Source organism: Hordeum vulgare, chromosome 2H (assembly GCF_904849725.1).
Source record: "Hordeum vulgare subsp. vulgare chromosome 2H, MorexV3_pseudomolecules_assembly, whole genome shotgun sequence".
In the NCBI taxonomy this organism is placed as follows: domain Eukaryota; kingdom Viridiplantae; phylum Streptophyta; class Magnoliopsida; order Poales; family Poaceae; genus Hordeum; species Hordeum vulgare.
In genome coordinates, this window is record NC_058519.1 from 90,167,497 (window position 1) to 90,239,585 (window position 72,089).

A 72,089-nucleotide genomic window follows, 5' to 3' on the forward strand; every position below is an offset into this window, starting at 1 on the left:
CGGGTCATGTCTACATAGTTCTCGAACCCGCAGGGTCTGCACACTTAAGGTTCGACGTTGTTTTATGCGTATTTGAGTTATATGGTTGGTTACCGAATGTTGTTCGGAGTCCCGGATGAGATCACGGACGTCATGAGGGTTTCCGGAATAGTCCGGAAACGAAGATTGATATATAGGATGACCTCATTTGATTACCGGAAGATTTTCGGAGTTACCGGGAATGTACCGAGAATGACGAATGGGTTCCGGGAGTTCACTGGGGGGGCAACCCACCCCGGGGAAGCCCATAGGCCTTGGGGGTGGCGCACCAGCCCTTAGTGGGCTGGTGGGACAACCCAAGAAGGCCCTATGCGCCATAGGAAGAAAATCAAAGAGAAAAGACAAAAAAAGGAGGAGGTGGGAAAGGGAAGAAGGACTCCACCTTCCAAACCAAGTTGGATTCGGTTTGGAAGGGGAGACCTTCCCCCCTTTGGCTCGGCCGACCCCCTTGGGGCCTCTTGAGCCCCAAGGCAAGGCTCCCCCTCTTCCCCCTATATATACGGAGGTTTTAGGGCTGATTTGACACGACTTTGCCACGGCAGCCCGACCACATATCTCCACGGTTTTACCTCTAGATCGCGTTTCTACGGAGCTCGGGCGGAGCCCTGCTGAGATTAGATCACCACCAACCTCCGGAGCGCCGTCAAGCTGCCGGAGAACTCATCTACCTCTCCGTCTCTCTTGCTGGATCAAGAAGGCCGAGATCATCGTCGGGTTGTACGTGAGCTGAACGCGGAGGTGCCGTCCGTTCGGCACTAGATCGTGGGACTGATCGCGGGACGGTTCGCGGGGCGGATCGAGGGACGTCAGGACGTTCCACTACATCAACCGCGTTCACTAACGCTTCTGCTGTGCGGTCTACAAGGGTACATAGATCGAACATCCCCTCTCGTAGATGGACATCACCATGATAGGTCTTCGTGCGCGTAGGAAAATTTTTGTTTCCCATGCGACGTTCCCCAACAGTGGCATCATGAGCTAGGTTCATGCGTAGATGTCTTCTCGAGTAGAACACAAAAGTTTTTGTGGGCGGTGATGTGCGTTTTTCTGCCCTCCTTAATCTTTTCTGGATTCCGCGGTATTGTTGGATCGAAGCGGCTCAGACCGACATTACTCGTACGCTTACGAGAGACTGGTTTCATCGCTACGAGTAACTCCGTTGCTCAAAGATGACTGGCGGGTGTCAGTTTTTCCAACTTTAGTTGAATCGGAATTGACCGAGGAGGTCCTTGGATGAGGTTAAATAGCAACTCATATATCTCCATTGTGGTGTTTGCGTAAGTAAGATGCGATCCTACTAGATACCCATGGTCACCACGTAAAACATGCAACAACAAAATTAGAGGACGTCTAACTTGTTTTTGCAGGGTATGCTTGTGATGTGATATGGCCAACGATGTGATGTGATATATTGGATGTATGAGATGATCATGTTGTAATAGATAATATCGACTTGCACGTCGATGGGACGGCAACCGGCACGAGCCATAGGGTTGTCTTTAAACTAACGTTTGTGCTTGCAGATGCATTTACTATATTGCTAGGACGTAGCTTTAGTAGTAATGGCATGAGTAGCACGACAACCCCGATGGCGACACGTTGATGGAGATCATGATGATGAAGATCATGGTGTGACACCGGTGACAAGAAGATCGTGTCGGTGCTTTGGTGATGGAGATCAAGAAGCGCATGATGATGGCCATATCATGTCACTTATGAATTGCATGAGATGTTAATCCTTTTTGCACCTTATCTTGCTTAGAACGACAGTAGCATTATGAGGTGATCTCTCACTAAAATTTCAAGACGAAATTGTGTTCTCCCCGACTGTGCACCATTGCGACAGTTCTTCGTTTCGAGACACCACGTGATGATCGGGTGTGATAGACTCAACGTTCACATACAACGGGTGCAAAACAGTTGCACACGCAGAACACTCGGGTTAAGCTTGACGAGCCTAGCATGTCCAGACATGGCCTCGGAACACATGAGACCGAAAGGTCGAGCATGAATCGTATAGTTGATATGATTAGCATAGAGATGCTTACCACTAAAACTATTCTCGACTCACGTGATGATCGGACTTGAGATAGTGGATTTGGATCATGTACCACTCAAATGACTAGAGAGATGTACTTTTTGAGTGGGAGTTCTTAAGTAATATGATTAAATGAACTAATTGTCATGAAGATAGTCTAATGGTCTTTGCGAATTACGATTTAGCTTGCGCTATAGCTCTACTGTTTTTATATGTTCCTAGAGAAAATTTAGTTGAAAGTTGATAGTAGAAAACTTTGCAGAGGATTGTCCTCGTTGTTGCGCAGAAGGCTTATGTCCTTAATGCACCACTCGGTGTGCTGCACCTCGAGCGTCGTCTGTGGATGCTGTGAACATCCGACATACACGTTTCTGATGACCACACGATAGTTCAGTGCAAAATACTTAATGGCTTAGAAGCAAGGCGCCGAAGACGTTTTGAGACGTCACGGAACATAAGTGATGTTCTAAAGAGACGAAATTGTGATTTCATGCTTGTGCCCTTGTTGAGAGGTACGAGACCTCCGACGAGATTCTTTGTCCACAAAGTAAAGGAGAAAAGCTCAATCATTGAGCGTGTGCTCAGATTGTCTGAGTACGACAATCACTTGAATCAAGTGGGAGTTAATCTTCCAAATGAGATAGTGATGGTTCTCCAAAGTCACTGCCACCAAGTTGTGAGAGCTTCGTGATGAACTATAACATATCGAGGATAGATACAATGATCCTTGAGCGATTCGCGATGTTTGACACTGCGAAAGTAGAAATCAAGAAGGAGCATCAATAGTTGATGGTTTGTAAAACCACTAAGTTTCAAGAAAGGCAAGGGCTAGAAGGGATACTTCGTGAAACGGCAAAACAGTTGCTGCACTAATGAAGAGACCCAAGATTAAACCCAAACCCGAGACTAAGTGCTTCTGTAATGAGGGGAACAGTCACTGAGGCGGAGCAACTCTAGATACTTGGTAGATAAGAAGGCTGGCAAAAGTTGAAAGAAGTATATTTGATATACATGATGTTGATGTGTACTTTACTAGTACTCCTAGTAGCATGAGGGTATTGGATATCGGTTCGGTTGCTAAGTGATTAGTAACACGAAATGAAAGCTACGGAATAAACGGAGACTAGCTAAAGTCGAGGTGACGATACGTGTTGGAAGTGTTTCCAAGGTTGATATGATCAAACGTCGCACGCTCCCTCTACCATCGGGATTGGCGTTAAACCTAAATAATTGTTATTTGGTGCTTGTGTTAAGCATGAACATGATTGGATCGTGTTTATTGCAATACGATTATTCATTTAAAGAGAATAATGGTTACTCTATTTTCTTGAATAATCACCTTCAATGGTTTATTGAATCTCGATCGTAGTGTTACACATGTTCATGATATTGGTGCCAAAAGATACGAGGTAATGATGATAGTACCACTTACTTGTGGCACTGCCGCTTGAGTCATGTTGGTATAAATTGCATGAAGAGGCTCCATGCTGATGGATCTTTATACTCACTTGATTTTGAATCACTAGTGACATGCAAATCATACCACATGAGCAAGGCCTTATTTTCATTGAGATGAAATAAGATAGTAACTTGTTGGAAGTGATACATTTTGATGTATGCAGTCCAATGGGTGCTGAGGCACGCAGTGGATATCATTATGTTCTTACTTCAATGACGATTTGAGTAGATACTAGAGTATTTGCTTAATGAATCACAAGTCTGAAATATTGAAAAGTTCAATTCTGTTTCGGAGTAAAGTTCGCCGTAATAAGAGGATAAACTGTCTACGATATGATCATAGAAATGAATATCTGAGTTACGAGTTTTGGTACGCAGTTAAGACAATGTGGAAATTGTTTCGCGGTTCAGGCCACCTAGAACATCATAGTGTGGTGATGTGTCTGAACGTCATAGCCACACACTATTTGGTATGGTGCATGCTATGATGTCTCTTATCGAATTACCACTATCGTTTATGGGTTAAGCATTATAGACAACCGCATTCACTTTAAATAGGGAACCACGTATTTCCGTTGAGATGACACAGTACAGACTGAGGTTTAGAGAAATCTAAACTGTCGTTTCTTGAAAGTTTGGGGTTTCGACACTTATGTGAAAAAGTTTCTGTCTGATAAGCTCGAACCCAAAGCGGATAAATGCATCTTCATAGGATATCCAAAACAGTTGGGTACATCTCCTATCTCAGATCCGAAAGCAAAGTGTTTGTTTCTAGAAACGAATCCTTTCTCGAGGAAAGGTTTCTCTCGAAAGAATTGAGTGGGAGGGTGGTAGAACTTGATGAGGTTATTGAACCATCACTTCGACCAGTGTGTAGCAGGGCGCAGGAAGTTGTTCCTATGGCGCCTACACCAATTGAAGTGAAAGCTGATGATGGTGATCATCGAGCATCGGATCAAGTTACTACAAGCCTCGTAGGTTGACAAGGTCGCGTACTACTACAGAGTGGTACGGTAACCCTGTCTTGGAGGTCATGTTGTTGAACAACAGTGAACCTACGAGTTATGGAGAAAGCAATGGTGGGCCCAAATTCCGACAAATGACTGGAAGCCATGAAATCCGAGAGAGGATCCATGTATGAAAACAAAGTGTAGACTTTGGAAGAACTACTTGATGGTCATAGGACTATTGAGTAAGGATGGATCTTTAAAAGGAAGACAGACGATGATAGTGATAAGTCACTATTAAGAAAAGCTCGACTTGTCGCAAAGATGTTTCCGACAAGATCAAACAGTTAACTATGATGAGACTTTCTCACTCGTAGCGATGCTGAAAGTCTGTTAGAATTATGTTAGTAGTTGCTGCATTATTTATGAAATATTGCATGTAGGATGTCAAAACATTGTTTCCTCGACGGTTTCCTTGAGCAAACATTGTATGAGATACAACCATGAGGTTTTGTCGATCCTAAAGATACTAGCAAGTATGCAAGCTCCAACGATCCTTAAATGGACTGGTGCAAGCATCTCGGAGTTGGAATATACACTTTGATGAGATGATCAAGGATTTTGGGTTTGTACAAGGTTTATGAGAAACTTGTATTTCCAAAGAAGTGAGTGGGAGTACTATAGAATTTATGATAAGTATATGTGGTTGACATATTGTGGATCAGAAGTAATGTAGAATTTCTGTAAAGCATACAAGGTTGTTTGAAAGGAGTTTTCAAAGGAATACCTGGATTGAGCTACTTGAACGTTGAGCATCAAAGATCTATGGAGATAGATCGAAAGCGCTTAATGGAAGTTTCAACAAGATGCATGCCTTGACAAGTTTTGAAGGAGTTCAAAATAGATCAGCAAAGAAGGAGTTCTTGGTTGCGTTGTAAGGTGTGAATTTGAGTAAGACTCAGAACCCGACCACGGCAGAATAAAGAGAATAGACGAAGGTCGTCTTCTATGCCTTAGCCGTAGACTCTAAAGTATGCCATGCTGAGTACCGCACGTGATGGGTGCCTTGCAGCAAGTCTGTTGAGAGGTACAGAGAGTGATCCATGATTGAATCACTAGCAGCGGTCAAAAATTGTCCTTAGTAACTGATAGACTAAGGATTTTTTCTCGATTGTGGAGGTGGTTAAAGAGTTCATCGTAAAGGGTTACGTCGATGCAAGCTTTGACACTAATCCGAATAACTATGAGTAGTGAAACGGATTCGTATAGTAGAGTAGATATTTGAGTATTTCCGAATAGCACATAGTAGCAGCATCTATAAGGTGACATAAAGATTTGTAAAGAACACACGGATCTGAAAATTTCAGAACCGTTGACTAAAACCTCTCTCATGAGCAAGACGTGATCAGACCCCATAACTATATGGGTGTTGGATTCGTTGGAATCACATGGTGATGTGAACTAGATTATTGACTCTAGTGCAAGTGGGAGACTGTTGGAAATATGCCCTAGAGGCAATAATAAATTAGTTATTATTATATTTCTTAGTTCATGATAATCGTTTATTATCCATGCTATAATTGTATTGAATGAAGACTTATATACATGTGTGGATACATAGACAAAACACTGTCCCTAGCAAGCCTCTAGTTGGCTAGCCAGTTGATCAAAGATAGTCAGGGTCTTCTGATTATGAACAAGGTGTTGTTGCTTGATAACTGGATCACGTCATTAGGAGAATCACGTGATGGACTAGACCCAAACTAATAGACGTAGCATGTTGATCGTGTCATTTTGTTGCTACTGTTTTCTACGTGTCAAGTATTTGTTCCTATGACCATGAGATCATATAACTCACTGACACCGGAGGAATGCTTTATGTGTATAAAACGTCGCAACGTAACTGGGTGACTATAAAGATGCTCTACAGGTATCTTCGAAGGTGTTAGTTGAGTTAGTATGGATCGAGACTGGGATTTGTCACTCCGTGTGATGGAGAGGTATCTCGGGGCCCACTCGGTAATACAACATCACACACAAGCCTTGCAAGCAATGTGACTTAGTGTAAGTTGCGGGATCTTGTATTACGGAACGAGTAAAGAGACTTGTCGGTAAACAAGATTGAAATAGGTATGCGGATACTGACGATCGAATCTCGGGCAAGTAACATACCGAAGGACAAAGGTAATGACATACGGGATTATATGAATCCTTGGCGCTGAGGTTCAAACGATAAGATCTTCGTAGAATATGTAGGATCCATTATGGGCATCCAGGTCCTGCTATTGGATATTGACCGAGGAGTCTCTCGGGTCATGTCTACATAGTTCTCGAACCCGCAGGGTCTGCACACTTAAGGTTCGACGTTGTTTTATGCGTATTTGAGTTATATGGTTGGTTAACGAATGTTGTTCGGAGTCCCGGATGAGATCACGGACGTCACGAGGGTTTCTGGAATAGTCCGGAAACGAAGATTGATATATAGGATGACCTCATTTGATTACCGGAAGATTTTCGGAGTTACCGGGAATGTACCGGGAATGACGAATGGGTTCCGGGAGTTCACCGGGGGGGCAACCCACCCCTGGGAAGCCCATAGGCCTTGGGGGTGGCGCACCAGCCCTTAGTGGGCTGGTGGGACAACCCAAGAAGGCCCTATGCGCCATAGGAAGAAAATCAAAGAGAAAAGAAAAAAACAGGAGGAGGTGGGAAAGGGAAGAAGGACTCCACCTTCCAAACCAAGTTGGATTCAGTTTGGAAGGGGAGACCTTCCCCCCTTTGGCTCGGCCGACCCCCTTGGGGCCTCTTGAGCCCCAAGGCAAGGATCCCCCTCTTCCCCCTATATATACGGAGGTTTTAGGGCTGATTTGACACGACTTTGCCACGGCAGCCCGACCACATATCTCCACGGTTTTACCTCTAGATCGCATTTCTACGGAGCTCGGGCGGATCCCTGCTGAGATTATATCACCACCAACCTACGGAGCGCCGTCACGCTGCCGGAGAACTCATCTACCTCTCCCTCTCTCTTGCTGGATCAAGAAGGCCGAGATCATCATCGAGCTGTACGTGTGCTGAACGCGGAGGTGCCGTCCGTTCGGCACTAGATCGTGGGACTGATCGCGGGACGGTTCGCGGGGCGGATCGAGGGACGTGAGGACGTTCCACTACATCAAACGCGTTCACTAATGCTTCTGCTGTGCAATCTACAAGGGTACGTAGATCGAACATCCCCTCTCGTAGATGGACATCACCATGATAGGTCTTCGTGCGCGTAGGAAATTTTTTGTTTCCCATGCGACGTTCCCCAACACAATCATGATCATTGCAACAAGTAGTGGACATAGCAAAACTAGCATCCCCAAACTTAGGGTTTTGGATATTTTTAGCATGATTGTCATTAATAGAATTCATAGTGAAACCATTACAATCATGCTTTTCATTCAAGGAGCCCTCGTGAATCAATTCATAAATTTCTTCGTCACAATTTTCAGATTCACGCATCTCAAGCAAAACTTCATAAATATAGTCAAGTGCACTCAACTCACTAGCAATTGGTTCAACATAATTGGATCTATTAAAGAGATTAGCAAGTGTATGAGGATCCATATCACTAGATTTTCAGCAAGCGAAGATGCAAGCATATTGAAGGCACAGAGCACACAAGCAAGCAGAAAGCAAGCGAAATAAAAGGGCAAACGGAAAAGGAAAATATTTTTGTAAATTTTGTTTTTCAGAAGTGGGGGAGAGGAAAACGAGAGGCAAAAGGCAAAAAAGTAAATGCAAGAGATGAGTTTGCGATAGTTACTTGGATAAGCTTCACTTAGAATAGTCCCCGGCGCTAGAAATTGACACGTTGAAGGGACACTACAACAGGACAGAGCTTTAGTAACACTGTGTTATGTTACTACAGGCCAAAAAACGTGTTACTACGCCATGTAGTAACACATTTTGGAATATGTTCCATTAGACCGTGTTACTAACAGGTGTGCACTGTAACACATAATAGTTGTTACCACATTTTAAATATTGTCTTACTGTTATGTTGTAGTAACATGCATATTATGTGTTACTCAACAGTATGGTAACATCTTATTGTAGCCACAGTAACACCTATAGTAACATACCTACCTAGACCTAGAATATTGATGGTAACATATTTTGTAACTATAGTAACACAATTCGTAACACATTTTTTAGCTTCGAAACTAAACTAGTAACATAATATTCAAATATTGTAACACTATAAGTTATAGTTGTCAATGCCCTAGTAACACAGTTTGTAACTCTAGTAACTCCATCAGTAACACTAGTATATTAGCATCGCAACATAATTAATATAATTATTTTTTATTAAACACAAAATTGGGTACATATTTTATTGAATAAAAAATTATTCAATAAAATTACCACACTTGCTCAAATAATTAAAATGACAGAGAAACTAAAGCACAACACATACACAAATTGAAAATTTCAAGATAATTATTACAAATATACAAAAGTTTAGGATTGTACGGATCATAGCGTAATTACATTGCATTAAAATTAATGTAAGTATCTTCACATCATTCAATACTATTCCTAACATTTCAAATGGTTAAGAAACACTCATTTGGAAAATATTACATTTTTACATCCATCGACATAAACTATACTTGTTGCTTCTATCTTCAATGGACTAAATGCTTCTTGAATTCATCATGAGCATGAGGATAGGATCCAACCGGAGGACTTCTGCCATTACTTCATCTTTATGTTCTGAAAAGAACAAAGGAAATAAACAACCAGCTTCACTGTTGCAACCGAAATATTGTATAAGTAAATCAAGAAATGGAAAACATAACTTTTACCATTGGAAATAGTAGCTCATATACTCCCGCATGAACAGTAAAATCGGTAAATATAGTAAAAAAATCGAAAAAATATGAAATTTGTGGGCGTGAAACATTGATGTTTTTTCTATACGTGTGCAAAATTTCATGGTGAAATCACATCTGTGGAGGTGTGGGAAAAAAAATCAATGCTTCAAAAATATTGTTTTTGGAACCATTTTGGAGAATCAATTTGTTTTTTTGTCTACGCCTCGAGGAATGTGATTCCGTTATGAATTTTTGCATGCATGTAGGAAAAACATCAATGTTTCTTGTCACAAAATTTTAGATTTTTTTTAGTTGTTTTACTATTTTTTAGGATTTTACTGTTCATCCGAGAGCATATGAGCTCGAGCTCACAATAGCACTTTCGGAGAATTGCAGATAAAAGACATACCCATGCTGCTGGGGCCGTGAGTCATACAGTATGGTCGTATTATAACCTTGATGCCCTCCTCCTTATGATTTGTCCTACAACAAGTACTAAGGTAATAACATGCAGTCTAAAATTAATTCAAGTATCTAGAAGTATGTGCATATAACTGAAAATTGACGATCAAAGGAGTATCACAAGTAGAGTTCAGCAATAACAGCTACAGGTTTGACCTGCAATATACCTTGTATAGGAAATGCTCATAACGATCATGAATACTCAATCATCAATCTTGTGCACCGTGCTGTGAAAAACTCATCTGCAAATATATAATGATAAAAGACAAGCTACATACTAAAAAGAAGCTGCATAAGCTTTTCTACTCTTCTTCGTAAGGGATTTCTTCACAGACACCCTAGAACCATGGACTGCTGGTGAACATAGATATCTTTCGGCCCCTCTTGATAGGTGATGCAAGTACAAAAAAACTGATAGAAAACTGATTACACATACTTGTAGTCACTTACTAAAAAATATGCTTACTTACATTAAAATTTCCAACCCTGTAAATATATCAAAAGTGGTTGAATCAACTAAGAGTTTTGGATCACTGAGACCACAAAAGTCAAATGTGGCATGGACGCCATATATAGCCATATAGACATAGTACAAATTAAGGTAGCTAGTCCCAAGACACCTTTGGTGTAAGACGATTTAGATAATCACGGAGACTATTCTTGCCTTGATACTCCCCGGCAACGGCGCCAAAAATTCTTCTTGCTACCTCTTGAGCTTGCGTTGGTTTTTCCATTGAAGAGGAAAGGGTGATGCAGCACAGTAGTAGTAAGTATTTACCTCAACTTGAGAACCAAGGTATCAATCCAGTAGGAGTATCAAGACAAGTCACCAAAGTACCTGCGCAAAAACAAACAAACTTGCACCCAACGCTATAAAGGGGTTGTCAATCCCTTCACGATTAATTGCAAGGTGAGATCGGAAGGTGGAAAGTGCAACAAAGTAAACGTGTAGAGCTGAAAATATGATGTGAAGTAGACCCGGGGGCCATAGTGTTCACTAGAGGCTTCTCTCATGATAGCAAGTATTACGGTGGGTGAATGAATTACTGTCGAGCAATTGATAGAACCGCGCAAAGTCATGATGATATCTAAGTCAATGATCATACATATAGGCATCACGTCCGAGACAAGTAGACTGATACTGTCTGCATCTACTACTATTACTCCACACATCGACCACTATCCAGCACGCATCTAACGTATTGAGTTCATAACAAACAGAGTAACGCCTTAAGCAAGATGACAAGATAACACGCATCTAACCTAGGGCAGGGACCCCACAAGCCCTCATGGCGCGGCTAGGGGGCCCGCGCCACCCTGTCTTGTGGGCTCCCTGGGCCACCTCTGCCCTAGGTTTTGCACATATATATTCCCTAAAATCCTAGAAAAAATCAGGAGATCATCGAAAGTACTTTTCCGCCGCCGCATGCCTCTGTCTCCGCAAGATCCCAACTGGGGCACGTTCTGGTGCCCTGCCGGAGGGGGGATTCGGATACGGAGGGCTTCTTCATCAACACCATGACCTCTCCGATGATGCGTGAGTAGTTCACCGTAGACCTACGGGTCCATAGCTAGTAGCTACATGGCTTCTTCTCTCTCTTGGATCTTCAATACAAAGTTCTCCATGATCTTCATGGAGATCCATCCGATGTAATCTTCTTTTGCGGTGTGTTTGTCGAGATCTTATGAATTGTGGATTTATGATTAGATTATCTATGAATCTTATTTGAGTTTCTTCTGATCTCTTATATGCATGATTTCATATCCTTGTAATTCTCTTCGAGTTGTGGGTTTTGTTTGGCCAACTAGATCTATGATTCTTGCAATGGGAGAAGTGCTTGGTTTTGGGTTCATACCGTGCGGTGACCTCACCCAGTGACAGAAGGGGTAGCGAGGCACGCATCGTGTTGTTCCCATCAAGGATAAAAAGATGGGGTTTTCATCATTGGTTTGAGATTATCCCTCTACATCATGTCATCTTGCTTAAGGCGTTACTCTGTTCGTCATGAACTCAATACACTAGATGCATGCTGGATAGCGGTCGATGTGTGGAGTAATAGTAGTAGATGCAGAAAGTATCAGTCTACTTGTCTCGGACGTGATGCCTATATGTATGATCATTGCCTTAGATATCGTCATGACTTTGCGCGGTTCTATCAATTGCTCGAGAGTAATTTGTTCACCCACCGTAATACTTGCTATTTTGAGAGAAGCCTCTAGTGAACACTATGGCCCCCGGGTCTACTCCACACCATATTTTCAGACTTACACTTTTTTACACTTTCCGCCTTCAGATCTCACTTTGCAATCAATCTTGAAGGGATTGATAACCCCTTTAAAGTGTTGGGTGCAAGCTCTTTTGTGTTTGTGCAGGTACTCTGAACTTGACGAGATTCTCCTACTGGATTGATACCTTGGTTCTCAAACTGAGGGAAATACTTACTGCTCATGTGCTGCATCACCCTTTCCTCTTCAAGGAAAAAACCAACGCAAGCCGAGTCTTCGTCAACGTGTCAATTTTTGGCGCTCTTGTCTGTTGCCGTGGCAGAAGAATTTCTGGCGCCTTTGCTGGGGAGGATCAAGTCAAGAACTCATCGAAGTTGGTGTCGCAAACTCATCTCTTGCATTTACTTTGTTTGCTAGTTGCCTCTCGGTTTCCTCTCCCCCACTTCACAATTTGCCTTTTTCGTTTGCCTTTTCCGTTTGCCTTTTCGTTCGCCCTTTTTCTCGCTTGCTCTTTGTTCGCTTGTGTACTTGCTTGCTTGCTGCAGTCACCATGAATGAGAACACCAAACTTTGTGACTTCTTGAATACTAATAATAATGATTTTATTAGTACTCCGATTGCTCCCGCCACTAGTGCGGAGTCATACGAAATCAATGCCGCTTTGCTGAATCTTGTTATGAAAGAGCAATTCTCCGGCCTTCCTAGTGAAGATGCCGCATCCCATCTCAATACCTTCATTGAGCTTTGGGATATGCAAAATAAGAAAGATGTGGATAATGTTGTGATTAAATTGAAGCTTTTTCCTTTCTCGTTGCGAGATCGCGCAAAAACTTGGTTTTCTTCTTTGCCCAAAAATAGTATCGATTCTTGGGATAAGTGCAAAGATGCTTATATATCCAAGTATTTTCCGTCGGCTAAGATTATCTCTCTCCGTAATGATATCATGAATTTCGAGCAACTTGATCATGAACATGTTGCACAATCTTGGGAGAGAATGAAATTGATGATTAGAAATTGTCTCGCTCATGGCTTGAGTCTTTGGATGATTATACAAATCTTTTACGCTGGCTTGAATTTCGCTTCTAGAAATATCTTGGACTCCGCCTCAGGTGGAACGTTCATGGAAATCACGTTAGGAGAAGCCACAAAGCTCTTAGACAATATCATCACGAACTACTCTCAGTGGCACACTGAAAGGTCACCTACTAGTAAGAAGGTACACGCTGTAGAAGAAATTAACTTGTTGAGTGCTAAGATGGATGAGTTAATGAATTAGGTTGCTAGTAGAACAGCTCCTTTAGATCCTAATGATATGCCCTTGTCTTCCTTGATTGAGAGTAGCAACGCTAGCTTGGACGTTAATTTTGTTGGTAGGAATAATTTCGGCAACAACAATGCTTTTAGAGGAAACTATGTTCCTAGGCCTTTTCCTGGTAACTCCTCCAATAACTTTGGCAACTCCTACAACAATACTCATGGAAATTACAATAGATTACCCTCTGATCTAGAGAGTAATATCAAAGAGTTTATCAACTCACAAAAGATTTTCAATGCGTCCATAGAGGAAAAACTACTCAAAATTGACGATTTGGCTAAGAGCGTTCACAGAATGTCTAGTGATATTGATGCTTTGAAAGTTAGATGTGCTCCTCCCAAGATCAATATGGATGAAACTTTGAAAGCTATGTGTGTTTCCATGATTGAGAGCAAAGAAAGAACCGCCCAAATTCGTGCTAGAAATGAATGGCTTAAAAAGGCGTGTTCTCGTGATAAGAATCACGAAGATCTTAAAGTGCTTGGTGTGACTCCCATTGAATCTTTGTTTTCTTGTGTCAAACCTAATTATGATGGGGCTGGATATGAATCCACTTTGGTTGAAAAGTGCCCCAATGATTCGGAGTCCATCTATCTTGATGCTAAAAGCATTGGAAGTGGAGTAGAAGATATTAAAACTTTGAGTAGTAATGAAATTACTACCATGGATTTCAAGGAATTCAATTATGATAGTTGCTCCTTGATTGAATGCATTTCCTTTATGCAATCCATGTTAAACTCTCCACACGTTTATAGCCAAAACAAGGCCTTTACCGATCATATCGTCGAAGCTATGATAAAAACTCTTGAAGAGAAACTTGAATTGGAAGTCTCTATCCCCGGAAAGCTTCATGATGAGTGGGAACCTACTACCAAAATCAAAATCAAAAACTATGAATGCAATGCTTTGTGTGATTTGGGTGCTAGTGTTTCCGCGATTCCAAAGTCTTTATGTGATGTTCTGGGTTTTAATGAGATTGAAGAGTATTCTCTTAATTTGCATATTGCGGATTCTACTATCAAGAAACCCATGGGAAGGATCAATGATGTTCTTATTATTGCAAATAGGACCTATGTACCCGTGGATTTCATTGTGCTTGACATTGATTGCAATCCTACATGCCCTATTATTCTTGGTAGACCTTTCCTAAGGACTATCAGTGCTATCATCGATATGAAAGGAAGGGAACATTAGATTTCAATTTCCTTTTAATAAGGGAATGGAACACTTTCCTAGAAAGAAAATAAGATTGCCTTATGAATCCATTATGAGGGCCACTTATGGTTTGAGCACCAAAGACGATGATACGTGATTCTATCGCTTTTATGCCTAGCTAAGGGCGTTAAACAATAGCGCTTGTTGGGAGGCAACCCAATGAATTCTGTTGTGATTGTGTTTTTTGTGTTTCTTTTTGTGTTTGAGGCAAGCAAAACCTTTATGACTAGTCTTGGTAATGGTTGTTTGATCCTGCTGGAAAAAGACAGAAACTTTTCGCTCACGATATGATTTTTCGTTTTTATTCAGAGAGAGATTTTGAGTTGATTCTTTTTGCCTCTGATTTATATGCCTTTTTTCTGGGAAGTCGTAATTTTTCAGAATTTTTGAGGTACCAGAAGTATACGAAGTATACAGATTGCTACAGACTGGTCTGTTTTTGACATATTCTGTTTTTGTTGAGTTGGTTGCTTGTTTTGATGAAACTGTGGTTAGTATCGGGGGTACTAGCCACGGAAAAGTGAGAATACAGTAGCCCAACACCAATATAGATAGAATTCAAGTTCTCTATAGTACCAAAAGAGGTGGTAGTTTGTTTTCTTGTGCTAATGATATCACGAGTTTCTGTTTAAGTTTTGTGTTGTGAAGTTTTCAAGTTTTGGGTGATGTTCTCATGGACAAAGAGATAAGGAGTGGAAAGAGCTCAAGCTTGGGGATGCCCAAGGCATCCCAAGCCGAATTCAAGGACACCAAAAAGCCTAAGCTTGGGGATGCCCCGGGAAGGCATCCCCTCTTTCGTCTTCAATCCATCGGTAACATTACTTGGAGCTATATTTTTATTCACCACATGATATGTGTTTTTCTTGGAGCATCTTGTATCGTAGGAGTCTTTTCTTTTTGTTGTGTCACAATCATCCTTGCTTCACACCTTTTTGAGAGAGAGAGAGACATGCACTCATCATGATTTTGCTAGAATGCTCATAGTGCTTCACTTATATCTTTTGAGCTAGATAATTTTGCTCTATGTGCTTCACTTATATCTTTTAGAGCACGGCGGTGCGTGAGTTGGTAGTTGGCTTATGCTATGAAAGTAGTCCCAAAGGTGATAGGTACCCAAAGAGGATATAAAAACCTCCATCTTCATGTGCATTGAGTAGCAAGAGAAGTCTTGATTCCTCTTAATTAGTTTTGAGACGTGGATTCGGTAACAATAAGAGTTATGTTAGTAGGGTGTTGTGAATCTAGAAATTCTTGTGTTGAAGTTAGTGATTCCCGTAGCATGCACATATGGTGAACCGCTATGTTAGGAAGTCGGAGCATAATTGATCTATTGATTGTCATCCTTTGTGTTGAGGTCGGGATCGCGCGATGGTTAACACCTACCAACCCTTCCCCTAGGAGTATGCGTTTAGCACTTTGTTTCGATTACTAATAAAAAATTCGCAACAAGTATGTAAGCTCTTCATGACTAATGTGAGTCCATGGTATATATGCACTTTGACCTTCCACCTTTGCTAGCCTCTCTAGTGTCGCGCAACTTTCACCGGTACACAAACCCACCATATGCCTTCCTCAAAACAGCCACCATACCTACCTACTATGGCATTTTCATAGTCATTCCGAGATATATTGCCATGCAACTCCCACCGTTCCGTCTCATGACTTGTGCCATCACTCTCATATTTCCATTGCATGATCGTAAGATAGCTAGCGAGATGTTTCAACGTCATACGCCAAGCTAGATCGTTGCACATCCTGGTACACTGCCGGAGGCATTTCATATAGAGTCATCATCGTGTGATGATCATCATTAGAGCATTGTCCCATGTGAGGAAATAAAAAAAAGAGGCCAAAGAGCCCAAATAAAAAATAAATAAAAAAGAGGCCAAGAGCCCAAACAAAAAAAAGAGAGAAAAAGAGAGAAGGGACAATGCTACTATCTTCTTCCACACTTGTGCTTCATAATAGCACCATGTTCTTCATGATTGAGAGCTTCTTGCTTTGTCACTACCATATGCTAGTCGGAATCTTCATTATATAACTTGGCTTGTATATTCCAATGATGGGTGATACGTCTCCGTCGTATCTACTTTTCCGAACTCTTTTGACTTTGTTTTGGACTCTAATTTACATGATTTGAATGGAACTAACCCGGACTAACGCTATTTTCAGCAGAATTGCCATGGTGTTGTTTTTGTGCAGAAATAAAAGTTCTCGGAATGTCCTGAAAGTTTACGGAGAATTTTTCTAGAATAAAAGAAAAATACCTGCGCAAAGATCCACCTGAGGGGGCGTGCCAGTGGGCCACAAGCCTCTGGGCCGCGGCCACCCCCCTAGGTCGCGCCGTGAGGGCTTGTGGGGCCCACGTGGCACCACCGCCCCCAAACTCAGCTCTATATCTTCTGTCTCGCCCGGAAAAAAATCAGAAAGAAGGTTTCATCATGTTTTACGATATGCAGGCGCCGCCACCTCCTGTTCTTCATCTGGAGGGCAGATCTGGAGTCCGTTTTGGGCTCCGGAGAGGGGAAATCGTCGCCATCGTCATCATCAACCTTCCTCCATAGACAATTCCATGATGCTCTTCTCCGTTCGTGAGTAATCTCATCGTAGGCTTACTGGACGGTGATGAGTTGGATGAGATCTATCATGTAATCGAGTTAGTTTTGACGGGGACTGATCCCTAGCATCCACTATGTTCTAGATTGATGTTGCTACAACTTTGCTATGCTTAATGCTTGTCACTAGGGCCCGAGTGTCATGATTTAAGATCTGAACCTATTATGTTGTCGCCAATATATGTGTGTTTTAGATCCTATCTTGCAAGTTGTAGTCCCCTACTATGTGTTATGACCCGGCAACCCCGGAGTGACAATAGCCGGAACCACTCCCGGAGATGATCATAGTATGAGGAGTTCATGTATTCACGCGTGTTAATGCGTTGGTCCGGTTCTTTATTAAAAGGAGAACCTTAATATCCCGTAGTTTCCATTAGGACCCCGCTGCCATGGGAGGGATGGACAATAGATGTCATGCAAGTTCTTTTCCCTAAGCACGTATGACTACATACGGAATACATGCCTACATTAGATTGATGAATGGGAGCTAGTTACTTATCTCTCTGTGTTATAGTTGTTACATGATGAATCACATCTGTCATACTCATCCATCACCGATCCACTGCCTACGAGTCTTTTACTACTGGTCCTTGCTACGTTACTTTGTCTAGTCTTGTCCCTTGCTACAAAAGGGATTGGGCCACTTTGCTACTACTGTTGCTACTGCTCTTACTCTGCTACTGTTGTTCCTTGCTTCCTCGCTGTTACTTGTTGCAAGATCCTTTTTCGTCACCGTTTACGGGGAAGAATAGTTCCCCATCCACGTGCAACCTACTGGCGCCATTGATACAACAGTTAGGAATAGTCTGCCGTCAACAGATCTGTTTCTCACACCGTTGCTATCATACTACTTTGCTACTGATACTTTGCTTGCAGACACTAATCTTTCAGGTGTGGTTGAATCTGATAAACTCAGCTGCTAATACTTGAGAATATTCTTTAGCTTCCCCTTGTGAGCGAATCAATAAATTTGGGTCGAATACTCTACCCTCGAAAACTGTTGCGATCGCCTACACTTGTGGGTTATCAAGACCTTTTTCTGGCGCCATTGTCGGGGAAGCACAGGTATATTCTCTGAGTCACTTGGGATTGACGTCTCCTGGTCACTACTAGGAATCCGAAATATCCAAGAACTAAAATCTTGCCTTCCACTACGAGGAGAGGTAAGGAATTGCCATCTAGCTCTGCACTTGATTCAACTTCAGTTATGAGTAAGTTTGCGACATCGCCTCCTGCTAGAAATCTTGATATGTCGCCTGTGCTTGATGATGCTACTTCTGTTGTCCATGGTGCTATGCTTGATACTATGCTTGATGATGCTATACTTGATACTATGCCTAATGATGCTATGCTTGATACTATGCATGATGATGCTATGCTTGATACTATGCCTGATGATGCTATGCCTGATACTGCTTTGCCGCTAGGTGCCCTTGATGCGCAAATTGCTAGAGTTGCTTCTAGACGTGATGATACTTCTGAAACTGCTGATACTATTGAAGTAGAACCTGCTACTATGCCTGAATTGCCTGTTATGCCTGATACGCGCTATGTTATGGAGGGAGAGATAGCTGAGGATTTTCTTGCGTGTAAGGATAGCTATGATGTTGAGAAATTACTGCGGAAGTGGAAAGAAAAATCTCTGAACGCTAGGATGAAATACGACCCAAAGTTTGCTACTTCGCCTATCTTTGTGACCGATAAGGATTATGAATTCTCTATCGACCCTGAGTTAATCACTCTGGTCGAATCTGATCCTTTTCACGGTTATGAGTCTAAAACGGTTGTAGCCCATCTTACCAAACTACACGATATAACCACCCTATTCACTAGTGAGGAAAAGATCCGCCACTACTATATCCTCAAGCTGTTTCCTTTCTCGCTAAAGGATGATGCTAAGACCTGGTTCACTTCTCTTGCTCCTGGTTGTGTGCGTAGCCCCCAGGATATGGTCTACTACTTCTATGAAAAATATTTCCTTGCCCATAAGAAGCAAGCTGCCTTGCAGGAAATATACAACTTTGCTCAAGCTGAAGAAGAGAGTCTCCCACAAGCTTGGGGGAGGCTCATCGAGCTACTGAATGCTTTGCCTGATCACCCTCTTGAGAAGAATGAAATACTTGATATCTTCTATAATGGACTTGCCGATGCTTCTAAAGACCACCTAGATAGTTGTGTCGATAGTGTTTTTAGGGAACGAAGTGTAGAACAAGCTGAGATTCTACTGAATAACATCTTGTGCAATGAGAATGCTTGGACTATTCCCGAACCACCTCCTAAGCCAACTCCGAAGAAAAGAGGTATTCTATTCCTCAGTCCTGAAGAGATGCAAGAAGCCAAGAAATCTATGCGAGAGAAAGGCATTACTAAAGATGTCAAAAATCTACCACCTATCGAAGAGATCCATGGTCTCGATTACCCGATACAGGTAGTAGAAGTAAATTCTCTGCGTAGCTTTGATGAGAGTGATATTCCTTTTGATAAACCTGCTAGCCTATGCATGGATGAATTTGATAACTTTGTTGCCAAACAACAGAGTTTCAATGATTATGTTAGCAGACAATTGGAAAAGAATGCTCGTATGCTTAATCATTTAAGTACTTGTGTGGACAGAAATGTCAATGATCTTAAGCTTCTGAGTAAACATGCCTCTATGGTTACTACTCAAGTAGAACAAGTACTTAAAGCTCAAAATGACTTGCTCAATGAGTTGAATGAAAATTCTGTCAGAGTCGTCACTAGAGGCGGTAGAATGACCCAGGAACCTTTGTATCCTGAGGGTCATCCGAAGAGAATTGAACAACATTCTCAAGGAGTTAGCACTGATGCACCTAGTCATCCTAGAAAGAAGAAGAAAGATGATAGGGATTTGCACGCTAGCAACCCTGATGTTGCTACACCTGAGAGTCCAAACGATGCCTCTGTCTCTGATGCTGAAACGCAATCTGGTGATGAACATGAGCCTAATGATAATATACATAGTGATGTTCATGTTGATGCTCAACCTAGCAATGAAAAGGATGTGGAGATTGAACCTAATCTGGATAACCCACAGCCTAAGACTAAGAGATACGATAAGAATGACTTCGCTGCTAGGAAGCATGGTAAAGAAAGGGAACCATGGGTTTAGAAACCCATGCCCTTTCCTCCCAAACCATCCAAGAAAAAGGATGATGAGGATTTTGAGCGCTTCGTTGAAATGATTAGACCCGTCTTTCTGCAAATGCGTTTGACGGATATGCTCAAGATGTCTCTGTATGCTAAGTACATGAAGGATATTGTGACTAATAAGAGGAGGATACCTGAGGTTGAGATTTCCACCATGCTCGCTAATTATACCTTCAAGGGTGGAACTCCTAAGAAACTAGGTGATCCCGGTGTGCCCACTATACCTTTCTCCATTAAAGGCAACTACGTTAGAACTACTTTATGCGACCTTGGAGCCGGTGTTAGTGTTATGCATCTCTATCTTTATCATAGACTTGAACTGGATAAGTTGACACCCACTAAAATCTCTCTGCAAATGGTCGACAAATCAACTGCTTTCCCTATCGGCATTTGCGAGGATGTGCCTGTTGTGGTTGCTAATGTCACTATCTTAAAAGACTTTGTTATCTTGGATATTCCCGAGGACGATGCCATGGCTGTCATCCTCGGAAGACCCTTTTTAAACACTGCAGGGGCTGTTATAGATTGCAACAAAGGCAATGTCACTTTCCATGTCAACGGTAATGAGCATACGGTGCACTTTCCGAAGAAACAATATCGAGTACATTGCATCAATTCCATCAAAAAAACTTCATCGATTCTTATTGGGAGCTTTGAATGCCCTATTCCTCGTGTCAAGATGAAGTATGATCTGGTTGTTGGGGAGATACACATCCCCATTGAGGTAATCTAGTGACTATTCGAAAATTCTCCGTTCTCTTTTGCGATTCGAAAAGGTTTGTCGAGGAGACTTGATCAACCTCATTGACGGATTTTCTTTCGATGACCATGAGATGGATGAATCGAGGAGTCACAAACCTCTGTTCCAAGCTTTCACTTTAGGTTGCTTAGAAGAAAAATGATAGATTTAGTTTAGTTTTCCCTGTTTTCTGTCTTAGCATCCCGTGGAAAAGTACCCCAGAGCTGGTTATTTCCCTCCTTGGGAGTAGACCAACTTAGGCCAAAATCCTAAGCTTGGGGGAGTACGTGTTTTCACCGACTTTACATTCTTGCTTATGCTTTCACTTTGTTAGCCGGTGTTCACACTTTACCACTGTATCATCCATGCTAGTTTATTTTCTATTTCTCGTTTTCTTTTCGTGTGTCTGTCTAGTTTGAAAAAAACCAAATAGATTTTCTTTTCTTCTTTTGCTTGTTGGGAGCTTTCCCGTGTAGATAGTTTTCTTTTTCTTTGTGTCAAAGTAGAAGATATTGGTTACAATGTTTAGTGGCTCTTGCATGCATACATGTTTAGCTTTCAAAGAGCCATATTACTTTGTCTTCTCCTTTGTGTTTGCCTGGAGATTCCAACTTTAGTCCAATGCACGAGCACTCTTATTATTGTTCACATCATTCAGTCGTGCAAGTGAAAGGCAATCATGACGATATATGATGAAGTGACTGAGCCTGGAAAAGCTGGTATAAACTCGATCTATTTTGTTTTTGTAAATATGACTAGCTCACTGTTCCTAGTTCATCTTTGTTGTGAGAGAAACATGTTTGCAATGACAACTTAGAGATCATAGTTGCTTATGACATGCTTACTTAGCTAGGAGCTTATAATGGTTTGCCTTGGTTGCCAACATGAATGTTGAGATGACTATGATGTAGTATGATAGGATGGTATCCTCCTTTGAATGTTTCAAGTGGCTTGATTTGGCGCATGTTCATGCATGTAGTTGAAACAAAATCAACATAGCCTCTATGATGTTCATGTTCATGGTGATCTATGTCCTACTCATGCTTGCACTCGATGTTAGTTAATCTCAATGCATTTTGATGACTGTTGTCGCTCTCTAGTTGGTCGCTTCCCAGTATTTTGCTAGCCTTCACTTGTACTAAGCGGGAATACTGCTTGTGCATCCACCTCCATAAACCCAAAGTTGTGCCATATGAGTCCATCATACCTACCTATATGCGGTATCTACCTGCCATTCCAAGTAAATTTGCATGTGCCACTCTCTAAATCTTCAAGAAATAATCCGTTTTGCATGCCGGAACCGCTCATGTGGTGACAGGGGGCTATTGGTATCTTCCATGCTAGGCGTGTTATCCTTGATATGTGTTTATTCACTATCATTCATGAGAAAGGGGCCGGTAATTGGAATTCCCAGTTCCATGCTCAAATCGAAAAGATAATTGCAAACAAAACTCCCCCAGGATTGATGTTGGTATGGACGGTACCCGAGGATTCGGCTAGCCGTGGAGTGTGATTGATCGGTGGTGGGGGAGTCAAAACTTTACTTTTCTGTTTGGGAACCGCCTATAGCATGTGTAGCGTGGAAGATGTTGAGAACTCTTAGTCATTGCATTGACAATGAAAGCATGCCACCCAAAATTATTATCTCTGTTTTCAAAGCTTGAGCGCTGGCACCTCTGCAAATCAATGCTTCCCTCTGCGAAGGGCCTGTCTATTTATGTTCCTGTTGAGTCATCCTCCTCTTACAAAAGCACCAATTAGAGAGCACCTCTATCATTTTTATGCTTTGCTTTTAACTGTGTTGAGTATGATTGTGACTGGATCTTCTTTGCCATGAATTACAATGTTTAGTCAGCCCTTGGTCTTCGAAGGTGCTCTGCATTTATGTTTTGCGGTCTCAGAAAGAGCTAGTGAGATACCATCTATTCATACTGCTTCATGTTGTTTTGATTGAAGTGTTGACATTTGAGGCTTGTTATTATTTGCTCGCTAGTTGATTATGCCATTGATATGAGTTTACCGTGAGACATAGATGTCATTTTCTTATGTGGTTTACTTGATCTTGCTAAAATTCTTGTTATGAGTTAGACATAATTGCAACAACAAGATCAAACAGAGTTCGTCAAAGTTTTTCTTTTGTCTCTTTCAGTTTATCAACTGAATTGCTTGAGGACAAGCAATGCTTTAAGCTTGGGGAGTTGATACATCTCCGTCGTATCTACTTTTCCGAACTCTTTTGCCCTTGTTCTGGAGTCTAATTTGCATGATTTGAATGGAACTAACCCGGACTGACGATGTTTTCAGCAGAATTGCCATGGTGTTGTTTTTGTGCAGAAATAAAAGTTCTCGGAATGTCCTGAAAATTTACGGAGAATTTTTCTGGAATAAAAGAAAAATACGTGCGCAAAGATCCACCTGAGGGGGCGTGCGAGTGGGCCACAAGCCTCTGGGCCGCGGCCACCCCCCTAGGCCGCGCCGTGAGGGCTTGTGGGGCCCACGTGGCACCACCGCCCCAAACTCAGCTCTATATCTTCCGTCTCGCCCGAAAAAAAAACCAAAAAGAAGGTTTCATCGCGTTTTACGATACGGAGGCGCTGCCACCTCTTGTTCTTCATCTGGAGGGCAGATCTGGAGTCCGTTTTGGGCTTCGAAGAGGGGAAATCGTCACCATTGTCATCATCAACCTTCCTCCATCGACAATTCCATGATGCTCTTCACCGTTCATGAGTAATCTCATCGTAGGCTTGCTGGACGGTGATGAGTTGGATGAGATCTATCATGTAATTGAGTTAGTTTTGACGGGGATTGATCCCTAGTATCCACTATGTTCTAGATTGATGTTGCTACTACTTGGCTATGCTTAATGCTTGTCACTAGGGCCCGAGTGCCATGATTTCAGATCTTCTGAACCTATTATGTTGCCGCCAATATATGTGTGTTTTAGATCCTATCTTGCAAGTTGTAGACACCTACTATGTGTTATGACCCGGCAACCCCGGAGTGACAATAGCCGGAACCACTCCCGAAGATGACCATAGTATGAGGAGTTCATGTATTCACCGCGTGTTAATGCATTGGTCCGGTTCTTTATTAAAAGGAGGACCTTAATATCCCGTTGTTTCCATTAGGACCCCGCTGCCACGGGAGGGATGGACAATAGATGTCATGCAAGTTCTTTTCCCTAAGCACGTATGACTACATACGGAATACATGCCTTCATTAGATTGACGAACGAGAGCTAGTTACTTATCTCTCTGTGTTATAGCTGTTACATGATTAATCACATCTCTCATACTCATCCATCACCGATCCACTGCCTACGAGTCTTTGACTACTGGTCCTTGCTATGTTACTTTGTCTAGGCTTGTCCCTTGCTACAAAAGGGATTGGGCCACTTTGCTACTACTGTTGCTACTGCTGTTACTCTGCTGCTGTTGTTCCTTGCTTCCTCGTTGTTACTTGTTGCAAGATCCTTTTTCGTCACCGTTGACGGGGAAGAATAGTTCCCCGTCCACGTGCAACCTAGTGGCGCCATTGATACAACAGTTAGGAATAGTCTGCCGTCAACAGGTCTGTTTCTCACACCGTTGCTATCATACTACTTTGTTACTGATACTTTGCTTGCAGACACTAATCTTTCAGGTGTGGTTGAATCTGATAAACTCAGCTGCTAATACTTGAGAATATTCTTTAGCTTCCCCTTGTGAGCGAATCAATAAATTTGGGTTGAATACTCTACCCTCGAAAACTGTTGCGATCCCCTACACTTGTGGGTTATCAATGGGCTTCCTCAAAATTGCCCTAGGTCTTCATGAGCAAGCAAGTTGGATGCACACCCACTAGTTCTCTTTTTGAGCTTTCACATACTTATAGCTCTAGTGCATCCCTTGCATGGCAATCCCTACTCATTCACATTGATATCTATTAATGGGCATCTCCATAGCCTTTTGATACGCCGAGTCAATGTGACCATTTCCTCATTTTTGTCTCACAACCACCACCACACTCTATTCCACCTATAGTGCTATATCCATGGCTCACGCTCATGTATTGCGTGATACTCCCTCCTTTCCGGTTTATAGGGCTCATCTCAAAATTTTCTGATTTCCATTATATTAGGCTCAGTTTGAGTCTAATTGAGTTAAAGTGCTTTGAGTCCCACACCATATTTAATTCATAGAGTTTAGAGAAAGGAAATGAGTGGCTATGCATGCATCGTTTTCTACATCCATCATGCAAGTCCAATGAGAATGAGGATGCTACATTTATTGCCTTAGAGATTCAATATGTGAGAAAAAATTCATTGGCTAGTTAAAACTAGTGTCATCCACTCACAATTCACCTTGGTTGATGAGATTTCATATTTGAGCCCTATAAACCGGAAAGGAGGGAGTAGTTATAAAAAGTTTGAGAAAGTAAGAGTGAGAAAACAATTACTTGGCCAATACCGGGGTTGTGCATGATTTACATTAGTTGTGTGAGGATGATGGAGCATAGCCAAACTATATGATTTTGTAGGGATAACTTTCCTTGGCCTTGTTATTTTGAAAGTTCATGATCACCTTGCTAGTTTGCTTGAAGTATTATTGTTTTCATGTCAATAGAAAACTATTGTTTTGAATCTTACGGATCTGAACATTCATGTCACGTGAAAGAAGTTGCAAAGGACAACTATGCTAGGTAGCATTCCACATCAAAAATTCAGTCTTTATCACTTCCCTACTCGAGGACGAGCAGGAGTTAAGCTTGGGGATGCTTGATACGTCTCCAACGTATCTATAATTTTTGATGATTTCATGCTATTATCTTGTAAAACTTTGGATGTTTTGTATGTCTTTTATATATTTTTTGGGACTAACTTATTAACTCAGTGCCAAATGCCAGTTCCTGTTTTTTTCCATGTTTTTGACCCCTTTCAGAGGAGGATTTTGAACGGAGTCCAAACAGAATGAAACTGCCAAAAAGATTTTTTCTGAAACAGAAAAAGATCAGGAAGCTGGAGAATCAGGGCAGGGGGCCTGCAGGGACCCCACAAGCCCTCATGGCGCGGCCAGGGGGCCCGCGCCACCCTGGTTGTGGGCTCCCTGGGCCACCTCTGCCCTAGGTTTTGCACCTATATATTCCCTAAAATCCCAGAAAAAATCAGGAGATCATCGAAAGTACTTTTCCGACTCCGTAAATTTCTGTCTCCGCAAGATCCCATCTGGGGCACGTTCTGGTGCCCTGCCGGAGGGGGGATTCGGATACGGAGGGCTTCTTCATCAACACCATGACCTCTCCGATGATGCGTGAGTAGTTCACCATAGACCTGCGGGTCCATAGCTAGTAGCTAGATGGCTTCTTCTCTCTCTTGGATCTTCAATACAAAGTTCTACATGATCTTCACGGAGATCTATCAGATGTAATCTTCTTTTGCGGTGTGTTTGTCGAGATCCGATGAATTGTGGATTTATGATCAGATTATCTATGAATCTTATTTGAGTTTCTTCTGATCTCTCTTATGCATGATTTCATATCCTTGTAATTCTCTTCGAGTTGTGGGTTTTGTTTGGCCAACTAGATCTATGATTCTTGCAATGGGAGAAGTGCTTGGTTTTGGGTTCATACCGTGCGGTGACCTCACCTAGTGACAGAAGGGGTAGCGAGGCACGCATCGTGTTGTTGCCATCAAGGGTAAAAAGATGGGGTTTTCATCATTGGTTTGAGATTATCCCTCTACATCATGTCATCTTGCTTAAGGCGTTACTCTGTTCGTCATGAACTCAATACACTAGATGCATGCTGGATAGCGGTCGATGTGTGGAGTAATGGTAGTAGATGCAGAAAGTATCGGTCTACTTGTCTCGGACGTGATGCCTATATGTATGATCATTGCCTTAGATATCGTCATGAGTTTGCGTGGTTCTATCAATTGCTCGACAGTAATTTGTTCACCCACCGTAATACTTGCTATTTTGAGAGAAGTCTCTAGTGAACACTATGCCCCCCAGGTCTACTCCACACCATATTTTAAGCCTTACACTTTTTTACACTTTCCGCCTTCAGATCTCACTTTGCAATCAATCTTGAAGGGATTGACAACCCCTTTAAAGCGTTGGGTGCAAGCTCTTTTGTGTTTGCGCAGGTACTCTGGATTTGACGAGATTCTCCTACGAGATTGATACCTTGGTTCTCAAACTGAGGGAAATACTTACTACTCCTGTGCTGCATCACCCTTTCCTCTTCAAGGGAAAAACCAACGCAAGCCCAGTCTCCGTCAACGTGTCAATTTTTGGCGCTGTTGTCTGTTGCCGTAGCAGAAGTCACCAAAGTGGCATTAAAAATTGTTGAAGGGGAAAAATCTGCCGAGTGCATCAACGAAATCATCTTGGTTTTAATACCAAAGGTGAAAAATCCCGTCTTACTCACTCAATTTCGTCCAACCAGTTTGTGCAATGTTTTGTATAAAATAGCTTCGAAGGTTATCTCCAACCGATTGAAGCTGGTTCTACCTGATATTATCTATGAAGAGCAATCATCTTTCATCTCGGGGAGACTGATCACCGACAATATAATCACATCATATGAATGTTTACACTTTATAAAGATGAACCAGGCAAAAAAACACCAATCATCTGCCTTGAAACTAGATATGATGAAGGCATATGATAGAATGGAATGGCCGTACTTAAGGGCTATCATGACAAAATTGGATTTCACTAAGAGATGGGTGAATATTGTCATGAATCTAGTCACCACTTTGAAGTCTTTTGTCTTGTTTAATGGGAAGAGACTAGATGAGTTTTAAGCCATCATGAGGAATCAAACAAGGGGATCCAATTTCTCCGTATTTGTTCTTGCTAGCATTAGAGGGCCTATCGTGTGTGTTTAAATCAAAAAGTGAGTCATCCAATTTGAAGGGGCTACAAGTGGCATCATTGGCGCCACCAGTAAGCCACTTATTATTTGCTGATCATAGCCTAATGTTCTTCAAGGCGATGAACCATGTTCTCAACACTTATTGCCAAGCCTTAGGTCAGCATATAAATCATGCAAAATCTTCTATATATTTCAGCAAAGGGGTGCCTCAGAGCATCCACAATGAGATAAACGTTCTGTTAAACGTCCCAAATGAAACATTGAATGAGCAATATTTGGGCATGCCTTCTAGTAAGAATGGGCCCTTCAAATATCTTAAAGATCTTGTGTGGAGTAAGGTACATGGATGGATTGAAAACACCACGTCTTATGCTGGGAAGGAGGTACTTGTTAAATCTGTTGCCCAGGTCATCCTAGTTTATTCCATGTCATATTTTGAGCTCCCAAGAGGTTTATGCGAACACCTTAATAAGTTGATTCAGAAAATTTGGTGGGGTAGCAAAGATGGTAGAAACAAGCCACATTGGGTTTCTTGGAAGACCATGACCCAACCAAAAGGTATGAGTGGACCGGGGTTCAAGGATTTTGAGTTGTTTAATTTGTTAATGCTTGCAAGACAGGCCTGCGCCTTTTACAATATCGTGACAGCTTGGGCGCTCGAATGCTTAAGATCATTTATCATCCTAATGAATCAATATTAGCTGCCTCTCTTGGAAGCCATCCAAGTCAGATTTAGCGAGCTATCTGGAAGGGCGGAACAAGTAAGGCAGGGTCTGATCCATCGTATTGGCAATGGACAGAGCACAAAGGTATGGGACGATAATTGGCTTCCGAGAAGCGAGATGATGAGACCCTACAGCTGCGTTACAAATAATCCGCCGACTCTTGTTTCGAAATTAATTGATTCTACCTCTGCAACGTGGAACAAGCAGAAGGTTGAGACTACTTTCTTGCCTATGGTTGCGCGAGTCATATTCGGAATTCCATTGTGTACATGGAATATGGATGACTTCTGGAGTTAGTCGCAAGGGGAGAACGTGATTTTTTTGGTTAAATCTGCTTATCGAATGTTGGTCCAAAGAAGGTAAAGGAGAAAAGCATGGTTTGAGAACATATCCGGCTCCTCCAATTCGGCCCGGGAGGAGGGAGTGTGGAAGAAGTTGTGGAAAACGCAAGTCCCAACAAAGGTTCGAATGTTCATCTGGCGCCTATGAAAGCAATCACTTCCAACAAACGACGTGAGGGCGCATCACCATATGGCAGATTCAGGTCAGTGTGGGTTATGTGGCTCCCCGGACTCCTGGAGGCATTCGTTATTGGATTGCACGATGTCGAGGTGCACATGGGCACTGGTAGACGACGAGCTTGTTCAAGCAATAGCATCATCGACTATGCCAAATGCAAAAGAGTGGCTCTTCACACTCATGGAATCGTTATCGCATGCTCTCTTTGTGAAGCTGACCATCACGGTGTGGGCGATATGGCCGACACGTTCGAAAGCCATACATGCGGGGATTTTCCAAAGGTTGCAAGCCATACATTGCTTCATTCACACGTACATCTAAGAGCTAGCCCTCACAAGAGAGACCACGCCATCGCCTCCATAGAGAATTGGGAATGCTTCGTCTGCGACAATGCACAGGCCAAAGGCCCCTCCAAACGGCTTTGCGAAGATACATGTCAATGCAGGCTGTAGAAAGGGCATCGGGGGGACTGCCGCGACGGTGTGCAGAGACTTTAATGACGAATAGTTAGACTTTGCACTTGTAATTGGTAGGATTGATGACCCAGCCACTCTGGAAAGTATAACATGCCGAGAATCTTTTTCATTGATAGAGGATCTACACGTACAACATTTTGTTGTGTCCTCGGATGAAGGAGGTGATTTCAGCCATTGAGAAAGGAGATCAAGGAACCAATAGGGCTATCGCAAGCGAAGTTAGAATGTTAGAATCTTCGTTTCTTTGTAGTTTTATATTTAAAGATCGTGTTGTCAATTATGAGGCACATAGTTTAACTAAAATCCTGTCTTCTTTGGGTCTGGAACGACACGGTTGGTTCGGTCTATCCCATGACCAAAATCGTATCCCACACTTTCTGGAATTTGCTGAATAAAGTCTAGTTTTCGCCTGAAAAAAGTATAAAAATAAAAAGAGATGTGAACGAGTACAAGATGCAGAAACATATACCCACCCTAAAGAAAATGCAAACGTACCGAGTCACGAGAAACGAAATCGAGGCTGCACCAGCGCTAAACCCGTGCACCAGCCACCAGATCGTCCCAGAACATTCCTTCCCGTAATCCTATCATTGACCGGAGAGTCCGCACTACTAGCAGCAGCACGGCAGAGAAAACGGCAACGGTAACGGACAGCGCGTCCGTTTCGGCCGCACGCGAACGTTCGGAAATTTCAAATACCCCTCCGTGGGAGGCGAGGCGTACGTACGTACGTTACGGGGCGGACCCGGCCCCGCCCACGGTCAACCCCTCCGGGCTCGGCTCGGGCCCACGTCTCCGGCCCCGCCTGTCATGGACGCGCAGGCCCGGTGGGTGGAGGGGCCGACGGCGAGGGGCGCGCGTGGGGTCTTTAAAAAAGGGGGTCGGGGCGGCACAGCGACTCCTCCTCCTCACCTTCCTTCCATTCGACTCCACTCCACTCTCCCACCCCACCCTCACCCTCGCCTCGCCTTTTTAGAGAGAGAAACACGAGCTCCCCCACCGAGCCGGTAGAGAGAGAAACCCAGGTCCAGGCCGAGCTTTCGCCGTAGCGGAGGAGGAGGAGATGGAGAGGCCGGCGCCGGTGAGGAAGTCCCACACCAACACGGCCGATCTGCTGGCGTGGCCGGAGGGCGCGCAGCCGGAGCTCGTCGACGGGGCCACGCCGCCGCCCAACCGCCGCCCGCACCAGGTGACGTCACGGGGGCGGAGGCGGACCCCCCTGCGAATTGCTGGGTCAGGGGCTCGATTGTCTCGTCTCGTACGTAACCCTTTTTTCCCTCCTTTTCTGCGTGTGCAGCCGTCGGAGGCGATCCACAAGGTGGTGTTCGGCGGGCAGGTCACGGAGGAGGAGGCCGAGAGCCTCAACAAGAGGTGAGATCGGTGGCATCTGGCTGATACTAGTACTGGCGTGCTGGTTTCTCCTGCAGGGGACGGACGATTTCGGGTTGTGTTTCCGTTTCGTTTGCAGATTTGGGCTTCGGCGATTAGTAGATCTCTAGAGTTTCGTGCCTCCTCCTTCGGGAATCGTTAGTCTCCGGGACGCTTTCCTCGATCTGCGTATCTGGTGCATAGGGAAATACGCCTGATTTGAATTTCTGTTTGGTTGGTGAGATATGTGCGCCGAGTTTTGGTGCTGTTCGATAGGCTTGTAGGGCCGCGTGGTTTGTGCGCTCATGCGACGGTGGTTGCACCCAATACGCCATACAAACTTTGTTGATGTGCTGTTGGGCGAGATTCTTTTTTTTTTTTTTTTGAATTTGAACTGATCGTTGTAGCTTTGGTTTGTGCATATCATCTTAATTTGCTTTGTTCTGTAGATCTTAGGTAAAGAATCTTGTCACAAATGAGCACTGATTTGCTGAATTATACACGGTGCAGTGCACTAAATGAGCTGTTCATTTATTTTCTCCCCTCAGGAAACAATGCTCCGCTCCCAAGTGGAAGGAGATGACAGGAAGTGGCATATTTGCAGCTGGAGGTGAGGCTGAGGAAGATGAATCCGCTAACGCTTCTGCGACACCCGTCCGAACAGCTTCAAAGAATTATCAGGTGCTGCTTTCTGCGAAATCTTTTTTTCTTACAGAACAGATTTTTTTTTTGATTAATGCGCCCTCTTTCGATCTGCCATATTGCAAACTGAATTAGCTGTTATCCATTGCTAGTACTAAGGACCAGGTATTTTTATTTATTCACAGGCTGTGCTGAATGATTGAGAGGGCACCACTTATTTAGTATCCCCCTGATTTGCTTACACATTTGATATTAGCTGCTGGTTGCTAGAATCAACCTTGTTAAATGTTCTAACCTCCAGAGTCAGAAGTTGTTGGGATGAATCTTGTGGAAAGGGTCTGGCTATATATAGTTATTCATATGTGGTCGCATTGGTTGGTGACCTTTCCTTGTAAATTCTAATAGAACTGGACCTTGATTCAACTATTAAACTAGGCCTTTGTTTTCAATTGCTTTGTTTGGTAGACAGTGGGATTTAGGTAGTCAGGTATACTACTTTTTTTTTTCTTCCGTTCACAAGATACAGCATTACTGCTTTGGTGTAGTGCTTCATGGCATTTCTTAAAAGTAGACCAACTGCTTCCATAATTGGGAGGACTATATACATATTTAACTAGAGAAGCACTGTTAATTTAAAAAAACACTAGAGAAATACTGTTACTGCACTCATGTTTTTACCGGCAGTCTAAAAAACTGTAAAAATAGAAGACCATTTCACTCCATACAGACTTCCTGACAGAGCTTAATCTGATTCTGTCAAACTACTACAGGCTATCAGTACCATAAGCCACATCTCCTTTGCTGAGGACGAAAGTGTTTCTCCCAAGAAGCCAACCTCCATAGCCGAGGTGGCAAAGCAGCGTGAGCTAAGCGGCACGCTCCAGAGCGAGGATGACAGCAAGCTGAAGAAGCAGGTATCCAATGCCAAATCAAAGGAGCTCAGCGGGCACGGCATCTTTTCTCCTCCGGAGGACCCCAGGCCACGCAACTCGGAGAACGGCTCCACCTCGCAGACGCCAGGGAAGAACGCACAGGTTCGCATTTTCTCAACAAACACGTCTCCCTCCTAATCTGGACACTGGACGGTTTCCCCAGCTCTGATCGGAGTGCTTATGCTTTCAATCGCTTTCGGCAGGTGAGCAGCATCAAATTCGGAGAGGCCGACGACTCCGACAGCATGGTTAAGACGGCGAAGAAGATCCCGACGAAGAAGTTCAACGACCTGACTGGCAACAACATCTTCAAAGGCGACGCCGCGGAGGCCCCTGGCACGGCGGAGAAGCAGCTGAGCGACGCCAAGCTCAAGGAGATGAGCGGCAGCAACATCTTTGCGGACGGCAAGGCGCCGTCCCGAGACTTCCTCGGTGGCATCCGCAAGCCCCCCGGTGGCGAGAGCAGCATCGCGCTGGTCTAACAGCGACGACAACCCCTGATGGACAGGACAGAACAGACATAGCCTACAACATTCTTCGTTCACCCTTCGCCCCGTCGCCGTCTCTCGATCTAGGAGTGATTTCTAGGGAGCTTTTTTTCTTCTTCGTCGTCGTTCGTTGGTGGGACTGATCTGCGATCTCGATTGAACTTCTGGTTTGGTTTTTTCCCGTTCCTTTTTCCTGGCGCCGGGTGCTTTCCCTTTCCTTTACTCGCTGTTAATTAATCCTGATGGTGTGGTTAGTGGCTGCGGCAAGCAAGCAACGATGATGGCTCGCTCGTTCGTTCGTTCGTTCGTGCGTCGTCTGGTCGCCTCTAAGTTAACAACAATTGGTGTGCATTTTGCTGCGTTTGTGGTTGGGTTTGGTTGGTCGTGGCGTACCTAATAATGTAACAACAACAACAACCTAGAGTGAGTGATGTTTCAGCTGCTGCAGGATCTTGGATTCTTTTTCCTTATTGCATGCTGCGTCTCGGATGCCCTATTGGTGTAGGTCCGTTCCTGCGGCAGTGCCACCAAACTTCGTCCAACTACGACTTTCTGAGCGGCGCCAGCATCTTTTCGGATTGTTCCTTGACCCCAGCTATCTCCCCTCTCTCGTCGAGTCTGAATTGCGCGCACCCACGGGGGCCCTCGCCGGTCTCGCGACTGTTGCGCGCTCTTTGGATACGAACGAGTTCGCGGTGCTGCTCTACAGTAGTAGCTAGCCTTTTCTTTTGGGACATGTGGATGAGAGTTTGCACATGTGATGATGATGTGATTGATTAGCACGCAGGCACGCTTGGCATGGGATTGTGTGCCGGCAAAAGCTTCGGCTGGCAATGATACCGTGACGTCAGTTGTGGGCATACGGGTATTTCTCATAATGATGAATAGCTCCCCGATCACGACAAGTCCGCGGACATCCATGTGGAAGACGGCTAACCGTTTCCATTAAACGTTGGCTGACCAATTTGAATTTCAAATGCATAGTTAAAGTGCGGTGTTCACGTAACACCCGATCACTTTTTTTTTTGGTGTTCATAGTTTTTACATGACCGATCATAAAAATATCTTAATCTGGCAGTCTGTCAAAAATGGATTTTTCTTTGACTTGTCGTATTGGTTGTACGAGCCTCCACGCTTACTCTGTCATCTACTCCTCCTTCTCAGTCTCGCCTTCTTCTCTGGCGTCTCGAACTAAGATGGACGGTTTGCATGAGCATCCTTGCATCATCGTCCAACTCATCCATCTTCAAGATCAACATGAATACTTTGAAGCGACCGCAATCTCAACATTTTTCTTTTCGAGCGTGCTCTTCTTCTCTTCGAGATCGGTCATCGCATTTCAGCCTTTTTTTCCTCCTCAACGTTGGAGTGCCTGACACATGTATCATCCTTCTTCACCAAGATGCCCTTGAAACACTTCGTCATCTTCATCGCCGCCCCTTCTCCTCCCCACATTCTTTCCCCGGGAACTCCCTTCTAACCTTTTTGGACGGCTCTTTTGTTGGGTCAGTGGTATCACACACTTCCTTGTTCGTACTAATGCTAGCACTCTTAACGGAGTTGGCAATGAATAAATTTTGTTTGGGTTGCCCACTCAACTTCAACCAACAATGCATGAGGACGAAGTTCCTCTTCACAACCTTCAAGAACAAGTTGCACACATAAGAGTGCAATGAAAAACATTGTCAACAAGTTGCATATCCGGCGACATGACCAACACATGGAGCATAGGTGGCCAAAATTTGCATATCCGCCCAAATGACCAACACACAACATACTTGCTCGGTGATTTCTGCACCACTTGGCCAACGATCGATTAGTTGTTTCAAATGGCCGCAATAATTGCATACAACCTCTTGGATGGTGTACCATGATGGTTGAGCAACGTTATCCCATGGTTGCAGATGAGTTCTTTGTGGTAGGGCTCAAAATTTTCGTGCTCATGAAACCAAGTATGAATGTTGGCCAAAAGTATTGCGCCATTTTGCTCCGTCGTGGATCAGATTCATGCTAGTGGCCTGTCACAACCCTAGATTATTGCTTGTAAATAGTTGCATTGGCATTCATGTCATCATGTTTATTTTTCTTCTGAACTTGAAATGGGGATGATAAAACACTAGCACTATTTGAAATTCAAATAGGTCCAACTAAAAATATTTTTGATGAACCCCAAATGCCCTTTAGAAATGTCCACATTTTTGGAATAATGTGAAACAGTCAACAAAATTGGTTTCATATTATTCGGACACATTTTGGGCATTCAATTAAGACATATGTGTATTGGAATTGGGTATATAAATTTCTATAAATAATTTTATAGATCCAAAATTTCTAAAACTTTGTAAGTGGCTCTCGAAATATATTACCAGACTCCATAAATATTTTCAAAAGTTACAAAATTGGTTTGGTTTGAAAAACCAAACTCAAACAATTGCAAAACAATAGAAAACAAAAAACACACATCGCAAGAACACTAAGACATCTCTATATTCAGACTGCATCATCCTCTACATACACACTAGGAGGTGTTCTGTGCAATAACATACACACATCAAATAAATGACATATAAATCATGATCCTCTTACTCATTTAACAACTCATGAAAGTGATATAAGGGGCAACGACAAACCGAAACATAACCGATATTATCACTAATACATCTCGAATATTATCATACAATATCACTAATAAAAATCCAGTTGACATCTCACGGTGCAGGCGGTGGCAACCCAAAGATAAGGAACCATCACCGGGTCATAGCTCGGGTGATGCCCCCGGAGAACCTGCCATGTATTGGAGAACCTGGCATCCAACGCAGCCATGTAGCGACAGACGTGCTCGTCCTCCTCCCTGACACGGTGACGTACCACCTCCGTGGGGGCCAGCTCCCTCGGCACCGATAATGACCCACGCGACCGCCACCAAAGAAGGTCCGGGTCAACGATGAGACCCGGATTCCTCACCAAGGTGCGCCTCCCGGAAGGTAGCACCTCCCAGTGCGAGCCCGGCGGAGCCCAGTCCTGGACATGGCGCCTATCAAGCAGGCTCTCGCTGACCACTCGACGACGGGGATGCGGGCCGGGCATCATCGACGCCGAGACAAATTCCTCTCAGAAAATTTTCTTATTGTTTAATGTTTTACTTTCTAGTTATCATTTATACAATAATCATCTCATTTGAATTTAGCTAGCGCCCACTACCTATTTTTCTCAACATGCAAGTATGACACCAAATATACAATAATAAAACACAATATATATATTTTGCAAATATTTCCGCAACAACATTCGGGGCTTGAGCAAATTTTTTTGCAAGTATACAAGAATCATATCCTAGCAAGAACCCTAGGCATGGGGATGTCTCACCAGAGCTTTGGGTCGGTGTCGGGGTCGAGGTCGTCGACGGGCTCGGGGTGGGGGCGGCAACGACGACGGGCTTGGGGCGGCGACGGGCTCGGGACGGGGGGGGGGGGGGGGCAACAGCGACGGGCTCGGAGGTGACGACGATGACGGGCTCGGGGCGGGGGCGGCGACGACGACGAGCTCGGGGCGGGGGCGGCGACGGCGACAGGCTCGGGGGCGGCGACAATGACGGGCTGGGGCAGCGACGGCGACGGGCTCGGGGGCGGCGACGACAATGGGCTCGGGGGCGGCGATGACGACGGGCTCGGGGACGGCAGCGACGAGGAGGAGGAATGGATCGGCGGCGGCGGCGCGGGGCAAATGGGAGAGGTTGGGGAATATTCGATAACTCCCGCCTTATATGTGAAGACCTGTTGTCTCGGTTCGTGGAACAAACCGGGACCAATGCTGCCCTTTCGTCCCGGTTGAATCCACAAACCGGGACTAAAGGTCAATTTTCGGCATCCTAACGGGCGGGAAGAAGAGACCTTTAGTCCCGGTTTGTGCCGCAAACCGACAGTAAAGGGAGTCTTTAGTCCCGGTTTGTTCCACCAACCGACACGAAAGGATGTCTTTGGTCCCGGTTCGTGCCACAAACCGACATGAATGGCCTGTGCGTGCCACAGCCGAGGTGCTTGGTGAAGAAGCACCAAAAACAAGATCTATTCTTCACATGATTCGGCAAAACCCTAGCACCGCCAACCCTATATAATCTCCTCCCCACCCACGCCACCAGCTTTCTCCCGCCCACAGCCTCCAACCCCTCCCCAACCCGAAACCCATCAGCAGCGGCGTAGCGCGAGCAGAGGAGAAGGAAAATGGTGAAGTTCTTGAAGCCGGCTAAGGCGGTGATCCTGCTGCAGGGCAGGTACGCTGGGAAGAAGTCGGTGATCGTGCGCGTGTTCGAGGAGGGCACCCGTGACCGCCCCTACGGGCACTGCCTGGTCGCCGACCTGGCCAAATACCCGAAGAAGGTGATCCGCAAGGACTCGTCCAAGAAGACGACCAAGAAGTCCCGTGTCAAGGTCTTCCTCAAGCTCGTCAACTTCACCCACCCTCATGCTCACCTCCTACACCCTCGACGTCGACCTCAAGGAGGTGGTGTCCGGCGCCCCCGACTCCCTCACCACCAAAGATAAGAAGCTCACCGCCGCCAAGTCCTCCAAGGCCAAGCTCGAGGAGAGGTTCAAGACCAAAAAGAACATATGGTTCTTCACCAAGCTTCGCATGATTGGACATGATTCAAGAAATGCCAACAAGATCTATTCTTCACATGATTCGACATGGCGACGACATGATTCCACATGATTCGACATGGTTCAAGAAATTCCAACAAGATCTATTCTTCACATGATTCGACATGATTCAAGAAATTCCAACAAGATCAATTCTTCACATGATTCCACATGATTTAAGAAATGCCAACAAGATCTATTCTTCACATGATTCGACATGATTCAAGAAATGCCAACAAAATCTATTCTTCACATGATTCGACATGATTCCACATGATTCCACATGATTCGACATGATTCAAGAAATTCCAACAAGATCTATTCTTCACATGATTCGACATGATTCCACATGATTTGACATGATTCAAGAAATTCCAACAAGATCTATTCTTCACATGATTCGACATGATTCAAGAAATGCCAACAAGATCTATTATTCACATGATTTGACATGATTCCACATGATTCAAGAAATTCCAACAAGATATATTCTTCACATGATTCGACACATGAAACATAACATCTCATATAGACCCACACTAAAAACAGAGTCATCATGGGCAGTACCAAAACAGGACATCTTAAGCACTTATTTGAACTCCAGACTTTTTGTGTGTTCAAAATGAACCATTCAAGGCCACATCATCAATTTTCAACACTTTCTGACTTCATTTGGTATTTTTCATGCTTTTACTGATTTTTTGGAGCTAAATGACCCAGAAATTCGAAAGCACTACAAATGAACTCTTAATAGGTCGAAAGTTGGCATGGTATCATCATTTCACCCACATAGCATGTGATAAAAAGTTGAGAGGGTTGCCGCAAAAACTAGATGCACTTCGTGTACAAATCGGACAATCTCTTTCGAAGTATGAGGGTTTCATAGGAAAACTCACGTGTTACAAAAGGCATTTCATTTTTTCAAACTTATTTGAACTCCAAACTTTTTGTGTGTTTAAAATGAACCATTCAAGGCCACATCATCAATTTTCAACACTTTCTGACTTCATTTGGTATTTTTCATTCTTTTACTGATTTTTTGGAGCTAAATGACCCAAAAATTGAAAAGCACTACAAATGAACTCTTAATAGGTCGAAAGTTGGCATGATATCATCATTTCACCCACATAGCATGTGCTAAAAGGTTGAGAGGGTTGCCGCAAAAACTGGATGCACTTCGTGTACAAATGGGACAATCTCTTTCGAAGTTTCATACGAAAACTTATCTATTACAAAAGGCATTTCATTTTTTCGAACTTATTTGAACGCCAGACTTTTTGTGTGTTCAAAATGAACCATTCAAGGCCATATCATCAATTTTCAACACTTTCTGACTTCATTTGGTATTTTTCATGCTTTTAATGATTTTTTGGAGCTAAATGACCTAGAAATTGAAAAGCACTACAAATGAACTCTTAATAGGTTGAAAGTTGGCATTGTATCATCATTTCACCCACATAGCATGTGCTAAAAAGTTGAGAGGGTTGCTGCAAAAACTGGATGCACTTCGTGTACAAATCGGACAATCTCTTTCGAACTATGAGAGTTTCATACGAAAACTCATCTGTTACAAAAGGCATTTCATTTTTTCGAACTTATTTGAACTCCAGATTTTGTGTGTGTTCAAAATGAACCATTCAAGGCCACATCATCAATTTTCAACACTTCCTAACCTCATTTGGTATTTGTCATGCTTTCACTGATTTTTTGGAGCTAAATGACCCAGAAATTGGAAAGCACTACAAATGAACTCTTAATAGGTTGAAAGTTGGCATGGTATCATCATTTCACCGATATAGCATGTGCTAAAAAGTTGAGAGGGTTGAAGCAAAAACTGGATGCACTTCGTGTACAAATTGGACAATCTCTTTGGAAGTATGAGTGTTTCATAGGAAAACTCATCTGTTACAAAAGGCATTTCATTTTTTCGAACTTATTTCATTTTTTCCACATGGGTGCGTGTATTAAAAACCATTACAATATATCATGAATAGAGAAGTGATCAAATTAATAGAAATTCATCATCACATTAAAGCCAAAGTACAGTAGTGACCAAAATAAATACATAACGTTCTTACATAGTTCTCATTATTGAACAACATATAGCTCTCTAGAGCATCTAATTAGAACATACATTGAAACTATTAAATTTAGATGCAACAAAAAATGCAATCAAAACCGCAACTAAGGTACAAATTGATCCAACGGCATAATGATACCAAGCCTTAGTATAAATGGCATATTTTCTAATGTTTCTAATCTTCAAGCGCATTGCATTCATCTTGATCTTGTGATCATCACGCACATCGGCAACATCCAACTCCAATATCATATTCTCCTCTTCAACTCTTTGTAATTTTTCTTTCTAGTAACTGTTTTCTTTTTCAACCAAATTTAACTTTTCGGCAAGAATTTGTATGTCGGTTCGATTTCTGGTTCACATACCTTCTAGATTAAAACATCTATGTCACGTTGGTCGTCATAATTGTCATAAACACTATATAAAACAAATAGTTATAAAAATAATATATATCACATCCGAATCATAGACAGGACGAGGGCCGACGGAGGCGGTTACCAAAACCATTGCACTATGTAATAACAAACAATACTAGAAGTAAGAAAATTACACAAGTATCTATCTAAATCATACAAGTAAGAATTTGTTTCTTTTATAAAGAAGATAAGAAGAAGAGACTAACCACGGTGCTGCCGACGCCGAGATGGGCGCGGCGATCGACGGTGGTGAGGACGGGGACGGGACACAGATGGACCGCCAAAGCTACACAAAACTAGAGGAAAATGGAGCTTGGTCAAGGAGCTTTGAGAGGAGAAAGCTTAAGTGTGGCTTGGGCATTTCATCGAACGCCTCATGTGCATAGGAGGTGAGCTAGAGCATCACAAAGCTCTCCCACGGCCGACCAAAAAAATAGAGCAGTGCAATGCTCTGCTCGCGGTCGGGTGGTATATATAGGCCAAGCATTGGTCCCGGTTTGTGGACGGAACTGGGAGTGAAGGACAGCATTTGGTCCCGGTTCCAGCCGAAAACCGGGACGAATTGTTGTGGGCCAGGAGCGAGGCACATTCATGCAGGTTCGTGTCTGGAACCGGGACCAATGGCCCACGAGGCTCGGCCGGTGCCCTGGCCTCATGAACCGGGACCGATGCCCCCATGGGTCCGAGTTCGTAAGTGAACCGGGACTAATGGGATTTCATCAAGTGGACCAAAGCCCTCTTTTCTACTAGTGCTCGCCGTCTGCTCCATTCTTTCCCCTCACCCCTCTCTCGCTCTCCTATGACCATGGTCGAGCGTCGCCGCTCGTCGCACCCATGCCATGGACCACCATTCGCTAATATGTTGCACCTAGAAGCCCCGTCATGCTTCTTCGTCATCTCTGACAAGCCAAGCAACTGGGGAAGCCTTGCAGCGTCGACATCGTCCCCAACATCGTCGCCGGTCACTAAAGAAGGTCATTGCCGATTCGCCGAGCCACCCCCGAGGCCCGTGAGCATCTTTACAAGTTCTCCATAAGCCCCTTATTATTCTCCCTCTCTTACCCGCCTCGATTTCGAGCTCTATCTTGCCTCCCCGCCATGCCCGAAGCTCGTCGCAGCCAGACCATGTCGTCGTCGTGGCCTGAGCTCAAGACGACCCCGAACTTTTGTATCACCGTGCTCACCACCTCGTGAGGAGCTTAGCGAGCTCCTCAAAGAGCCGCCCCATGCCTCGCAACCCTATGGCCGCTTGAGGCCGAGATTCAGCAGCCGCCCAAGAGCTCGCTGGCATCGATTCCGGCCAGCCCACATCCCCTCGTGACCTTCCTTAGATGCAGGCGGCCAAGGGCTATGCCTTGGTACTCTCAAATGCTGGCCCTTTGGTCTCCGATGGGACTCCATCGCATATTTGGGTCGCCACCTGCAAATTCCAACAATAGTCGATGAGGCACTGTCATTAACAGCTAATGACACCACTAACCAAACCCGTGACACATAGACACTAGGACCCACCCGCTTAATTAACCCAATTTAGTTAAGTTAATTTAGCCCTCTATTTAACACTGAGTTGATGACAGGTGGGACCCATACGTGAGTTTTAACCAGGACCCGGTCTATTGACGTGCTCACATCATCATGACGTAATGCTAACGGAGTAAATGTTTTCTGTAATTAAAATAAATCTTAAATGACTTATTTATTTTAGAAATTGTTTAAAACTTCTAAAATTCATATAAAATAATCTATAACTCACATGAAAATAATTTATATATGCAAATGATCAAAATAATAAGAAACATTTGTTTATGTCATGTTCATGCATATTTGAGAAAGTTACCATCACTAACTAGGACATTTCATGATTAGGGAAATTTATGAAATAAGATTTGTAGTTGGAATTTTAACTATGTTTGAATTCCACTTCAATTAATATTACTAGCTATTGCATTAGGTAAAGCTAGTACTGTCGTGGGTATAAGCCTGACAGTAGATGTGTGGGGTACGAAAAGGATGGGCAGAGCCTTAGCTACGGCGAGGTTGTATGAGTTCAGGCCCCTCTGCGGTGGAGGTAATAGCCCTACGTCTCAGTGCTCAGGGAGCTTGTTGTCGAGTGGAAATATGGAATACAATGAGTTGCTAACCCCTGCACCAGAGGGGGAGGGTGGCTTATATAGAGTGCGCTGCCCTCCACAACGGTTCCGGTACAGGGGGTGGAGTAGTGGCGATTGAATGCGTACGTTACAGGTAACGTACACCCTAAATGCTAATAAATGCACCTAGAAACGTACGACCGTTTCCCTCCAGGGGGGTTACGATGTACCGAGTGGTATCCAGTCGGTTAGCTTGATATCCTCCGAATGCTAGTCTCCGACTGGATGATCGAGGACCTGTTATCGACTGGATGATGGGGACTCCTTAATTTAGTCGGAGCTGACTAAGGGCCTTGTCCTTTGTGAGGGGTGGTCCTTGGGTAGGACCTACAGGGCAGGCCTATGACCCTACCCTAGGACTATAACCCCATCATTAGTCCCCGAATGGATTGGGGTTGGAACGACGAAGCGATGTTTGAAGTTTGGATCTGACTGGAGCGGACTTGGCTTGGGTGTTGCTTGCCTCGATCCATTTTATCTTTTCTGACCAACGATCCGAGTGGAAATCTCCGTGGAACAAACTATCGGAAACCGAGTGTATTCAGGGTATCTCTTGACGCGACCCGTCAACTGACAGCAACGGATTTTCTGGGATCTTCAAATTTCGGTTTCTGCGCGCTCAGCGGGGATGACGCCAGCGCGCTCGATTAGCGTCTGACACCTCGATTCTAGCGCCTTCAACTCCTCCACTGATATCGCCGCGGCCGGTCGGGGGATAAAGTTTCGGGGCCACCTGCCAGCGACCCAGTCGGAACCTTACTTAAATCCCGGCGGCAAGGGTTTTTCGTTACGCCCGTCGGATCTTTTGTCGTTGCTTCGTCCTCCTCGCCTCCTCCAGCGCACCTAACCTCCCCAATCCTCCTCTCTCTCCGCGAACTCGCAACTTTCGCCATGACCAAGGGTCAAACCAACAAGATGGAGGCGAGGAAGAAGAAGGGGAAGGCGGCGGCTCCTGCTCAGCGGCGGTAGTGGCTGTTGCCGGCGGGGTGGATTCAAGGCGACTTCCTCCCCTCTACTGTGACGGAGGGGGATCTGCTGCAGCTCGTGGAGGACGGGATGATCGTCCACAAGTCTTGGAGGCTGCCGGCTGAGAACGACGTCGAGCCGGCACCTCGGGAGGGGGAGCGCGTCTTGCTGCTCAGCCATGTCTACCGAGGTTTCTCCCTGCCCCCGCATCCTTTCTTTAAGGGCATCATGAACCACTTCGGGGCACAACTTCACCACTTTCCTCCGAATGCGATTGCCCATCTCTCTGCTTTCATCGTTATGTGCGAGTATTTCATCGGCTGCCCCCCATTGGGGGTTGTTCAAACATATGTTCTCTGCTAGATCTCAGACTATCAAACGACTCAGCCAGTCGGATGATAAAACGCATCTTCTCCAACTCTGCGGAGGTTTAGGTTTCCAGAAAAAGAGTCGGAGTAGTTATCCTGCTCTTCAGCTGAGCGAGTCGGTCAGGAACTGGCAGTCGACGTGGTTCTACTACCAAGACGTTGCCTGTCCGAACACCTCTTCAGGATTGCCCCCTTTTAGCCTCGATCGTCCCGCTCCACCTAAGCAGCTCACGCTCATGAAGGCGGAGAAGCTCGACATCCAGCCCTTGGTCGACGCACTCGTAGACGTCGTCAGGAGGGGAGTCACCGGCATGGATTTGCTGGAGACTTTCCTTGGTCGGCGCATACAACCACTGCAGGCTCGCGACCACGCCATGTGGCACTACTCGGGGACCGAGGACTCCACTCGGACTAACGTCTTGAGCGTGACCGAGGAGAAGGTGGCATCGTGGGTGCTCCAGATCACAGGCGCCTGCGAGAACCCCAGAGGGTCTCGGCGAGTGAGGGCTTTCAGCGCGGACAATCCTCCTTCGAATCAGGTGAGTACCATGTGTCGAGTGCACGTATCTACTTTAGTTTTATCGCTTTCTTGAATCTCTGCTTGTCGCTTGATGTCGCCGACTGTATTTCACGCAGAAGTGGACCAACTGGTTTTCTCTTGTCTCGAACGGGAACCCGGACGAGGAGGAGGAAGAAGGCAGCCAAGAGGGCAGCGTGGAGAGTGGCGAGTACGTCTCCGACAGTGGGGAGACGGAGGAGGAGTCTGGTGAAGAAGGGGAGGATGATGAAGAGCAGGACTCGCTGCCTCCGCCGCCAGAGCACCGGACCAAGTGTCGACATGAACCTGTGGTTCCCTCGGCTCCTCCGACATCTTCGAGTGCTCCGCCTGCTGCTCCCGCGGTGCCGAGTTCTCGGAGCACCAAGAGGGCCAGGGACGCTGCTGTCGAGTCCGTGGGTCAGTCTTCCAAGGCGGCCAAACCGAGTGGGCCCAAGCCTCGGAAGGCTCTGCCGCGGATGAGGGTTGCTGTCCCCGTCACCTCCACGTAAGTGCATCGATCTTCTAATTTCTTATGATATCCGAGTGAACTCTTGTTTATTGGTCGAATGGATTTCACTCGACAGAGTCGCTACTTCTGCCACCTCTCCGACGCGCCAGGAGGATGACCCCATGGAGACGGACAATGTCGTCTCGTCCCAGCCAGGTGCGTTGTAGTGTCTCCGAGTGTTTTATACTATCGCGTCTCGAATTCTATCATAGGTTCTGCCTCTTTATTTTTCTGAGATCTCGCGCCGTTCGGTCTATCAGGGGCGATTTGCGTGGACGAGGGTGATCAGGGGAGAGCTAAACAAGCTGCGGAGCCTGTTCTTGAGGCTGCTCCGCCTGTTGCTGCTCTCGCCGCCGATGTGCTGCCGACTGAGGCGCCGCCGCCGACTGAACCGTCGCTGGTGGTTGAAGAGCCGACTGGAGCGGACCTTGGGATGCCTCGGGAACTTCCGACGATGCCAGGTCGTCGAATGTCGAGTTCAACATCCAGCGTCTCCTGGAGGAGCAGGTGGGAGCAGCCAAGGGAGCCATGGTGCAGGCGGAGCTGATGGCTGGGGAAGCCAAGAGGGCTTACGACTCCGTCGCATCCTTGTACCAGCGGAGTTTGGAGCTGCGGGAAGATTTCCGAGTAAGTGGGCTAGTAAGTATTTACTTTTCTCTTGTAACCCACTGGGTGTTCTCGGATATCGGATGATGTTTGCAATGGGTTCACTCTGAGTGAACCCAGTGGGTGTAGTCCCCGAGACTTCTGTCGAGTGCTTGCACCGGCGTTGTCTTTATACATATTGTTTTTGCCTTGGTCAGATCTTGAAATAGTATGGTCGAGTGCAAACAGTTGTGGCAGTCGGGGTGCACTTACTGTAAGAGTCCCCGAGAGTAATTATACTCATGTCGGGTAGTATTAGCCTCGTAGGCTTAGGTGTTGTCATGTAGCTCAATAGGGCGGACCTATTTGAGTTTCATGCCAGTGGGGTCACTCTCAGTGAACCCACTGGGTGTAGTCCCTGAGACCGCTATCGACTGCTTGCGTCGGCAGGGGTCTGAAGAACTTAAACTTGGTATTGTTGGATTTATCTGATCGTCGCTTGGCGCTGACTGGCAGAAAACTTGCGAGATGGGGGCATCATATGAGACTCTCAGGGCAGAAAAGGTGCAATTTGCTGGTGAGTTGGATGCGGCCCTGCTTGCAATGGCTGGTATGAAGGAGGTTCTGGCGGAAAGAGAGAAGTCGCTGGAGCAGGCTCGTGAAGCGAACAAAATGCTGACTGGGGAAGTTGAAAAGATGGGGAAACAAAGGAGTGCTCTCATGGGGCAGATGGACGTGCTGAACAAACGATGCATAGCTCAGGAGAAATACGTCAGCGACTGGGCTCGGCAGATGATGACGCGTCTGGCTGGTAAGTCCTGTGTTTTGCCGAGTGCTTGTCCTATGTGCATCACACTCGGCGCTTATTGTTTGCTTGTCCTTCTGTTGCATATTTTTGCATTGATGGTGAAGTTGAAGCAGCTGACGTGGAGCGGTCGATTCGCGATAACGTGCCACTCGGCGAGGACGCCAATCAGGATCTGCTCCGGGCGCACATCCGCGTGGGCAAAGTTGGCCCTTTCATCGGTTGACTGAGAGAAGTTGTCGGCCGAATCAACAAGGAGCTTTGGCCAGAAGATGAGTCGCGGCAGGAGATGGAGAACCTGATGGCTCGACTGGAGGAGATTCCGAACCGAGTGCAGTCGTGGAAGAAATCTGCAGCTCGTTGTAGTGCAGATGTTGCTCTGTCCCTGGTCCGAGTCCATTTCAAAGAGGTGCGCGAGGAGAAGCTGAAGACATTGAACGTGGCCAACACGAAGAAACTTCGATTCCAATACTTCATGGAAACCTTCCTTGAAAGTTCCACCCGCATCGCCGACGGAATCGACCTGGACACTTTCGTGGAGCCCTCCAGTCCTGGCGCTACTCCAGACGACGCGTAAGAAAACTTGATCCTCGGTATGCCGAGTGTTGATTTGTAAGAAACTTTGGCCACTGCTGTTGGCCGTCACATTCTTGTTTCGGTGTGGGTAAGCTTGATCCACACCGAGGCACTATCTTTGGTTGAACTTTGAATCGAATCTTTTGCTCTTCTATTGCAATTTTGACTCGAGTTTTTGTTTGGCGTTTCTTGGTGAAGCCAAAGGCAAACATTCGGAACATGTTAGTTGTCTTGACATCTGCATGAGCCTCATTGAGGGTCCGTGGAATTTCCGATTGGATCTGTATTGTCACCGAGTGGATCGGTAGGATTGCGGGTTGGTACTGATGTAGTTGTCAGTTGTTTTGACATCCACATGAGCCTCAATGAGGGTCTGCAACTCATGTAGATGTCAGTTGTTTTGACCTCCACATGAGCCTCAATGAGGGTCTGCAACTCATGTAGATGTCAATTGTTTTGACCTCCACATGAGCCTCAATGAGGGTCTGCAACTCATGTAGTTTTCAGTTGATTACCCGAGTGTACCTGTAGGATACAGTCGAAGGCATGTGGGTGCTTAGGCGATTCTGCATCGCATCTAAGTCCCCGAGTGTGGCGTTAAGTGCACACTCGAAGAAAGTTAATACTTAGGCAATTCGTGATCGCAGCTAAGTCCCCGAGTGTGACGTTAAGTGCACACTCGGAAAAAGTTCATACTTAGGCGATTCTGGATCGCAGCTAACTCTCCGAGTGTCACGTTAAGTGCACATTTGGAGAAAGTTCATACTTAGGCGATTCTGGATCGCAGCTAAGTCTCCGAGTGTGACGTTAAGTGCACACTCGGAGAAAGTTCATACTTAGGCGATTCTGGATCGCAGCTAAGTCTCCGAGTGTGACGTTAAGTGCACACTCGGAGAAAGTTCATACTTAGGCGATTCTGGATCGCAGCTAAGTCCCCGAGTGTGACGTTAAGTGCACACTCGGAGAAAGTTCATACTTAGGCGATTCTGGATCGCGGCTAAGTCCCCGAGTGTGACGTTAAGTGCACACTCGGAGAAATTTCATACTTAGGCGATTCTGGGTCGCAGCTAAGTCTCCGAGTGTGACGTTAAGTGCACACTCTGAGAAAGTTCATACTCAGGCGATTCTGGATCGCGGCTAAGTCCCCGAGTGTGACGTTAAGTGCACACTCGGAGAAATTTCATACTTAGGCGATTCTGGATCGCAGCTAAGTCCCCGAGTGTGACATTAAGTGCACACTCGGAGAAAGTTCATACTTAGGCGATTCTGGATCGCAGCTAAGTCCCCGAGTGTGACGTTAAGTGCACACTCGAAAAAATTTCATACTTAGGCGATTCTGGATCGCGGCTAAGTCCCCGAGTGTGACGTTAAGTGCACACTCGGAGAAATTTCATACTTAGGCGATTCTGCATCGCAGCTAAGTCCCCGAGTGTGACGTTAAGTGCACACTCGGAGAAAGTTCATACTTAGGCGATTCTGGATCGCAGCTAAGTTCTCGAGTGTGACGTTAAGTGCACACTCGGAGAAATTTCATACTTAGGCGATTCTGGATCGCAGCTAAGTCCCCGAGTGTGATGTTAAGTGCACACTCGGAGAAAGTTCATACTTAGGCGATTCTGGATCGCAGCTAAGTCCCCGAGTGTGACGTTAAGTGCACACTCGGAGAAAGTTCATACTTAGGCGATCCTGGATCGCAGCTAAGTCCCCGAGTGTGACGTTAAGTGCACACTCGGAGAAAGTTCATACTTAGGTGATTCTGGATCGCAGCTAAGTCCCCGAGTGTGACGTTAAGTGCACACTCTGAGAAAGTTCATACTTAGGCGATTCTGGATCGCAGCTAAGTCCCCGAGTGTGACGTTAAGTGCACAGTCGGAGAAAGTTCATACTTAGGCGATTCTGGATCGCAGCTAAGTCCCCGAGTGTGACGGTAAGTGCACACTCGGAGAAATTTCATACTTAGGCGATTCTGGATCGCAGCTAAGTTTTTTTTTGAGACCGGAGTCTGCGACCGCGGAAGAACTTTGAACCTGCAAAAAACTCAATCTGCTTTATATTATTTCACCAATACTTGTTCTTTACATTGCTTCAGTCGACGGTCACATGTAGAAGCGCTTCAGGAGATCTCCGTTCCATGCTCGCGGCTTGTCTATCTCCGTGTCGACGTTGTAGAGTCTGTATGCTCCATTGTTCAGCACCTTTGATTTGATGAAGGGTCCTTCCCAGGCAGGAGCCAACTTGTGAGGTCTTTGCTGATCCACTCGGAGCACCAGGTCGCGTGCTTGGAACGTACGACTCCTGACGTGTCGCGCGTGAAAACGCCGCAGATCTTGTTGATAAATGGTTGAGCGAGTCAGTGCCATCTCGCGCTCCTCCTCTAGAAGGTCCACTCCGTCTTGCCTTGCTTGTTCTGCTTCAGCTTTGGAGAAGAGTTCGACTCGTGGAGCGTTGTGAAGTAAGTCACTCGGAAGGACTGCTTCTGCTCCGTAGACAAGGAAGAACGGTGATCGCCGTGTAGATCTGTTCGGGGTTGTGCGAAGACCCCAAAGCACTGAAGGTAGCTCGGTGACCCAAGCGCCAGCGACATGTCCTATCTCTCGCAGGAGTCGGGGCTTCAAACCTTGCAAAATAAGTCCGTTCGCCCGCTCTGCTTGTCCGTTGGACTGCGAGTGCGCCACGGAAGCAAAGTCCACTCGGATACCTTGGCTTGTACAGAAACCTTTGAATCTGTCCGAATCAAAGTTTGTCCCGTTGTCCGTGATTATGCTGTGAGGTACACCGAATCTGAAGATGATGTCCCTGACAAACTTGACGGCTGTTGAGGCGTCGAGCTTCTTGATGGGCTTGGCTTCGATCCATTTCGTGAACTTGTCGACTGCCACCAACAGATGTGTGTATCCACCTTGGCCTGTCTTGAATGGACCGACTGTATCTAATCCCCACACTGCAAACGGCCACACAAGAGGGATCATGTTCAACGCAGACGTCGTCTTGTGGGACTTATTGGAGTGGAACTGGCAGCCCTCACATCGGTCAACCATATCTTTAGCCATCTCGTTTGCCTGCAGCTAGAAGAAACCAGCCCTGAATGCCTTGGCGACGATTGCTCTCGAAGAAGCGTGATGACCGCAGGTTCCTGAGTGAATATCTTCCAGGATCAGCTGCCCCTCTTCTGGAGAGATGCATCATTGAAAAACGCCTGAAACGCTTTCCTTGTACAATTGGCCATCAATGGCAGTGAATGACTTCGACCTGCGGACTATCTGCCTGGCCTGGACTTCGTCTTCTGGTAGTTCCTGCCTCAGGATATATGCAATGATCGGCACAGTCCAATCGGGGATGACAGCAAGAATCTCCATGACCAGATCAACCACAGCAGGTACATCGACTTCAGTCGGATCTGTTGAACTCTTTGGTTGTACTGGTTCCTCTGTAAAAGGATCTTCTTTGACTGAGGGAAGGTGGAGGTGCTCGAGGCAGACGTCACTCGGGACTGGTCTCCGAGTCGATCCGAGTTTTGCCAACTCATCCGCTGCTTGGTTCTTCAGTCTCGGAACATGGTGAAGTTCTAGACCTTCAAACTTCTTCTCAAGCTTCCTCACTGCATTGCAGTATCTGGTCACCAAATCCGAATCGCCGTAGACCATCAGGCGACGGACGCCGAGTGAGATGGCCATACGCAACCCGTAGAGGAGAGCTTCATACTCTGCCTCGTTGTTGGAGGAATCGAAGTGTATCTGTAGCACGTACTTGAGCTTGTCGCCCTTTGGCGATATGATCACAACGCCAGCGCCGGAGCCATTCAACATCTTGGACCCATCGAAGAACATTGTCCAATGGGCCGAGTAGATGTGGGTCGGTTGCTGTTGTTCTACCCATTCTGCTATGAAGTCAGCCAGAGCTTGAGACTTAATCGCTTCTTGGCCTCGAACTTGATATCGCAGTACATCATCTCCATCGCCCACTTCGCCACCCGGCCTGACGCGTCTTGATTGTGGAAAATTTCCGACAATGGAGCATCAGAAACGACAGACACCGAGTGGTCTTGGAAATAATGGGCCACCTTCTTCGCAGTCATGTAGATCCCGTAGATAAGCTTTTGATAGTGGGGATACCTCTGCTTGGAAGGAGCCAGGACTTCGGAGACATAGTACACTGGCCGCTGAACTTTGTATGCTTTGCCTTCTTCTTCTCGTTCGACTGTAAGAACAGTATCGACGACTTGATTTGTAGCCGCAATGTACAGAAGAAGGGGCTCTTTACCGAGCGGAGCACTAAGAACCGGCTGGGTGGAAAGAAGGACTTTGAGGTCCTCGAATGCGACTTGGGCTTCGTCTGTCCACTCAAAAGTATCTGATTTCTTCATGAGTCAGTACAGAGGAAGTGCTTTCTCGCCGAGCCGACTGATGAACCTCCTCAAAGCCGCTAGGCAACCTGTGAGCCGTTGAACATCGTGTATTCTGACCGGCCTCTCCATTCGGACGATGGTCCCGATCTTTTCGGGGTTGACATCGATCCCTCGTTCGGAAACGAAGAAACCGAGTAACTTTCTGCTGGGAACGCCGAATGAACATTTGGCGGGGTTGAGCTTGATATCGTACCTACGAAGGTTGGCGAATGTTTCTGCCAAGTCAGTCAGCAGGTCGGAACCTTTGCGTGACTTGACTACGATATCATCCATATACGCCTCCACATTCTGACCGATCTGGTCGAGGAGACATTTTTGGATCATGCGCATAAAGGTAGCTCCTGCATTCTTCAAACCGAATGGCATAGTGATGTAGCAGAAGCACCCGAATGGGGTGATGAAGGATGTTTTTAACTCATCGGGACCATACAGACGGATATGATGATAGCCCGAATAGGCATCAAGAAATGACAGACGCTCGCAACCCGCAGTCGAATCGACAATTTGATCTATGCGGGGAGCGGAAAATGGTCTTTCGGGCAGACCTTATTGAGATGCTTGAAGTCGATGCACATTCGGAGCGACTTGTCCTTCTTGGGCACCATGACAACATTGGCGAGCCACTCGGAGTGGTGAACCTCACGAATGAAGTTGGCTGCCAGCAGCTTGGCCACCTCTTCCCCGATTGCCTTCCTCTTGTGCGCGGCGGACCGGCGCAGGCGCTCTCGGACGGGCCGAGCGGTGGAATCCACGTGCAGTCGGTGCTCAGCCAACTCCCTGGGTACACCTGGCATGTCAGAGGGTTTCCATGCGAAGATGTCCCAGTTCTCACGGAGGAATTGGGTGAGCTCGGCTTCCTATTTAGGATCGAGGGTGGTGGAGATGTTCGTCGGGGCAGCTGTGGCGTCCGTCGGGTGGATGTTGACTTTCTTCGTCTCTCCCGCCGACTGGAATGCAGATTCTGAAGCTGGCTTCTTCGAGCGCATCAAGTCGGCGGGGTCGACTGTTTTCTTGTACTCGTCAAGCTCGAGGACGGCCATCTGCTGGTCGGCGATTCTTGATCCCTACTGCAGACACTCTTCGGCCCGCTGCCGATTGCCTGTGATGGTGATCACACCCTTCGGGCCTGGCATCTTCAGCTTCAGGTATACGTAACATGGACGGGCCATGAAACGCGCATACGCTGGGCGACCCAGAATTGCGTGATAAGCACTCTGGAAGTCGACCACTTCGAACATCAGCTTTTCCTTGCGGAAGTTCTTGTCGGAGCCGAAAACGACGTCCAACGCGATCTGGCCGAGTGACTTGGCCTTCCGTCCAGGGACGACTCCATGGAACTGCATGCTGCTCTCGCTGAGTTTGGACATCGGGATGCCCATCCCCTTGAGTGTGTCGGCGTACATGATGTTCAAGCCGCTGCCGCCATCCATGAGGACTTTGCGCAGTCGGACTCCTTCCACCACTGGGTCGACGACCAGAGCCTGTCTCCCCGGGGTGGGTACATGTGCCGGGTGATCCGACTGGTCGAAGGTGATCGCAGTCTGAGACCATTTGAGGAACTTGGGGTTGGTAGGGGTGGCCATGTTCACCTCTCTGTTCACCAGCTTCAGTCGACTCTTGCTCTCGACGTTAGCAAAAATCATCAGGGTTGCATGGACTTGGGGGAACGGATCCTCCTTATCCTCCTCATCCTGTTCATGGTCCTTCTCACTCGGTTGCCCTTCGCTGAACCTCTGGATCAGGAGGCGACACTGTCGAGTGGTATGCTTCGCATATATGGGGTTGCCCTCTTCATCCATCTTCGTATGAACCGGACATGGCTGGTCCAGGATGGGGTTATTGAACTGCTTCTTCTTGGGGGTGAACTGAGCCTTCCCTTTGCCCTTGAACTTGGCATTGGTTACGGCTGCAGCTTCTGCTTGCGGAGCGGTCCGAGCTTTCTGCTTCTGCTTCCGAGTGTTACCTCCATCTCCATCAGCGACTGTTTTGTGCTTGCTGCTTCGGATGCGGTCTTCTTCTTCGCCATTAGCATAGCGCGTCGCTATTTCCATCATCTTGCTCATGGAGATTTCGCCTGTTCGACTGAATTTCAGATACAAATCTCTGTACCGCACGCCTGCCTTGAAGGCGCAGACTGCTTGATGCTCGGTGACGTTCTCCACCGTGTGGTAGAGAGTTGTCCAACGCTGGATGAAGTCTCGCAGGGGCTCATTCTGCTTCTGGACGCAGTGCTGGAGCTCCACGAGGCCAGCAGGACGCTTGGACGTCCCTTCGAAGGTCCTGATGAACACCCGGGCCAGATCTGCCCAGTTGTAGATGCTTGAGGGGGCCAACTGGTTCAGCCACGCTCGAGCCGAGCCGTCGAGCATCAAAGGGAGGTGCTTCATGGCGACATGGTCGTCCCCTCCTCCGATCTGGACTGCCACTCGGTAGTCATCCAGCCACGTTTCTGGCTTGGACTCTCCTGTAAACTTGCTGATTCCCGTCGCCAATCTGAAGTTTGGCGGGATGTCAGCCGAATGGATGGCTCGACTGAAACACTCGGGACCAGACACGATGGTCCTGCTTCCGCTCGGACGGTCCATATCATAACCCTCGCGGTGGGCTCGGCCCCTGTCGACCCTTCGCTGAGCGATACGCCCTCTTGCGTCAGGCCTTGGGTCGTAAGTGTCACCGACTGAACGCCGATCATCATGATGTCGGGGCCTGTAGGGCCCACCCCGCGGAGGGGTGCGTGAATGGCGGCGATCTTCGTGATTTATGGAACGGCTGCCTCCTCTGTGCCGCTGATGGGAACCAGGGCTGTGAACCGACCGATGCGTATTCGCATGAACGGAACTATTATGGATCCTGTTATGCGACTGGGAGACTGCCGAATTCTGCTGCTGCCCCGTATGCAACAGGGCTCGGATCTGCTCGATTCCCCTACCAGCCTCTGAATCAGTCGGCTGGAGGGAATCGGCTATCTTGGCAGCTGCAGGCAAGTTGAGGAGGGGTGTGCGGAACAACTCCACGTTGCTCCGCCGAGTGTGTCGACTGGCAGAACGGCGAGGCGGACGACGCGCGCCGGACGTTTCGCCGATCTCGTGCTCGTTCCAGCCAGCTTGACGGGGATCTTCATGGGAGTTGGCCATGTGTACTTCTGATGCACGCCCGCGACCCGCGTATTCCAAAGGAAACTGAGTCGGAACCGAGCTCGAGTGCTGGGACTGCGGGGCAACCACAACAGACTCTAGAACTGCCACTTGTGAAGACGCGTTCTGGCGCGCCTGGGCATGTTGCACCCAACGCTGGAGCCGCGGACGGCGAGACCGCTTGCTGCGGCGCGTGACGGCGGTGCAGGTCGACACCGGAGCCGACTGTTGGAGAAGAAGAATGCCGCGGGCGCCGGCACGGAAGTGCGTAGCCCCACGACGGGGAAGCGCCTCAACGTCGAGAGGAGCATCCCGAAGCCACGCCGAATCATCGATGATGAAGGAGAGAGCGCCGAAGAAGATATGGTGACCCATGCTCGAACCTCCACCGGACGACATGACGAAAGGAAGTAGTCGCAAACTCGCCGGAAGTCGCTTAGATGCCTGCCCCACGGTGGGCGCCAACTGTCGTGGGTATAAGCCTGACAGTAGATGTGTGGGGTACGAAAAGGATGGGCAGAGCCTTAGCTACGACGAGGTTGAATGAGTTCAGGCCCCTCTGCGGTGGAGGTAATAGCCCTACATCTCATTGCTCAGGGAGCTTGTTGTCGAGTGGAAATATGGAATACAATGAGTTGCTAACCCCTGCACCAGAGGGGGAGGGTGGCTTATATAGAGTGCGCTGCCCTCCACAACGGTTCCGGTACAGGGGGTGGAGTAGTGGCGATTGAATGCATACGTTACAGGTAACGTACGCCCTAAATGCTAATAAATGCACCTGGAAACGTACGACCGTTTCCCTCCACGGGGGTTACGATGTACCGAGTGGTATCCAGTCGGTTAGCTTGATATCCTCCGAATGCTAGTCTCCGACTGGATGATCGAGGACCTGTTACTGACTGGATGATGGGGACTCCTTAATTCAGTCGGAGCTGACTAAGGGCCTTGTCCTTTGTGAGGGGTAGTCCTTGGGTAGGACCTACAGGGCAGGCCTATGACCCTACCCTAGGACTATAACCCCATCAAGTACCTTAACATATCATGTCATTCACCTGATTGTGCAATGCATTGATTGTGGTCCTTCTTTGTTTGCCGGTGTTTGTTGTTGGAAATATGTCCTAGAGGCAATAATAAAGTAGTTATTATCATATTTCTCTGTTCATGATAATCATTTATTATCTATGCTATAATTGTATTGATCGGAAACTCAAGTACATGTCTGGATACATAGACACCACTATGTCCCTAGTAAGCCTCTACTGGACTAGCTCATTGATCAAAGATGGATAAGGTTTTCTAGACATAGACATGAGTTGTAATTTTATAACGGGATCACATAATTAGGAGAATGATTTGATGGACAAGAGTCAAACCTGAAGCATAGCATTTGATCGTATCCAGTTTACTGCTATTTGTTTCTGCATGTCAATGTATCTATTCCTATGACCATGAGATCATGCAACTCACCGACACTGGAGGAATTCCTTGTGTGTATCAAATGTCACAACGTAACTAGGTGACTATAAAGATGCTCTACAGGTATCTCCGAGGGTGTATATGGAGTTGTCATGGATGAAGACTAGGATTTGTCACTCCGTATGACGGAGAGGTATCTCGGGGCCCACTTGGTAATACAACATCAAAATAAGCTTGCAAGCAATGTGGCTAAGGAGTTAGTCAGAGGATCTTATATTACGAAACGAGTAAAGATACTTGTTGTTAAGAGATTCAACTAAGTATGGAGATACCGACGAGCGAATCTTGGGTAAGTAACATGCCGATGGACAAAGGGAACTGCATACGGGATGAAATGAATCCTTGACATCGTGGTTCAACTGATAAAGATCTTCATAGAATATGTAGGAACTAATATGGGCATCCAGGTCCCGCTATTGGTTATTGACCGTAGAGGTGTCTCGGTCATGTGTGCATAGTTTTCAAACTCGCGGGTCTTCACACTTAACTCTCGACGACGATATAGATATAGCTGAGTTATATTGTTGGTGACCGAATGTTGTTGGAGTCCCGCATGATATACCGAACGTCACGAGAAGCTCCAGAATGGTCCATAGGTAAAGATTTATATATGGTAAGTCATATTTTGGCCATCGGCAAAGTTTCAGGATTTACCGGTATTGTACCGGGAAGCTTCTACAAGGTTCCGGGAACTTCTGGAGGAGTCTGGAAGTCCACCAAGGGTTCCACCATGTCCCAAGGGTTTGCATGGGACGAGGGTAGGCCCCCTGGTCTTATTGGGCCGGGCGCACAACTCCCTCAAGGCCCATGCAGTTGGGAAAGGTGGAAAGTCCACCTTTGTAATGGAAGGGAAGGAGGAGGACTAGGATTCCACCTCCTCCCACCTTGGCTGCACCCTAGGGCTTGGAGGGGCTGTCCCCACGCCCCTCCACCTATATATAGAGGGGAGGGGCGCCCTAAGAGGACACACCAAGCCCTTGGCACCCCTCTCTCTCTCCCTAGATCATTTTCTCCTTCGTTTGCCGTTTAGGTAGCGCTCGGCGTAGCCCTACCGGAATAGCACCACCATCGCCACCACCATGCCATCGTGTTGCCTAAGAACTCAACTACTACTTCGCCCACGCTCGCTGGATCGAGGTGGTGAAGGCATCATCGAGCTGTACGTGTGTTGAACCCAGAGGTGTCGTTTGCTCGGCACTTGATCGGGACGTTCGTGATTGGATCGCGGGACGAATCATGATTGGATCGCGAAGACGTTCGACTACATCAACCCCGTTTCTCAACGGTTCCTCTTAGCGATATAGAAGGGTATGTAGATGCACTCTCCCTCTCTTAGTTGGTGATCTCCATAGATTGACCTTGATGAGCGTAGGAATTTTTTTGTTTCCCATGCGACGTTCCCCAACTGTGGCATCATGAGAAAGGTCTATGAGTAGACAACATGCACAAGTAGAATACAAAAGAGTATGTGGGCGTTGATGTTCATATTGCTTACTTCCTTAGTCTTATATTCGTTCGACGGTATTGTGGGATGAAGCGGATCGGACTAACCTTACCCGTCCACGTGCGAGAGACCGGTTCCATCAACTGACACGCAACTTGTTGCATAAAGATGGCTGGTGGGTGTCCGTCTCTCCCACTTTAGTTCATTCGGATTCGACAGAGGTGGTCCTTGTAGAAGGTTAAATAGCAACTTGAATATCATCATTGTGTCTTTGTGTAGGTAAGAATGGTTCTTGCTAGTTACCCATAGCAGCCACGTAAACCATGCAACAACAAAGTAGAGGATGTCTAACTTGTTTTTGGAGGGTATGTTGTGATATGATATGGCCAATGACATGACGAGATATATGTGATGTATGAGATGATCATATTTTGTATAGATTATCACAATTTGCATGTCGATGAGTACGGCAACCGGCAGGAGCCATAGGGTTGTCTTTAATTATTTGTGCCATTTTGCTTTACTTGATTGCTATGAGTTAGCATTAGTGGTAGAAGCATAGTTGGCACGACAACCTCAAGGCCGACACGATGATGGATATCATGGTGTCATGCCGATGACGATGGAGATCATGCTGGTGCTTTGGAGATGGTGATCAAAAGCACAAGATGATGGACATATCATGTCACTATTTTGATTTGCATGTGTTGTTAATCCTTTTATGCATCTTATTTTCCTTAGGACGACGGTAGCATTATAAGATGATCAGCCACTAAAATTTCAAGATAAAATTGTGTTCTCCCCAAGTGTGCATTGTTGCGAAGGTTCATCGTTTCGAGGCACGAAGTGATGATAGGGTGTGATAGACTCTACGTTCGCATACAACGGGTGTAAGCCAGTTTTGCACATGCACAACACTTGGGTTAAACTTGACGAGACTAGAATGTATAGACATGGCCTCGGAACACAGAAGACTTAAAGGTCGAACATGAGTCATATAGTAGATATGGTCAACATGGAGATGTTTACCATTGAAACCACCTCATCTCACGTGATGATCGGACTTGGGTTGGTGGATTTGGATCATGTAACACTTGAACAACGTGAGGGATCTTGAGTTGACTAGGAGTTCTTAAGTAATATGATTAATTGAAATCATTATCATGAACATAGTCTAAGTTGTATTTGCAAAGTATGTTGTAAAACAATAGCTCGTGTTGTAGCTCCCATGTATTTTTTATGCGTTCCTAGAGAAAACTAAGTTGAAAGATGATAGTAGCAATTATGTGGACTGAGTCCGTAAACTGAGGATTGTCCTCATTGCTGCCCAAAAGGCTTATGTCCTTGATGTACCGCTTGGTGCGTCACCCCTCAAGCATCGTATGTGGGTGTTGTGAACATCTGACAAACATGTTTTTGATGACTACTTGATAGTTCAGTGTGTCATGCTTTAAGGTTTAGAATTGAGGCTCCAAAGACATTTTGAATGTCGGGAAGCACATGAGATGTTCTAAGAGCTGAATTTGGGATTTCAGGCTCGTGCCCGCGTTGAGAGGAATGAGACCTCCGATGAGTTATTTGCCTACAAGATGAACAAGAATAGCTCAATCGGTGAGCATGTGCTCAGATTGTCTGGGTACTACAATCGCTTGAATCAAGTGGGAGTTGATGTTCTAGATAAGATAGTGATTGACATAGTTCTTCAAAGTCACTGCCACCAAGCTACTGGAGTTCGTGATGAACTATAGCATACCAGGTATGGATAAGATGATCCCCAAACTATTCGCGATTTTGGACACCACGAAGGTATAAATAAAGAAGGAGCATCAAGTGTTGATGGTTATTAAAACCACTAGTTTCAAGAAGGGTAAGGGCAAGAAGGGAAACTTCGAGGATGACAAGCCAGTTGCCGCTCCACTTAAGAAACCCAAGGTTGAACCCAAACCTGAGGCTGAGTGCTTCTGTCATGAGGGGAGTGGTCGCTGGAAGTGGAACTTCCCCCATATACTTGGCAAATAAGAACGCTGGCCATGTCAACAAAAGAATATTTGATATACATGTTATTGACGTTGTAAGTGCATCTAGTGCCCCTTAGTGATTTTGGTGGTTTGAATACTTATAGGTTAAGATATTGATATGTTTGTGAGTGTACACATGCTCTATAAGTCACTAAGGAGTTTAAGTTATTCGATGAATATCGACCCCTAAAAATGTATGTCTTCGGGTGAAGACTTTGGTCATTCCTTGAAGACTTTGATCGCGAAGAAATTGCTAAGAAATTGATATTCCTCATGAATATATTGAAGATGAGGAATTCGGTGTGTCCTGAAGAAAACACTCTGAAGACTTTGAAGCGTGAAGAATTACTCTTTCTGTTTCATTCTCTTTTCTCTTGAGTCATAGGAACACCATACTATTAAAGGGGGTCAAGGTAAAACTACGGAATGATTTCCCTCATGATGCTCAACCCAAGCCTAAATCTACCAAAGCCTAAATGTGAGGAATATCAGAGACATGAGGACTTTCACAGTTGAAAGTTCTGACCGTTGTCGCCCACCCGCCACCTCACTGATCTTATCCACCCAACGGTCATATTATTAAATAGCCGCCCCCACAACCACTTGCTGGTTGGCTGCTCTGAGAGAAACTGACACTTTTCATTTAGAGAAACCCAAATTCCTGTGAGTCTTCGAGAGAAAATCATCAAGTGAGGAAATACCCCAAAAACCAAACCCAAACAAAAAAACCAAGTGATTGAGCATCACTGGAGAAGTTTTTCCTGTGTGTAACCGACGCTTGTTACCTTTGAGAACTGTGTATCCTCTAGACGATTAGGCGTCATGGTCTAGAGCATCCAGCAGTCACTTGTGGATCGTCGGGTGATGACCCACAAGTATAGGGGATCAATCGTAGTCCTTTCGATAAGTAAGACTGTTGAACCCAACGAGGAGCAGAAGGCTCTGATAAACGGATTTCAGCAAGGTAATAACTGAAAGCACTGTAAGTAGTGGTAACAAGTGATTGTGTAGCGAGGTGAAACGTAGAAAGCAAAGAGTAACAAGTAACAAGTAGTAGCAACGGTGCAGCAAGTGGCCCAATCCCTTTTGTAGCAAGGGACAAGCCTGAACAAAGTCTTATAGGAGGAAAAACGCTCCCGAGGACACACGGGAATTTCTGTCATGCTAGTTTCATCATGTTCATATGATTCGCGTTCGTTACTTTGATAGTTTGATATGTGGGTGGACCGGCGCTTGGGTACTGCCCTTACTTGGACAAGCATCCCACTTATGATTAACCTCTCTCGCAAGCATCCACAACTACAAAAGAAGAATTAAGACAAAGTCTAACCATAGCATTAAACTACTGGATCCAAATCAGCCCCTCACGAAGCAACGCATAGACTGGGGTTTAAGCTTCTGTCACTCCAGCAACCCATCATCTACTTACTACTTCCCAATGCCTTCCTATAGGCTCAAATATGGTGAAGTGTTATGTAGTCGACGTTCACATAACACCACTAGAGGAAAAGACAACATACATCATATCAAAATACCGAACGAATATCAAATTCACATGACTATTATTAACATGACTTATCCCATGTCCTCAGGAACAAAAGTAACTACTCACAAAGCATAATCATAATCATGACCAGAGGTGTAATGAATAGCATCAAGGATCTGAACATAAACTCTTCCACCAAGTAATCCAACTAGCATCAACTACAAAGAGTAATCAACACTACTAGCAACCTTACAAGTACCAATCGGAGTTGCGAGATGAAGATTGGTTACAAGAGATGAACTAGGGATTGGAGAGGAGATGGTGCTGATGAAGATGCCTCCCCACCGACGAGAGGAGTGTTGGTGATGACGATGGCGACGATTTCCCCCTCCGGGAGGGAAGTTTCCCCGGCAGGATCGTCCTGCCGGAGCTCCAGATTGGATCTGCTCAAGTTCTGCCTCGTGGCGGCGGCGAAACCACGAAAAAGCTCCCGCTTGATTTTTTCCAGACCAGCATGCTTCATATAGCAAAAGAGGGGGGCTAGTGGGCCTTCAGGCAGCCCACAAGCTTGCCCACCGCCACCAGGGGGTGGTGGCGGAGTGGGCGCTTGTGGGGCCCTGGTGGCCCCCCTCTGTTAGTTCTTTCGCCCAATATTTTTAATATATTTCTGAAAAAACCCACGTAAATTTTCAGGGCATTAGGAGATGTGCAGAATAGTGGACTAGGATTTGCTCCTCTTCCAGTCCAGAATTCCAGCTGCCTGAATTCTCCCTCTTCAAATAATCCTTGCAAAATAAGAGAGAAAAGGCATAAATATGGTACCACAAGTAATATAACAGCCCAAAAAGCAATAAATATCAACATGAAAGCATGATGCAAAATGGACGTATCAACTCCCCCAAGCTTAGACCTCGCTTGTCCTCAAGCGAAAACCAAGTTCCATAAACATGTCCACATGTTTGGGGACGAAGGTGTCGATAAAACATAATACGGACATGAGGGCATCATTATCACACATAGGACAACAATATATCATAAAGATCTTATGGGAAAGTAACAATTCCTTCACAAAGCAAAGCATGATGCACAAACCTTACCGAGAAGTAACCAACAATAATCCGTAGTCATTGAAGCAATTGCAATTTATCACAACATCAGAAAGAGTCAAATAAGAGCTTGTAAGGAAAACCCACATACTCAATCATCTCTTTTGTTTTCCACAATTGTTACAACTCACGTGGTACTCATGGTGTCAAAGTTTCAGCTGGACACAGAGGAAGATAGGGCCTTATAGTTTTGCCTCCCAACGGTTTACCTCAAGGGTAAAGTCAACAACAATAAAGCATAAGTACTCAACTCCAAGTTGATATATGAATATAGATCTTTCCCAAGCATGTGACGGTAGCCAAGACGAAGGCAAAAAGGGAATTGGTGAAGATCACCATGACTCTTACAAGGGCAACAAGTAAATGTACAAGATAGGCCCTTCGCAGAGGGAAGCAGAGGTTGTCATGCGCTTTTGAGGTTTGAATGCGTGTCCTCTTAGTGCAGAGGAACGTCACTTTATATTGCCTCCTGTGATAAAGAAATTTATTATGCAGTCTGTCGCTTTTATGTCTTCCTCATCACAGGTTCGTACAAAGCTTATTTTCCACACACTAATAGATCATACACATTAGAGAACAATTTTTATTGCTTGCACCGATGACAACTTACTTGAAGGATCTTATTCAATCCATAGGTAGGTATGGTGGACTCTCATGGCAAAACTGGGTTGGAGGTTTATGGATGCACAAGTAGTATCTCTACTTGGTGCGGGCGTTTTGGCTAATATGAGGTGGAAGCAATCGTCACATGCTAAGGGATCTCTAAGCATATAACATTGTTTGGAACCAAGCAAACACAATTCATTATGTTGTCTTCCTTGTCCAACATCTACTCCTAAGCATGTAATAGTTTGGTGAGTGCTCACAATTGCAAAAAGTGTCTAAGATGATATATTTATATGTGAACCTCTCTTTCCTTATCACTTCTTATTAACTGCAACAATCACTACAAGAAATATGCCCGTTTATGACAAAAATATAATGACCATGGTAAATTTGTCCTAGATTTATGACCAAAATTTACAAAATGGTCGTGGGGTGTCCAAGGAGGGTCCAAACTCTACACCGTTTTGACCATTTATGTCAAAAGGTCAAGGTCTGATTAATCAAATGGTCATAAACTAGTGTATCATTATCCATAGTCTTATTTCGGGTTCTTATTGACCAAATTAATAAGGTCATATCCTTGAATGGGTGTGACTAGGCAGCTACGTCATCTATTTTACCTATGTGTACCTGCATGTCATGCATGCATGTCGATCTATCTTACGTGTGGCGAGCAAGAAAGAATATCTACATTGATAAGTGCGACCCATATCTGATGTCTGGGATTTACTAACATGCATGGCCCACTTTACACATGGTGCCGCCTAGAATATCGAGAAAACAAAAGAACATAGAGGGATTTGAACACCATACGTTTTGTAAAGGAACATATAGTTTTCTTTCAATTGTTTGAGGATTCAAATTTGCTTCAAACCCAATTAGATCTACAATTAACATATTTTGCTTCAAACTATTTCGTACATGAACATCTACAATTATTATTTTTTGCTTCAAACCCAATTACATTTTGTTAATTGTAGATGAAATGCGGTCTAATATTTTTGAAGCATTTTGTAGATATTTTCTTTCAATTGTTTGAGGATTTAAATTTGCTTCAAACCACTTTGAAAGGAACATAGTTTGCTGCAAAAAATATTTGATATGTGGTGTACGTGATGAAAAAATACATAAAAGAAACAAACCAAACACGATTACATAAGTTTAATTGTCATTGGTGAAAATATTTGTGGCATGGATCAATGACATGGCACAGATCTATCCATCCATCCGTCCCACATCCATCCATCCATCCATCTATCTATCGATCCATATCCACCAACCGCGAAACCCTAATTTGTCTGGCGCTAGATGCACACAGAGAGGGCGAGAGGTCTCCTCCGTCCCCTGCCAGATATCCGCCGCCACCTCCCTCCCACCTCCTGGATCTCTCCATCTCCATCAACTCCACCCGCACGATGCTCTCTCCCACTCGCGCGATCCCCTCTGCCACCCGGGCTTGCACGGCCTTCGGTCCGTGCTGCGCTCCCTGCTGGCCCTCCTCCCGATGGCCGGCGAGCCTCCCTGCCCCGACCGGCTGGCGTGCCGCCATGACCACGTCCAGTCCAAGCTCGCGCCTCCGGATCCGTCTGTGCCTGCTCACCCGTTTCACATGCAACGAGTTCTGCCTCGAGTCCATGTCCACCATCAGAGTCGAGTTCATCACCTGCACGCTCCAAGTAAGACCGACGACCCTCACCCTTGCTAATCCCTTTCCATTTATTGATCAATTTCACTGCCTTGCTTGCTTTGCTTTCCCTGTTCGCCGCTAATCGGTCGGGTTCACCGCCGACCCACCCACCCTCAGATCTGCCTGCACCCATCTTGCGCTCCAGATCTAGTGATTCGCTGCAAACAGTAGCTCGTAAATCGATTGCTTGCTAGATCTTGCTTAGGGGATGGGAATCATCAGACATAGAGATAAGATGCTGCTGCCTAGCCTAGGCGACAGATATGATTTTGACCGTGCATGGGCGACTAGCTAGCTAGTTCTACCATAATTACCTCGGTCCACTGTGCTACTACTAGTTCCTGGGCCATCAACTCCTGCTTGCTTGCTACAGAATGTTAGCCTGACAGTAATTAACTACTTTTCTTCTAAAGTTTCAGTTTCATATTAACTGCCTACTTCTACCGATAATATTGTACATCTTTAGAGAGTACACTACTCTCTTAGTATTTTTCAACATACTCTACAGGGGAAAGGTGACTGTCAACAAATGGTATTTTTTAGGAACTGTGTTTGTCTCCACAATCCATTTGTTGACAGACACCTTTCTACAATCCCTAACCCTCTGCCTCGATACGACGCCCGAATTTGCTTTGGGTTTGTTTATCTGTTTGTCTGTAAGAAGGTTGCGTGATTTCGTCGCTGAGGATGAGCTGCTTTTTTTTTTCTTGTTTTATTTCTAGGAGTATGTCCTGCCGCAGGAGTACGTGCAGACAATGAGGGAGTCGATGCTGAAGAGGTGCCCGGTCTCCTCATACGAGGACGTCCAAGGGGTCTTCAAGAAGGAGATTTGAGAATTGCCAGAAACCGTTAGTTCCTTCACCGCATCACTACATTTTCCTAGTACATATTGCTGGAGGAACTTAGCTGCTGTATTAACTTATCTGATGTATTGATCAGCAAAACCACACAAATCGGATTGATCATGTTTAGTTCAGTTGTTCACATTGAATCAAAATATGGGCTTATGCTCAACATATTTTTAGTTTATAGAAGAAGCTCTGACACAATTTTTGTCTCTCCCCTGTTCCTGGTGGTGTAGGTTTTCATAGAATTCGACCCTGTCCCGCTTGCAAGTGCTTCTCTTGCGCAAGTCCATGCCGCCACAACACATGATGGGAAGAAAGTCGCTGTTAAGGTTGCTATATTATAAGAAAAGACTGCATTTCGTTTCGAGTTCACTCGTGGTAAGTTTGAACTCTAAAATTACGACAACAGAGTTCAAATTTAACCAGCTTGCCGTGTGTCTTTCACCCTTCTGACCCCTGTCTTGGCTTACAGGTTCAACACGGCCACTTGCTGGATACTTCTGTAATAGATATCACCACCGTGGATTTAGTAGTGAATGCTCTTAATTACATTTTCCCTACATTTGACTACAGGTACCACCAGTACTTTGTTTATTACCTCATTTTCTCTCTCTTTTTAGTTTATAACATACCTCCTCAAAAGCTTTTAGTCTTATGCTGATGTGTAGAATTAGTTATGATAGAGGCATGTTCTCTCAAATCAATAGCTAGGTCAAGCACGATATTGATATTTCCATCTTGTTAATTACACATGGGAATCATTCTCCACTGTATACCTGGCATAACAGCTCAATTTGTTGAACTAGAAGTACCTAATTTTATATTTCAGCTCGCTTGCTATGGTTAGGAATTAGAAGGACATGTTTGATGTTTTCCATTTAAGAATTGTTTTTAATTCCTTTATTTTTCTGGTTGACACTGCAAACACAGTTCCTAAAAAAATCCATTTGTTGACAGTCACTTTTCTACATCTTTAGATAATAATAATATTAACCATCGTCCATCCTGGTCGTCAGCGTGTGTGTGTGTGCTTGTTCAGTTTGATTCATTGTATGATAACTCGATGCCATCTATGCACGGATTGCTCATCCGGCTGAAACCTGCACCGCCATTACTCTAGTTAGTTTATGTATCTAGGCTATACTTCAGATAAATGTTTTATGTCATGATCCTCGACGTTAATCCTTAATAATTGTTTAAAAATCACCGTTAGATCTTAATTTTCTATCTAGGATTAAAAGCTATGGTTTCCTCATATTTATGAGTACGTACATGTTTTTACGTGGGAGATCTAATTAGCCCAAGAGTGTGTTGCGTACAATTACATACATGTAATTACATGGGAGATCTAATTAGCCCAAGATCTAATTACGCAGGACCCAGCTATCAATAAATGTATGATGATAGCTTCAAAGAATCACGGATGCACGCATGACTTAGCTGGCAATATACATGTGCATACCTGGCTTGTGTGTGTTGCGTACATCTGGGTATAGGTACGGGGATTAAATTATTTCAGCAAAAATCACCATGCTTGCAATCACAACGCATATATGGATATACTATACCAATCCCGTTCATAAATCAGACTTACTTAAAAATATACTCTCAATTTGTATGTGACATTGCACATAGTATTTGCTTCATATAAAAATGTTGAATAAGTTATAAATATATTTCATAAATGTAATTAATAAATAAATCCTATTCTGTGGTATTACGGAAACATACTATTTGCTTTCGCATGTTTACTTCTCAATTAAGTGTTTTCACATGTTTACTTCTCAATTGTTTGCAGAAATTATTAAGTAGTTTTATGTGAGCAGTAAGAAAAGATGGTCCTTTGTTGTTCCGTTGCTTAATATAAGTGTTGTTTTTTGTATTTGTCAACTTACTATACATTTTTATATAGCCTCTATTTTCTTCCTATCATAACTTATCATTTTGGTAGAGTGAAATTGTGTATTGTGCACTTCAAATTTTTAAACAGTTTTTTATTCTAAATGATCATGTTTGATGTGCCTTCTAATGTATTTCATTTTGTAATGTAGTTGCATGTACATTAAGTGTACAAGGTGTGTGGATGACCATCAGCTTCTAAGGACAAATCCAATGGTGGTGTGGACGTCCTTGTAGATCAACTCCGACTATAAAGTTAGAAGAAGCTTTACTTCATGTTGGAACAAAATGGAAGTTTCTTGTGATGTGATGGTGTTTGTTATGTTATAGATTGTAAGTTGATGGTATATTGACTATTGCTAGATATTATATGCCCTGTTAATTTGCTAAGTTACTATGATGTGAATACCGTCTCGCTGGATAGAAGATGAGTTGAAACAGGCCATGACTCATACTGATTATGCAACAAAACGTAGAATAATGGAAACTAGTTAAGAAAATTTCTAAAAGCAAGCATAATTCTCATGGCCCAATAATGTTTTTTAAAACAATAGCCCAATCAAAAATAGGTCTTCCAAAGTAATAAATGGGCCGTATTTATGGGCTTGGTCCGTTAGGCCACTAAAAATGCCATGTCAGATTACGTGTGATGTCCATGTCATTTTTTCTTGCCATGTCACCTCATGCCATGTGGATGATGCCATGTTAGCTCAGCCACATCATATCATACGTGGATGAGGCTCATGGGTAATGACCAATTTTTTGGTCAACAGATTCTATGACCTATTGTTTTCGGTCATAGGATCCTTGACCAAAAAACAGGAAAGGTCATCTTTGTTTGTTCTTGACGACCAACTGTTGACCCTCTCATTTTGGTCAAAAGTAGGTCATAAATTAAAAATAATGAAAATTCAATGACCAAAATGGTGGGTCATTATCGACTGTATTTCTTGTAGTGAATGACTGAGGTCTATGTTGATTTATTCTCAACAAGTTTCAATCATCATACGTGTCATAAGTGAAGTTATCACTTCCCATAAGATCGTCTCATGGTCTTTCATGCTATCGTTCTTTTCATACTTTTGATCATGGCACAAAGCAAAGCCCTTGACTAAGAAACTCTTTATTATATAGCTCGTAAGCTCGAATACATCGGGGGAGAGACAAAGGCAAAAGACTCAAACTAAAAACTAAAGACTTATTCCTCTAAAAGAAGAAATAAAAACTGAAATGGAAAGAACTAAAACAAAGGTAAAAGCAAAATATATAAAGGTGATACGATACCAGGGCAACAACCCAAGCTTGGCAGAAGCCAAGGGGATTGCCCGTACCAATGCTTAGTTGTCTTCCTTTGGTGGTGATGGTGGTGTTGTTATCGCCTTTGATTCCAAGAGAGCTATCAATCTTTGATTTATACCTTTGAGATCTGTGACATGGTTTTCCAGCAAAACAACTTCACGAGAAAGAGAAATATTGCGAGCAGGAGTTGTTTCGCAAAACCTCAAAAGTTCAATCAAGGATGGAGACAACACGTGCAGGAAGGGTTGGAGAAAATCTACTCCTTCAACGTCTTCAATGTTGAACAAAGGTTGAACTTCCTCCCTAGCTTGGGTTTTCTCCTTGGCTTGGTCCCTGGCTTCCATGACTTCTACTCTTTTCGGATCAGCATCTACTTCCTCATGAACTTGGTGAAGATCATTCTCCCCAACGGATTCCTGAGACATCTTTGCTCTAAATCTGCGGCAGACAACAGGCTCGAAACGAAAACAGAGGAAAACTACGCGATACGGAGATCAAAACCTTCGGACGACTATATATTGATTTTTCTGGTCCAGAAGGAGTCTTCCGCAAGAAAACAGAGTCCGGGAGGCAGACGAGGTGCCCACAAGCTTGCCCTCTGCCACCAGGGGGGTAGGGGGCGGTGGCAGGGCTTGTGGCCGCCTCGTTCGCTCTCCGGACTGCTTTTTATTTTTCTAATTTTCCAAAAATTCCAAAACTGAGGAAATTTCCTATTGGAAAAGTATCGGAGTCCAATTTCTTACTGAAACAGATACATCTTCGTGTTGAAGGTATGAAACAGGATGATAAACATCCCTTATGTACTCCTCTGGAGTTATGACATTGATGATATTGGTCTCAACATTTATGGGAGTACTAGAGATGTAATGCTTGATTTTTTGCCCATTTACCACTCTAGGAAAATTTCCTTCCGTGTTGCTGATTTTGATGGCACCGGAACGATATATTTCCTCGACAACATAGGGACCTTCCCATTTAGAGAGAAGCTTGCCTGCAAAGAATCTCAAACGAGAATTGTATAGAAAGACATTATCACCTACATTGAACTCTCATTTCTGTATTCGTTTGTCGTGCCATCTCTTAACCTTTTCCTTGAACAACCTGGCATTCTCGTATGCCTGGGCTCTCCATTCATCTCGCGAGCTGATATCAAACAACCGCTTCTCACCGACAAATTTTAAATCAAAGTTGAGCTCTTTGATTGCCCAATAAGCTTTGTGTTCCAGCTCAAGAGGTAAATGACAGGCCTTACCGTAAACCATTTTATACGGTGACATGCCCATGGGATTCTTATAAGCAGTCCTATAAGCCCATAGTGCATCGTCAAGTTTGATAGACCAGTTCTTTCAAGATCTATCGACGGTCTTTTGTAGGATCAACTTGATCTCCCTATTACTCAACTCCACTTGACCACTAGACTGAGGATGATAAGGAGATGCAACTCTATGGTTGACATCATACTTAGCTAGCATCTTACGGAAAACACCATGAATGAAGTGTGAACCGCCATCAGTCATCAAGTATCTAGGGACTCCAAATCTTGGGAATATGACTTCTTTAAGCATCTTAATAGAGGTGTGGTGATCAACATTTTTAGTGGGGATAGCCTCTACCCACTTAGTAACGTAATCCACAGCAACTAAGATGTGAGTGTACCCATTGGAACTCGGGAAGGGTCCCATATAATCAAAGACCTAGACATCAAATGGTTCAATGACAAGTGAATAGTTCATAGGCATCTCCTGACGCTTACTGTTGTTCCCTATCCTTTGGCATTCGTCACAAGACAAGACAAACTTACGGGCATCCTTGCAGAGAGTGGGCCAATAGAAACCTGATTGCAATACCTTATGGGCAGTTCTATCTCCAGCATGGTGTCCTCCGTAGGCTTCGGAATGACACTTCTGCAAGATCTATCCTTGTTCATGTTCAGGCACACAATGTCTAATAACACCATCTACTCCTTCCTTATAAAGGTGAGGATCATCCTAAAAGTAGTGTCTCAAATCAAAGAAGAATTTCTTCTTTTGCTGATAGGTGAAACTGGGTGGTATGTATTTGGCTACGATATAGTTTGCATAATCGGCATACCATGGTGCACTAAGTGAAGTGCGGATGAAATTTAGTTTCTCATCAGGAAAGTTGTCATCAATAGGTAGTGGGTCATCAAGTACATTCTCTAGCCTAGACAAGTTATCTGCTACAGGGTTATCAGCACCCTTTCGGTCAACAACATGTAAATCAAATTCTTGTAACAGGAGAACCCATCTGATCAGCCTAGGCTTAGCGTCCTTCTTCTCCATGAGGTACTTAATAGCAGCATGATTAGAGTGAATAGTGACTTTGGAGTGAACTATGTAAGATCTGAACATTTCACATGCAATCACGACTGCTAAAAATTCCTTCTCAGTAGTGGCATAGTTTCTTTGGGAACTGTCTAGAGTTTTACTAGTGTAGTGAATGACATTTAACTTCTTGTCAACTCTTTGTCCTAGAATAGCACCAACAGCATAATCACTAGCATCACACATGATTTCAAAGGGCAAGTTCTAGTCAGGTGGTTGAACAATAGGTGCGGTTATCAAAGCCTTCTTAAGTATTTCGAAAGCTTCCTCACAATCCTCATCAAAAACAAAAGGAACATCCTTCTGCAAGAGGTTGATAAGAGGCCTAGAAATATTAGAGAAGTCTTTAATGAACCTTCTATAGAAATCATCATGACCTAGGAAACTTCGTATACCTCTGATATCTGTGGGGCAAGGCATTTTCTCAATTGCATCAACCTTAGCCTTATCAACTTCAATGCCTCTTTCAGAGATTTTGTGTCCTAAGACGATACCTTCATTAACCATAAAGTGGCACTTCTCCCAATTCAAGACGAGGTTGGTTTCTTCGCATCTCTGTAAGACTCGATCAAGGTTGCTGAGGCAATCATCAAAGGAAGACCCGTAAACGGAGAGGTCATCCATGAAAACCTCGACAATCTTTTCACAAAAGTCAGAGAATATAGCCATCATACATATTTGGAAGGTGGCAGGTGCATTACATAAGCCAAAAGGTATACGTCTATAGGCAAAGGTACCGAAAGGGTAGGTGAAAGTGGTTTTCTCTTGATCAGATTGTGCAACAGGTATCTGTGAGAAACCTGAATAACCGTCTAGAAAGTATAAGTGAGTGTGCTTTGATAGGCTTTCTAGCATTTGGTCGATGAACGGCAAAGGATAATGATCTTTCCTAGTTGCCTTGTTCAGTTTCCGGAAGTCTATCACCATTCTATAGCCGGTAATAATCCTTTGTGGGATTAGTTCATCCTTATCATTAGGAACGACGGTGATACCTCCCTTCTTAGGTACGCAATGTATTGGACTTACCCAATCACTATGAGCAACAGGATAGATGATTCCTGCTTCCAGAAGCTTTAATATTTCTTTTCTAACGACCTCTTTCATCTTAGGATTTAGTCTCCTTTGATGATCAGCAACTGGTTTAAAGTCAGGATCAGTTTTAATCTTGTGCTGACATAGAGTAGGACTAATACCCTTAAGATCATCAAGAGTATATCCAATAGCAGCGCAGTGCTTCCTCAAAGTTTTTAGTAACTTCTTCTCTTCGTGCTCTGAGAGGAGAGCACTAATAATGACATGATATATCTCCTTCTCATCAAGATAGGCATACTTAAGAGTATCTGGCAACTGTTTAAGCTCGAACACATGATCACCCTTTGGTGGGGGAGGATCCCCAAGCAGTTCAACAGGCAGATTATTCTTGAGAATAGGATGTTGTTCTAAGACAATTCTATCTATCTCATCTCTCTCCTCCATATACATATCATTTTCATGCTCAAGAACATATTGCTCTAAAGGATCCGTAGGAGGTACAACAATAGAGGCAAGAGCAATGATTTCATCTCTACCAGACGACTCTCTTTCATGGGGTTGTCTTCCAAACTTGGAGAAGTTA

General features: G+C 44.9%; 1 protein-coding gene and 1 pseudogene across 2 annotated transcripts; both read left to right on the forward strand.

Annotated features, from left to right (window-relative positions):
* Positions 1-30,566: 30,566 nt before the first annotated feature.
* LOC123425237 lies at positions 30,567-33,391 on the forward strand. 2 transcript variants are annotated; one of them, XM_045108914.1, is made up of 5 exons: positions 30,567-30,851; positions 30,960-31,033; positions 31,579-31,711; positions 32,443-32,706; positions 32,808-33,391. In XM_045108914.1, exons 1-5 carry the CDS (start codon positions 30,726-30,728, stop codon positions 33,084-33,086), a joined length of 876 nt encoding a protein of 291 aa, XP_044964849.1. In that variant the 5' UTR covers positions 30,567-30,725; the 3' UTR covers positions 33,087-33,391. The 2 variants fall into 2 exon arrangements, with proteins under 2 accessions (XP_044964849.1, XP_044964848.1); XM_045108913.1 differs by having other exon boundaries at positions 30,567-31,033.
* Positions 33,392-37,312: 3,921 nt separating this feature from the next.
* On the forward strand, positions 37,313-55,843 carry LOC123425637 (annotated as a pseudogene).
* Positions 55,844-72,089: the final 16,246 nt, after the last annotated feature.

What these genes read in the sequence shown, in the direction of transcription:
- LOC123425237 (XM_045108913.1), top strand. Translation starts at nt 30,726, where the DNA reads ATGGAGAGGCCGGCGCCGGTGAGGAAGTCCCACACCAACACGGCCGAT. An exon ending in GCCGAGAGCCTCAACAAGAG is followed by an intron (nt 31,034 to 31,578) that starts GTGAGATCGGTG and finishes TTCTCCCCTCAG; the next exon opens with GAAACAATGCTCCGCTCCCA. An exon ending in CAGCTTCAAAGAATTATCAG is followed by an intron (nt 31,712 to 32,442) that starts GTGCTGCTTTCT and finishes AAACTACTACAG; the next exon opens with GCTATCAGTACCATAAGCCA.